The 70,384-nt window shown below is 44.7% G+C and overlaps 1 protein-coding gene across 4 annotated transcripts; it reads left to right on the forward strand.

The window, feature by feature from the left end:
• The first annotated feature begins 42,359 nt into the window (after positions 1 to 42,359).
• MAGEA4 (MAGE family member A4) lies at positions 42,360 to 52,605 on the forward strand. 4 transcript variants are annotated; one of them, XM_035288786.3, is made up of 3 exons: positions 42,360 to 42,456; positions 50,880 to 50,944; positions 51,020 to 52,605. In XM_035288786.3, exon 3 carries the CDS (start codon positions 51,091 to 51,093, stop codon positions 52,045 to 52,047), a length of 957 nt encoding a protein of 318 aa, XP_035144677.2. In that variant the 5' UTR covers positions 42,360 to 42,456; positions 50,880 to 50,944; positions 51,020 to 51,090; the 3' UTR covers positions 52,048 to 52,605. The 4 variants fall into 4 exon arrangements, with proteins under 4 accessions (XP_035144677.2, XP_035144676.2, XP_078220351.1 ...); XM_035288785.3 differs by lacking the exon at positions 42,360 to 42,456 and adding an exon at positions 43,934 to 46,667; XM_078364225.1 differs by lacking the exon at positions 42,360 to 42,456 and adding an exon at positions 43,934 to 45,051.
• The last annotated feature ends 17,779 nt before the right edge of the window (positions 52,606 to 70,384 follow it).

The following is a 70,384-nucleotide window of genomic DNA, read 5'->3' on the forward strand; positions in this document are numbered from 1 at the left end:
AGCTGATATTATTATTAATCAGCATTTTAAGTCTTGTTAATAGCCTGCAGATGTCTTCAGTCTCCAAATAGGTCTTCTTTATGGAAGGAGGAGCTTCATGCAGACTTGGTGCTCCAAGCTGCTTAGTCTCTGGGGTGGCTTCAGTTCTATCAGTACCCAGATCCTAGCAGCACCTTGCTTGCCCAAGAACAGCAGCCCAATCCCAGTGGGCCTACAGAGGTGGGGGGAGAAGAAACAAGGAGCTCAGTATCCAGTGGCAGCAGGGCCATGTCACAAGAGCACTGCCCTGCCAAGTGTAAAACTCATCCTGGCTGCAGACACTCTCTGCAGCACATGAAGACAGGAAAAATAGTGTCTTCAGAGGGGCAGGAACTTGTCCAGAGTGCCACAGCAAGAGATGGTAGAGTAGAAATAAAAGCCAAGGCTGCAGCCTTGGCCATGTCAGGTGACCTCTGCTGCCTAGCATCACATTCTTGGGAGTCATATTTAAGACTTTTTGTGGAAAGGATAATAATCATTTCCCCATCCTCTCTCACTCCTAGGCAAATAAAAGTACTTTAAAAAGAGAAGAGCATCAGAAAAAAAAAGCATAAAAGTGTCTCTTTCTACTGATAGATAGCATCTCTCCCAGCCTGCTCAGTCACTCATGTGACTTAGCAGGGCTCAGGTTTGAGCATGTTCTATTCACCTTTCACTGAGAAGCACAGAGCAGAGAGGGCTTTTCACCTTGGCTGCTTGCTTCCACTCTTGCCCCTTACAGCCTAATATCCACACAGCTGCTAAAGTGATTTTTAAAAAACACAAGTCAGATCATGTTTCTTCTGTGCTTACAGTCCTCAGTGACCCCCATCTCATCCAGAGCAATACCCAAACCTTTATGGTAGCCCCAAAGACCCTCCATGCTATGGACCTTATTGTCTTGCTGGCCTCCCCTCTCCTGTCACTGCCCTCCCAGACACACTCCTCTCCCACAACCCCAGCCTCCTTGCTGTCCCTCAATCTCAAGAAGCACAAGGACCTCATACTTGCAGTTCACTTTGCCTGAGACATTCTCCCTGGAGATGTCAGCATAGCTCACTCCCTCACTTTCCTTGAGTTCTGTTCAAGTGGCACCTTCTTAACAAGACTCTCTTGAATGCCAAATTGAAAGTAACTTCCTTGGGATGCACCGAAAATGAAACCCTTATACATTATTGGTAGAAGTATAAATTAGTACAACCATTATGGAAAACAGTGTGGAGATTGCTCAAAAAAATAAAAATAGATATGCCATATGATCAAGCAATTGACTACTAGATATATACCTGTGAAAAGAAAATAACTTGGGCCCCCAAAATCCATAGGCTAAAGGGAAGCATCAAGCTGAGAACTGCTTAAGGCAAACCTGCCTCCCATTCTGTTCAAAGTCACCCCTCTGCTCACTGAGATAAACGCATAACTGATTGTCTCCTTTGGAGAGGTTAATCAGAAACTCAAAATAATGCAACTGTTTGTTTCGTATCTACCTGTAGTAGTCCACTTTCATGCAGCTGATAAAGACAAACCTGAGACTGGGCAATTTACAAAAGAGGTTTATAATGGACTTACAGTTCCACATGGCTGGTGAGACCTCACAATCATGATGGAAGGCAAGGAGGAGCAAGTCACATCTTACATGGTTGGACAGTGGCAGGTAAAAAAGAAAGCTTGTACAGAGAAGCTCCCATTTTTAAAACCATCAAATCTCATGAGACCCATTCACTATCAGGAGAATAGCACAGGAAAGACTCACCCCCATGATTCAATCATCTCCCACTGGGTCCCTCCCACAACACATGGGAATTATGGAAGCTACAAGATAAAATTTGAGTGGGGACACAGAGCCAAACCATGTCATTTCATCCCTGGCACCTCCCAAATCTCATATGCTCATATTTCAAAACTAGTCATGGCTTCCCAACAGTCCCCCAAAGTCTCAATTCATTTCAGCATGAACTCAAAAGTTAGTATAAAACTCCTATCCCACTGACCTTTGCTGACTCTCTTTTTGGATTCAGCCTGCCTGCACCTAGGAGAATAAACAGCTGTGTTGTGCACACACACACACACACACATGAGTCCCTTCTGAGATAAGGCAAGTCCCTTCCACCTATGAACTTGTAAAATCAAAAGCAAGCTAGTTATTTCCCAGATACAATGGGGGTAAGGTCATTGGGTAAATACAGCCATTCCAAGTGGGAGAAATTGGCCAAAACAAAGGGGCTACAGGCCCCAATGCAAGTCTGAAATCCAGCAGAGCAGTCAAATCTTAAAACTCCTTTGACTCTATGTCTCACATCCAGGTCACGCTGATGGAAGAGATGGGTTCCCATGATCTTGGGCAACTCCACCCCTAGGGCTTTTCAGGATACAGCCTTCCTTTTGGCTGCCTTCACAGGCTGGTGTTGAGTGTCTGTGGCTTTTCCAGTCTCATGCAACAAGCTGTTGGCAGATCTACCATTCCGGGGTCTGGGACAATGGCCCTCTTCTCACAGCTCCACTAGACAGTACCTCAGTAGGGACTCTGTGTGGATCTCCAACTCCACATTTCCCTTCCACACTGCCCTAGCAGAGGTTCTCCATGAGGGCCCTGCCCCTGAATCAACCTTCTTCCTGGGCATCCAGGCATTTCCATAAATCTTCTGAAATCGAGGTGGAGTTTCCCAAACTCCAATTCTTGACTTCTGTGTACCCACAAGCTCAACACCACATAGAAGCTGCCAAGGCATGGCTCTAAAGCCATGACCTGAACTTTATGTTGGCTCCTTTCAGACGTGACTGGAGCAACTGGGATACAGGGCAGCAAGTCCTGAGGATACACATAGCACAGAGACAGTGGGCTCAGCCCATGAAACCACTTTTTCCTTCTAGGCCTCCAGACCTGTGATGGGAGGGCTTGTGGTGAAGACCTCTGACATGTAGTGGAGACATTTTCCCCATTGCTTTGGGGATTAACATTCAGCTCCTAGTTACATATGCAAATTTCTGCAGCCAGCTTGAATTTTTCCTCAGAAAATGTGATCTTATTTTCTATCACATTGTCGGGCTGCAGATTTCCCAAACTTTTATGTTTTGCTTTCCTTATAAAACTGAATGCCTTTAACAGCACCGAAGTCAGCTCTTTGATGCTTTGCTGCTTAGAAATTTCTTCTTCCAAATACCCTAGAACACCTCTCTCAAGTTCAAAGTTCCACAAGTCTCTAGGGCAGGGGCAAAATGCCACCAGTCTCTTTTTTAAAACATAACAAGAGTTAACTTTGCTCCAGTTCCCAATAAGTTCCTTATCTCCATCAGACACCACGTCAGTCTGGATGTCATTGTTCGTATCTCTATCAGCATTTTGGTCAAAGCCTTTCAACAAGTCTCTAGGAAGTTCCAAACTTTCCCACCTATTCCTGTCTTCTTCTGAGCCTTCCAAACTGTTCCAACCTCTGCCCATTACCCAGTTCCAAAGTCACTTCCACATTTTTGGGACTCTTCAGCAGTGCCCCCCTCCACTGGTACCGACTTACTGTATTAGTCCATTTTCACACTGCCAAAAAAGACATATCTGATACTGGGAAGAAATAGAGATTTAATTGGATTTTCAGTTGCACATAGCTGGAGGGGCCTCAGAATCATAGCGGGAGGTGAAAGGCACTTCTTACATGGAGGCAGCAAGAGAAAATGAGGAAGGACCAACAGTGGAAATCCCTGATAAACCCATCAGATCTCATGATGCTGACTCACTATTATGAGAATAGCACATGAAAGACCAGCCCCATTTTTCAATTACCTCCCCCTAGGTGCCTCCTGCAACACGGGGGAATTCTGGGAGATATATTTGAGTGGGGTCACAGCCAAACCATATCACACTCCCTCCATAGAATCTCTGATCTCCCAAAATTTGATCGAGATCTTAAGGTTTGTTTTTTGCTGTACAGCTCATTTCATTTGATATGCTTCCACCACAATGAAGGCAAGCTTTTCCTGCTTTCACAATGCTGGAAGGCAGAAAACTCCCCTATGGAGTTTGAGTTCACTTCCAACAGGGAAGATGAGCGGTCTTTGCATTCCTGCTTCTAGGATGCTAGAGAGCAGTCTTCAGCCTGAGACCCATTCCTAGGTAAGTAACTGAATTGGGGTTTGTCTTGGCTAAAGTTAGAATTAACAACTAGATGGTCTTAATTTCTCCTTACCATTACAGTGCAATAATCATATAAATTGTGCAATTGTTTGTTTTGCTTAACTGTTTGTTGTTGTTGCTGTTTGTTTGTTTCTATTTTTGTTGTTGTTTCAGTCTTTTTCCCATTGGGTTTCATCAACTCTATCCAACTTGACCAGAAAGCTCCAAAATATGGGGAACAAGACCTCCAAAGTGGCTAAATGCCCACCCCCACACACAAAGGTGGTGTGGTGGGGGAAATGGCCAACAAAAGGACAAAAGAAAGAAAAAAGTTTTTTTTTCAACTAAGGGATTTTATTTACATAACAAGGCCACCTTTTTGCTAGCCAGGCCAAACTGAAAAAGCAATGGCTGTACTTATGAAATTGCAGCAATTTGTCCTAGATGAAATATGGGAATGAGATTTAAAATACTTTTTTAAAGGGCTCAATGGTTAAAAGTCAACTTAATTAAAAGCTAATATCCACGATGTGTGTGTGTGTGCATATGTGTGTGTTTGTATTTAAAAGGTCTTCATATTTTTATTTTTATCTTAGGATCTTATCTTTTTTTTGAGCCAAAGATTTTTTCTTCTCAGTTGACTGAATTCTGTTTTCTTCATTTGCTGCTGCGGTCTCTCCTTTCTCTTGCACCCTCTGTTACACAGTGGACCTAAAACAACTTTTAACAGCCTGGGGGTCCTTAAAACAGAGAAGGCACAAGACTCTCTTTGTGGGAGGAACCTGTTTTACCTTATGGAACCCCAAGAATGTAAACAGACAAGTTCCTTCCAGCTCTTAAACTGCTTACTTTTGTGTTGTGTTACGTTTCCTTTCTAAAATAGTTATTTGCAAGGGAGGTTACTCTTGAGTTTTAAGGAAGCATGTGGTTTATACACTTAGAAATAACTTTGTTTAAAAAAAATTAAGTGCACTGTAAAAGTATCACATGGTCTAAACTAGTAATAATTTTCCCTTTTTGGAGACCCAGGATTCAGTGTGGGATCTGCCCAAAGCTAAGAGATCCAATTAAAATATAAGTGTTCCCTACCTAAATAAAATTGGTCTCCTTATTAAATCTCTGGTAGATTTATTTTATTTTATGTTTGATTTGGCATCCATCTTTAATCTCCCTCTATCACCACTAGACTTTTCATCTCTGTACCTTATGATGTAAATTTTGCTATTTGATTTTTTACTTGAGTTGTTTGCTTTAATATGCAAATTTAAGACCATTTAGCTGACAATTTCTAGGGTTGTGAAATAAGTTATCCAGAATTTGAAAGCCTAAGATAGGGGAAAAAAAAAGGTTTTTTATAAATTTGTAAGAAGTACTTCTATTGGCATCCTAATACATCTATGTATTTATGTGTCATGTATGCAAAGCTTCACTACTGAAAATACATAAAAGAGCCCTAGTTAATTGGCTTAGGAACATAAAAGTGCTTGAATCAAATAGTTTATCAGGGAAAAAAAAAGACTTTTTCAAGTTTTTTCAACGTGAAATGCTTTTTCAACTTTATGTAACTTAAGTAGAATCTTTAGTAGATATGCTAGCTTTAAAATTATTGGTGAAGTAATATCAGAAATGTCTTAAGAATTGCCAGCATACATTTTTCTTTGCATTTATTTATCAAGCAATTTCATACTTATCACTGCCAAATACTATAAGGTGACGACATTTGGCACAGGGGTTACAAGACTATAAACCCAGCCCAAGATGGAATGATCTTGCTTGTGTAATCTTTAATAAATAAGACATTGATATTGGTTTAGTAAAAATAGCTACATCCTGAATTTAGTAAGGTTACCATAACTTCTAATCTTGTTGTTTTAGGCATTCTAGTCCACAAGCAGTAAGGCTTGTTTTGGGAAAGAACTGTTATTTTCTTTGTTTCAAATCTAAACTATTAACTAAGTTCCTCCCAAAGTTAGGTTGGCCTACACCCAGAAATGGACAAGGACAGCTTGGAGGGTAGAAGTAAGACAGAGACAGTTAGGTCAAATCTTTCTCACTGTCTTAGTTATAATCTTGCAATGGAGTTTCCATAACTTTAAATAATAATAATTGAAGTTTTTATAAGTAATCTATATAAATGATTAAAATAAAACAATTAGGTAAATGTAATAGGATAAATATTGTAGACAAGCATGTCATAATTTGGAATCTAAGATTATATTAAATTAATGGATTTCATTATTTGTGCATTTTCTAATAAAAATATATTTGAAGGAAAATATTCATTCTAAAACAACAGTTTTTACTTTTAAAAAAGGTGAGCAATTTTTATTTAATTCAAAGCTTATCTAAAGGGCATGTATAAAACAAGGTAATAGGAACCAGGAAATGAAAGAGATATAAACAAAATTATAAAAATAAAGAGGTTTTCTTTTGGTAAGAAAGCTTAAATATAAATAATTTCACGTGAGAAAGAATCTTGTATAGTAAATTTAGTCCTAGGGTAAAATGACTGATTGTTTAAGAAACAGGGATGCTCAAGACAAGAAATTCCAAGCATGCCATGAATGGTTGGCATAACTCAAAAAAGGATGATTTATTAAAAAACAATAACAACAAACTTGTATATGACCAAATAAAGGGAAATTATAATGGTCTTTTTGGAGATTGGGTTTAATGTTTTTTTAAAAAAACACTTATACACTAAAGAATTGGTCAGAATAATGAATTTTTTTTCCTTTAATTGTTTTTTATTTTTAAAACTTCTCACTATGTTTTTTTAAATTATACTTTAAGTTCTGGGGTATATGTGCAGATCATGCAGGATTGTTACATAGGTATACACACGCCATGGTGGTTTGCTGCATCCATCCCCCCATCATCTACATTAGGTATTTCTCCTAATGTTATCCCTCCCCAATCCCCTCACCCCCTGCTATCCCTCCCCTAGCCTCCTCACCCCCACAACAGGACCTGGTGTGTAATGTTCCCCTCCCTGTGTCCATGTGTTCTCATTGTTCAACTCCCACTTATAAGTGAGAACATGCAGTGTTTGATCTTCTTTCTGTTCTTGTAATTTTTAAGGGGTTGATTTTACTATTAATAAATTGTAAAAGACATTTTTTTAATTTTAATCCAAAGTTTAACTTTTATTGCATCTCACTAGATTTGGTTTTCTCTCCCCTTTTAAAGGTGCAAAACACTAACAGTCCCCATCAACTCATTTTCACCTCAGATAAATTTTTTATTTTTTCTTCCTCCTCCTCCTCAGTTTCTGTTTTTTTTTTTTTTTTCTCTGCCTGATGCTACCAATGTTTTCTTAAAGGTTTAAAGAAAATATTTTCTTTCAACATCATATTCTGTGCACTGCAGAATGTCTCTTCTTTTGCCTTTTTGTAACTGGCCTAACAGATTTTATATCTTATTGAAACAATTCCTATGCCATTATTATTAAGTTTGGTCTGCTTAGGAAAAACTGATATTAAAAAATAATTTTTAAATTAAGGTTAATACATACTTGTATCTTCCTTTTAAAGTACTTGTGGCATCGATTTACAGGGCTTGGACTACTCGGTGTAAAAAGAACACCAACACTTGCTAAATATTAAACACTGGCAGCAATTTCAACCTCGTCTGCAGGCCCAGTATAAGCAAAAAAACTGTCTTCTGGAGACACAGGGCAAGAAATTAAAGCTATTTTGCTCTTCAAGGCCCAGGGACTATTACAAAAGAGGTGGGCATGTGAGATGGCCAAGGCTGATTTTGGGAGATAAAATATGTTAAGTTTCCTTATAAATTAAATATTAATGTCAAAGGCACACAGATGTAAGACTAGCATACAGACCCTGTGTCAGATTAACAAGGTTTTCTTGAACCATTAACTGACTCCTAATGAAGGTTATAAAGGCTTATATCTTATAATTAAGATAAAAACTCTATGGATTATTTATAAAATTTTGGAAAACAAATTTTATTAACTTTGTACTGTTTTTATTAGGGCTTATTGTTTGGAAAATTAAATCTCTTCTCTCAAAAAATGAAAGTTTTTACCTTTTTCTGAAATCCTTATCACTTTGACTAAATGAATGACTTATTTTACAATGACATGTAATTCTATTTTGCAACATTAAGTGTTTTGAACCCTTGATATTTAATAAACTTTCCAAAATCAAATTATAAATTATATCTTTTTCTGATTTAATTCATCCTTTACGATATTATTACTAAGTTCCCTAAAGTCCAAAAAATGACATATTTGGCTTGTTTGATATAAAGATTATACAGGAAGCATTGTCAAAGGTAATATAGTATTTTGTTTTCTTTTGGCTGTATTTGTATAAATGTGTTATTGGTATGTGTTCCAAAATTATTAGAAACTCCTATAATTCTGATATGACTTAATGTACGTTATCAGTAATAATTATAATTGTTATGTTACATTATTCTGTGCCACAGAGGTAACAAATTTCCTTGTCAATTCTGTCTTTGACTATGGCTTCTCCAAAGTTTTTATCATCCAAGGACAATTGTTGTCTTGTTTCGGTCCTCTTTAGTAGGTGGTTTTATAATCAGCTATGAAATTCTAACAGGTGTTCTTGAACGCAGACATCTGATAACTTTGGAGATTGTGGTATCAAACTAGAGGAAAAACCTTCAGAACTCATGGAGAGTGGAAATGTTTATGAATATCAAGCAGAACAGGAATTAACTGCATGTACTGAACTAATAGAGTTCTGTCTTGCCTTTTTGCTTAAACCATTGCTGATCCTTTGTTTTGTTTTTCAGAGTCAAGAAAACTTTTCTTTTAAGCTATTTGCAGCTTTTAACAATTGAGTAAAGTATACTCCTATGAACAAAATTTGGAGCATATTTTTCTCTACCTGATTTCTACAGAATTTGGAAACTATTTGTGAGGATTCATAGCTTATGACAATATAGTTATTTGCATAAGTACAATAAGAATCTGTTTTCATTTGTAACTAGACACAATTGGAGAAACTGGTTATTTTATCAATGCTTTGACTGGAATGGAGTGCTTTCCTTTAAGGAATCAAACTTGACTTATAAAAGCCCTTTGGACAGGTTTTCTGACAGGCCCAGGAGCCCCAACTTTATCTTGGAACCTAAAGAGGAGACAAATTCATTCAACTCATAGGTATTTTATGGTACAAATTCATGGCTAGGTTCAGCTTAAAAAGGTCTTATCTGAAATTCCTTCTGTGGAACAAACTTCCATCAAAGCCAATTTAAAAGTCTATGTAAAAAGATAATTATTCTTGCTGCACCGTATACAAATAATTAGGCCAAGTATAATAAAGCAAACCAGACCTACCGTGATTTGTCTTTAGTAAAAATGGGAAACTGGAGAAAGAAAAATATGTTTCAAAAACTATAGCATACCTGTTGTTAGATTCTAGTCTTGCCTAAGCTTTTCGATTTTTATTATTTCCTAGAGTTTGGACCAAACTTCTTGGCTACAAGTCTTCAAAATAATGTTTTCAATTTTTTTCTTTCTTTTCCCCATTTTTCCTAATTTGGAGAAACTGGAAACTAAGCTGTGCATTCTTAACGCCCTGTGAACTGAAGCCAGACAACTTAAACTTCAGTAGAAAATAATAGCAACCTATTTGTATACTTAAGCCACATTCATACCTGCCTACTGATGTATGGACTTTAGAGGAATGTGACCTATATTGATTTTCCAGGATTATTCTTTTGTTTGTTGTTGTTTTTCTCTCTTCTTCCCCCTATTTTTTCTTCATAGGATATTAGACTTCACAACCTTCCAAAAATGGGTATTCCTAAGAACTTGGGACATACCTGTCTTGGCTAAACAAGAGATCCAAGGAGAAGGGTGAAAGAGCTCTTGCAGGAGGTAGGGTACAGAGAAGTTTATAGAGTGAAAAAACTACTACACTTCGGCCCCAAAAGCATTAGTCTAGGCCCTGCTCTGCCACCAGCTTGCTATGTGATTGAGCTCAGGCCATTCCTTTTCCCTGTTATGCACTGAGAATTCCTCTCATCTTTTATCATCCATGGTTTAAGAATTCTTGCCCAAGTCAAAGCAGTAGCATCTGGCAAGGTTCAAGGCAAGTAAAGAACCAACAGCCGAGAAGAGAAACAGAGAGCTCAGAAACATAATACTCAAACATGCTAGGGCAGGTGTAGCTGCAGATCAGGTTAGTTTCCTTTTCAACATCTGTTTTAATAATGAAAACAATAGCAGCAGGTGACATTGATTGTACACTAAAAGTCAGGCTGTATTCTAAGTGCTTTACACACATTATCTCATTTGATCCTTACAAACTCATGAGTAAGGGTGCTTTTATGATTCTCATTTTAGAGATGAAAGAACTGAGGCTCAGAAAGGTTTGTCCAAAGTCACCCTATTAAGAGACAGTAAGGACCCCTGGAGATCTAGCTTCAGAAACCATTCATCTTAACCAGACACTTGAGTTTAGGACTATGATGAAAAATTGTTAGAATGAACAGCATAAACATGCAAACCAAGTGCAGAACAGGTATGTCAGTTGACGAAAAGACAGTACTTTTTAATGTGCTTGTAATCCCACTAACCAACAACCTAAGGCTTGTCCCTTTCTGCCTTCAGGCTTTGTTCCCATGATTTAAAAAATAATGCTTCTGGGGTTAGTTTCTGGCGGGTTCCAGAATCCTATCCCTGGTAAGGTTAAATCAAGTGCAGTTGCTCACATGAGGACTACTGAGAATGAGACAAAAAAGGAAGGTTCATGCATTTGTGTCTATTTTGATGATGAGAAGTTAGTGAAAGGGTAAATTCATCCTCCAAACGCAGTGTCTCAGTGTCAAAGCCAGGTTGTGGGCCACATCTATTGGCCGTGGGCATGGGATAGAAGAGGGCAGGTAGAGGCCACAGAAGGAAAGCAAAAGCCTCCTTCTCTAACCCAGTCCTCGGTATATTTATGAGTCAGTGGTATGGTGTGGCTGCCTTCCCACCCATATCTCATCTTGAATTGTAGCTCCCATAATTCCCATGTGTAATGGGAGGTACTCAGTGGGACGTAATTGAATTATGAGGGGTGGGTCTTTCCTGTGATGTTCTCATGATAGTGAATAAGTCCCATGAAATCTGATAATTTTATAAAGGGGAGTTCCCCTAAACAAGCTGTCTTTTATCCGCCACAATTTAAGATAAAACTCATCTGCCTTCCACCATGCTTGTGAGGCCTCCCCCAGCCATGTAGAACTGTGAGTCAATGAAATCTTTTTCTTTTACAAATTACGCAGTTTCAAGTATGTCTTTATTAGCAGCATGAAAAAAGACTAATACAGTAAATTGGTACCAGTAGAGTGGGGTGGTGCTGTAAAGATACCCAAAATGTGGAAATGACTTTGGAACTGGGTAACAGACAGAGATTTGAACAATTTGGAGGGCTCAGAAGAAGACAGGAAGATGTAGGGAAGTTTGGAACTTCCTAGAGATATGTTGAATGGCTTTGACCAAAATGTTGATAGTGATATGGACAATAAAATCTTGGCTGAGGTGGTCTCAGATGGAGATGAGGTACTTCTTGGGAACTGAAGCAAAGGTGACTCTTGCTATGTTTCAGCAAAGAAACTGGGGGCATTTAGCCCCTGATCTAGAGATTTGTGGAACTTTGAACTTGAAAGAGATTATTTCAGTATCTGATGAAATAAATTTCTAAGCAATAAAGCATTCAAGAGGAAGCAGGGCATAGAAGTTTGGAAAATTTGTATCCTGGCAATGCAATAGAAAATAAAAACCCATTTTCTGAAGAGAAATACACACCTTTTTACAGAAATGTCCATAAGCAACAAGAAGCCAAATATTAATCACCAAGAAAATGAAGAAAATGTCTCCAGGGCATGTCAGAGACCTTCCCTGCAGCTGCTCTCATCACAGGACTGGAGGCCTAGGAGGAAAAAGTGGTTTCCTGGACTGGACCTAGGGCCCTCCTGCTGCGTGTGGCCCAGGGACTTGGTGCCCTTCATCCCAGCCACTCTAGCTGTAGCTAAAAGAGGCCAAGGTACTACTTGGGCTTTGACTTTGGAAGGTACAAGCCCCAAGCCATAGCAGCTTCTATGTGATATTGAGCCTATAGGTGCACAGAACAGATTTCCCACTGGGGCACTGCCTAGTGGAGTTGTGAGAAGAGGGCCACCATCCTGCAGATCTTGCACGATGTACCTGGAAAATATACCTGGAAAACACCTTGCACAATGTACCTGGAAAAGATACAGACACTCAACACCAGCCCATGAAAACAGCCAGGAGGGAGGCTACCCATTGCAAAGCCACAGGACAGAGCTGCTGGAGTCCATGGGAGCCCATCCCTTGCCTCAGCATGACCTGGATGTGAGACATGGAGTCAAAGGAGATCATTTTTGAGCTTTAAGATTTGCTTGCCCCACTGCATTTTGTACTTGTGTGGGTCCTGTTGCTCCTTTGTTTTCACTGATTTCTCCCATTTGGAACAGGTATATTTACCCAATGCCTGTATACTTTTGTATCTAGGAAGTAACTAACTTGCTTTTGATTTTATAGGCTCATAGGTGGAAGAGACTTGCCTTGTCTCAGATGAAACTTTAGACTGTGGACTTTTCAGTTAACACTGAAATGAGTTAAGACTTTGGGAGACTGTTGGGAAGGCATGACTGATTTTGAAATGTGAGAACATGAGACTTGGGAGATGCCAGGGGTGGCATGATACTGTTTGGCTGTGTCCCCATCCAAATGTCATCTTGAATTGTCACTCCCATAATTCCCATGTGTCATGGGAGGAACCTGGTGGAAGGTAATTTAATAACGAGGGGTTGGTCCTTCCTGTGATAGTGAATAAGTAAGTCCCATGAGATCTGATGGTTTTATAAAGAGGAGTCCCCCTATAGAAGCTCTCTCTTGCCTGCCACTATGTAAGATGACTTTTTTCCTCATTTGCCTTTCACCATGGTTGTGAGGCCTCCCTAGCCACCTGGAACTTTGCGTCCATTAAACCTCTTTCCTTTATAAATTACCCAGTTTGGGGTTTGTCATTATTAGCAGCATGAGAGCAGACTAATACAGTCAGTGAGAAAGATCTGTGAGAAGAGAAGGGATTTCTGTAGTTACCTCAGACTCTCAACCTAGTCTACTTTCAGATGGGATCAACAAGGGAAATTTCATGCATTCTATGCCTTTAATTTTCTTGTCTCCTGGTATTCTGGAAAGAGCATCCTGGGGTCAAAGGGTAATAGCCAATTAGACAGCAGCAAAATCCAAAACCAGAAAACGTCTCTATATCACTTAGGGAGAGGTGAAGGGCTGCTGCTGGATTTTGGCATAAAATAGAATGTGCCAGTCAGTAGGATCAAAATAAAAAGGAATCTGCCTGAATTTTCAAAACTCTGATGAGTGAAGATTTTCATTTAATAGGGATAAGCAGCAACCACTCCCTGTATGTATCATTCTTCGCATCAGTGTTTCCAAGGCAACTGGATTACCAGGGAGACCTGGGGTGTGTGTGTTGTTCAGAAACTGTGTTATCAGGAGTGGCTCCTGCTCTTGCATGGCCTTTGAAACCATAAAAAATATGGATTGGGTTTGTATTTTCCTGAATGCATTCAACCAAGGTCTGTATTCTCCAGTGCTCTGACTCAAATGGTTGGTTGGAAATAAATCAGCTTGGATAATGTTGTCCCCTTTCTTACAGCTACAACTTGCATTGACACAAGATGTTAGTATTTCGGCTCAGGCTAATCTCCAGTCTTGACGCTGGAAAAAGAAATGTAAGACAAGGTGAGAAGAGATCAGATGCTCCCAGATGGACCAGGATGTCATCATTCATTGTCAGACCATCTTTTTCTTCCCCTTCTCTCTTCGCCCAACTACAGGTCAAGAATTTCTACTGTTGGATGCTTGACTGACTGGCAATGAGGGTAGACATTGAGAAATTCTGCCTTTCATGTCTTGGACCCATCTCTTCCAAAACTAGTATCCCCTCCTCGTATCTCATACCTTGGACCCTACTCTTCCAAAACTAGTATCCCCTCCTGAGCAGTAGAGGAAGTAGGGAGACACAGCAGCACATTAGACAGAGTGAACCAAGTATGTGAAGACATAGATTTCAGAAAACTATTCTGAAATATCAGTGTGGCAGGAGAATACAGTAGAAACAGAGACAGGCGTGAAATGAAGCTGGAAAGATAAGCATTGGAACTAGCCATTGAAGGGCTTTATGTTTGGGAGCAAAATGATCTAATTTGTTATTTAAAAAGATTTATTTGCTAGCCGGAGAATGGATTGCATTAGGTAGAAGGATGGAAGCTGAGAGACCAATTAGAAGTAATTTGCAGAAGTTTAGGCAGTAGATAATGGTGGCCTGGAAAGGGATGATGTCAGTTGGCATGGTAAGAAGTGGGTGGATCAGAGAATGTTTAAGGAGTACAATTGATAGGACTTGGTGGTGTATTAGACATTGTAAGCAAGGAAGGGGGAAAAGTCTAGAATAACTGTTGTTTTTCTGGCCTAAGAAACTGAGTGGAAGGTAGTGCAGCTTACTAAGATGGCCAAAACTTGGTAAGGGGTTTGCTGAATTGTTTGGTATATTGGGAATAAACTTACAACTAACCCAAATCTTTCGTGTTTGTCTTATGATCAAGAAGAAACATGTGGTCAGTGACCAGGCAAAATGACTTTCTAAAATCACTTTGAAAGCTTTCTTCTAAGTCAGTTATTACTAAAAACAGCAAACCTGTTTTCTTCAAGTGAGGCCCGCCTTACCTACGTACTTTTCCCAAGTCCTTCTTCTGCAATTTTTTCTAACCCAAAGTTTATAACTCTTTCACCACTAAAACAACAGGACCCAATGTTTCTCATTCTGGAGATAAACTGACTTTGCCATATTAGCTCACTCCTTCATCCATTCAGTCAATGTTTGAAAACCTGCTTTGTGTCAGGATATCTGCTGGGCATTAGGGGTATATATAAAGATAATATGGACCATCATAACCACCCATCTAGCTATCCATCAGTCCATCCATTTCTTCCTTCAGTCACTCTTACTTCTCCATTCCATCGTGTACTATTGCCCAGACCCACCAAAGCAGAGAAGCTGTGGCTCAAAGGCAAAAGTGGGTAATGAATGGGGTGAGGAAAAATTGGAGAGTGACGCAGAAGAATGGAAGATTATCAAAAAGTCATAAACTATGGGGTTCATTCCACTCCAGTGAACTAATAACATTTTGGGTTTAGACCATTGTGACAGCCACCCCATGTGTACTCTCAGCCCTTCCAATCCGTTATCCTCACAGGAGCCAGCGGGATCTTTTAAAAAGCTAAACCAACTTATCTTTCTCTTGTCCTTAAAAGCTTCCATTGATTTCCCACCACGCCGCAAATAAAATCCACATAATTTCCCATGGTCTTCCCAGGCCCTTCCTACCTCTACAGTTTCACCTGTCACCAAAATTCCCCGAGTCACTCTACTGAAGCCTTCAGGCCTTTTTCTGCTCTAAGAAGCCAAGCTTTTCCCTAGTGATTGATAATGCTGTTTTTTCTGCTTCAAATCTCTTCCTCCTGATTTTTGCAGGGCTGTCTCTTTCTCATCACTTAGGTTTCGACTCAGATGCCACCTCCCTAGGGAGACCTTCTGTGATGACATTATGTATTTGTTCATTGTCTCCTCTAACAGAAAATCCAATATGATATATATTCTTTTTACTACTGTATTCCACATTCCTCCGCAGGACCTGACCCAGAGTAGGTACTCAATACATATTTGTTAAACGAATGAAGATGTGAATGAATAGATGCCCACCCTCCTCTCCATGCCCCTCCACAGTTCCCTCTAAGAGGTAGTTGACTGATGCGAAGACTAAAGAAGTGAAGCAACTTGCCCAGAATTGGAACCTACATATAAAGCTAATGGCAGGCAGGGGGTCTGCTTCCCCATTGCTTCATGTCTGACAGAAGGATTTTTAGTGAGGCTCCACCAAGCTCCCTTCTTTTCCTTCTCCTGCCAGCTCTGCCACTCCCTGTGAGACACAGAGGTTAGTAACCACATTCCATAGGCCACTATGGACAAATCACCCAGACACAGTAATGAATCCAGAAGGTGTTAGCCAGCATCCTCACAGTCATTTAGAATGAGAGGTTGGAATAAGCAGCTCATCCCTTGCCTGCTCACTTCTGGTCATGTATGATGGTTGCATTATGCCCAGAGAAATTGGACATTCATGGAAGAGTTAATCAAGTCAGTTATTTAGCAGCATGCAGCCAGTGGAAAAAAAGGATATTGACCAAATACGACTAAATCCAATAAAACGTGTTTGTAAGTAAGGATAGAATCTTTCATCTTTGTAGGTAATTACGTTGTTGGGGTGAAACTGAATGCCACTGGCCAAACATTCAGTGGTGATGGCAGGACCATTCAGGCCAGCTCACCATCACGCCCATACCTCATATGCTTATGCTCCAGATGGCTGAATCCCCCAGAACAGGGCCTGATTATAGGCTTAAAAGGGTCTAACTAGAAAAAGATTATTCCACTCTCCCATATACAATTAAAATTATGGTTTTGCTATTTTATAATTTTGCCCATGGTAATAGCTACCTACGTGCTTTGTCTTTTAAATGTCTTTTTTAGTTTAATTTTTGAATGTTATTTTTCTTCTTGTTTTCTTTGTTCCTCCCTCCCTTCCTTCTTTCCTCCATTTTTCTTTCTGTCTCTGTTTCTCTCTATCTCTGTCTCTCTGTATCTGTCTCTCTCTCTCTCTTTCCCCCTGATGTCCTTAAACTAGAGTCTGCTAAACTAGAGAAGCCTAACAGGTTTAAGTCCCCTCATTGTACTGATAGAACTTAGCTGTGCTATGATGGGAGTCAGTGAGAAACAGAGGCTGTATAAATTTGTTAAAGGCCCAATTATATACAGTCTTTAAAGAAAAGTAAACAATTTATTTTCATTACATAAAAATCATAGATTCTCATAGCAAATTAGACCCAAAATAGTAGCCTGGAGCCTTGGTGCTGACTCTGATGCACAAATAAGCCCCATTAGTAATTAGCATATTAATTTCATTCCACTGATGGCTGTCAAAAGGCTTTGCCCTTTTGCAGGCTCCTCCTCCCAGTGTGTCAACACTTTCCTCCCAGGTGAGCCCTAGCTCAGTCTAGGAGGCAGGAGTATTTGTGGAGGTTCCATAGGAAGTTACTGTTTTTCTGAGATATCTGCCTGCCCAGTCTACTTACCTGGCCTTTTGTTTAGCTGATAAGTGTAAACAGGCAAAGAAGTTTCCTGACCAATTTCTCGAAAAGATAAACAAGGCCTTCGTGACCTTTTCTCTCACTTAAAACTTAGCTGGTGAGCCTTATCTACAGCCACTCTTCATCACTAGTCACCTGGGGCTCTGGTGACATTGGACTTAACTGCCATTGCCCGAACATGTTGCACATTTCTAGGCCTTTGTGCAAGTTTCTCCCTTTGCTGGAAAAGTTTCTGCATCTCTGTCTGATTCCTTCCAACTCAGGTTTTGAGACCCATCTCAATGTCACTTCCTCTGTGAATTCTTCTGAAAAATCTTAGTGATTAATTTCTTCTCTGTATTCCCCAGTCCCCTGTCTATCTTTCAATTATACCTAACTGCAGTATCATCACCTGTGCTGTTCTGGGCAGGAACTGTGTTTTGTTCCTTATGTATTCTCTTTATTTTCTTCTTATCCCCCTACACCCAACTCCAGTGCCTAGCACAGTGATTGGTGCATGGGAGATTTTCAGTAAATGCCCACTGACAAGGTGAGTGAAGGAATGCTCTCTTGGGGAAACTCCTGGTTGAGAGCCTTGCTTCTCAAAGTGTAGCCCCAGACCATCAGCATCAGGATACTTAGCAACATCTCAGATCCCACCCCCAACCTACTGAGTAAAAATCTGCATTGAATAAGATCCCCAGATGTTTCTTATGATGATTAAAATGTGAGAAGAACTGTGAGATTTGACAGAAGAAGAGTAAAAGCTAAAAGAAAACAGTGTGTTCATGAATTTCTGTTACGGGAAGGAGCCTAAAGGTCAGAACAGGTTTAAATACAAACAAATGGGATGCTCAGACTGTTCAGAGCAGCCTAAGAGAGCAGCTGGCTGACTGATTCCCCGTGATCTCCAGATTCCTCCAGATCGTGTCTCTCCCATCAGGACCAAGCAGAGGGTGCCATGACTGTGAGGTTTCACAGACAGTGTACAGCCAAGTGCTCCTTGGCTAAAGTCGGCCAGCCAGTGACCAAGGACAGCTTGTTACTTCATCAAGCCAGTCTGTCCTAGCACTTTGCATCTGACCTTGTTTTGGCCAGCTCTGAACGAAGTCATAAAGAATACAAATCATTTCCACTAAATCCTCAGGTTTCTGTTAATTCAGCCAATTTCTTTTTTATTATGTGCATATATTTTTAGAAAATGGAAGCAATTTTAGCTTAATTAATGCCATTATACATATGAAAAGCCCAAGTCATTTCTAAGAAAATGAAAAAGTCACTATGCTCCAAATCACATGCATTTATCACTTGGTCCAGGAGACAAAAAATAAAAAAGTCTTCTTTCTAATTAGTCATTTGTGGTGCCTTTTTCCATTTGAAAATATTCTTTCCATGTAATTCTCTTGGGTTCCAAGTATTAACACCCCTTCTCCATCTTAAAAGGAATTGGGATTTTCCAAGTTCACTCATCCACTCTCTGCTGTCAAATTTTACCTGAGGCAGGCCTCCAGGAAGCTGTCAGCCAATGCCAATGAGCAGACAGATGTGGAGCATTGCCCAAAAACTCAGATGCTGAAACCCCAGCTAAGATACCCCAAGAAGACCTCAGATCACATCTCCTGACCATGTGCCCCCATCCTTTTACCTCACTCCCACTGAAGTAACTTCTGTTTGACCACAGACAGATCTCCAGCCACTGGGTGTGTCCCTTTAATCTCAGTGCAGCAAGCTCCTCCAAGCCTCTCTTCCTTTCATCCCAAGCCAGTTCCCCATAAATGATGGATCAGTGGAACAACTCTGTCCCTGTAACTCTTGATCTTTGTGCATTCATCTTTTTCTTCTGCATGCACTCAACAAAATTCTATCCCTGGATGCACTAATAATACACAATCTTATTTCTCTGCCTTTAGGCCCAGTTCTGAGCCTAGCAAGGGCAAATCCTACAACCATGATCGGCCTCATTATAAACCAGACTTTGTCCTCAACTGAGCAATCATTACCTCAAAGGAACATTCTTCCATGGCCGTAGTGACCTTCTCCTCCAGTTTTCATCCAGCAGATGAGGCTGGACCGTTAGGTTGTAAATGAGCAGTAAGCCCAGAAAGTCTTGTACAACCACAAAGAAACTGACCAGCAACACTTCTTGAATGTTTACATTCACTAGTCAGTACAATAAACACTTTCTGCTTCCCTCAAGCCTCCTAAAAATTGTCATCTTTCTTGCCTATAGAAAACAACTTTGCTCGTACTTCCTTGAAAATATGGAGGCCATCGGAAATTAAATCTGTCAAATACCTGACTCTGCCGTCCTATTGATTTATGTGTCTTCCTTCTGTGATCACTTCGTCTCCAGACTCAGAGGTGTCTATCCTTCTGTTAAAGGCAAGCATTTCTCCCACACTTATATCCCTTAATCTGTTCCTTTCTGTCTCCTCATTGCTTTTTCCTTCTCTCTCCTGTTTGTTCATGCTCCTTTGCTCTAAGATCTTCTCCAAACTTTAAAACCCATTCAAATTGCTGCAATATAAAAGAAAAAAAGATTCTCCATGTGTGTACCTATGCAACTATTTTGCACGTTCTGCACATGTACCCCAAAACCTAAAATGCAATAAAAAAGAAATAAATAAATAAATAAAAATAATAAATAAATTTTTTTTTAAAAAGATTCTAATGATTTTTTTAAAAAACTCATATCTCTATGGCCTATAGTTTTTGTTTTAAAATCCAGCTTTATGGACATATAATTAGTGTACAGAAAAACTGCACATAATTAATGCATGCAATTTGGTGAGTTTTGACATGCATATACACTCGTGTTATCTTCCAGCCACCATATCTTTTCCCCACTCCCTCCACTGTTAAACTCCTGGAAAGAGAAATGTATGCTTATTGTTTCCAACCCTTACCAACCTCCCACTTGCTTATCAATCTACTCTGCTGATCTGGCCTCTGATCACTACTCCACAGAAAACCACTCACGTCAAGGTCGGCAATGACATCCAGATTGTCATTGCCGACCTTGACATGAGTCGTTTTCATGTTAAATCCATTGTAAGTCTCAGCCCTCTTTTTACTTGACCTGTTAGTAACACTGAAGACTGTTGTCCATGCCGTTCTTGAAATACTCTACTCCTTCGACATAATTTCTCTTTGGGGTTGCCACTTCTTTAACCATCTGTCAAATGTTACACAACCCAAGGCTCCTTTCTTAAGGCTATAACTTTTTCCCTGGACAGTCTTATCCACTATCAAGGTTCCAACTACCACCTCTGAGCTTAAGACACCCCTCCCCACAAAAACTTTTATGTGTAGCTCATAGCTCTCCAGAGTTTCTAATACATGTAATAAACTATCAACTCAACATCTCTAACTGCACATCCCACAGGCATTTCAAAAGCAGCAAAGCCAAAATGAACTCACCAGCTCTTCCTTACCCTACCCCATGTAACTTAACTCCTTCCCTGTGCTTCTCATTTCACTGGATGATTGCATCATCCTCACGGTCACCAATGTAGTGATTTTTGGAGTTATCCAACTAATCTCCATATCCTGCTGATTTTTGTTTGGTTAACATTTCTCAAGTTTATCCTTAGCTTTTCATCTCCACTGCCATTATCTTAGGCCAGGTTTTTATTATTTTTTCTCTTGACTGTTACAACTACACCACAAGATGCAGCCTACCAAGGTATGGGTTATTGATTATAACTTACTCATTTTAGTATCAATGGCACTTTGGAGTCTGTAAGTAACTTAAAAGTAGAAAATACAACTCTGGCTCACAGATTTGTTGGCCATGTTATTAATTTCTTTTTGTCTGAATGAATGTCACAGGAGCTTGGGCAATGTCTCCAATCTATCTCCAAAAGAGAAATTCTTTAAATAACCTATATAAGAAAGAAAACTTCCTTTCCCTATCATAATATTTTATAGCCTTTTCCAGGTTTAGCCTCGTGCCAACACTGCAATAACTCACATTACATTTCAAAGAGAAGAGAAGCATCAACTGCTGCCAGAGTGAACTTTACCTTACATCGCATGCGTGATTCCTTGGAGGGTCTTTCTAGCTTCTTGTGAATTCTTAACGTTCTGTGACATTTTTCAGAAAACTGTTGAAAGTACAAAACTTGACCGGATACCTTTGCACATACGGTGTCTCTAGGTTACCCTCTCATCTCTGGCATCACTATTAATTCATTCAAAGTTATTAATTGATTGACATACAAAAGTCTTGCATAATCTGGCCCCTGATTACCTTCCCATTTGCATCTCTTACCACTCTCCTTGCTTTACTCCTTTCCAGTTATATTGACCTGTTTCCTGTTCTTTGAATAAGCTGCTTTCAAACTCAAGGCCTTTACACTTATTGTCTCCTTTTCTTAAATCACTCTCATCCAAGAACTTTGTATGATTTCTTCCTTCAGATTATTCAAGTATGAGCTTAACTATTAACCCTGGAGAAAGTCCTTTCCTACTATCTTATACAAATTAGCTAGCATCCCTCCACTCCCAACATTATCCCATTACTGTGTTTTATTTCCTGCAAGCCATCATCATTATCTACTATTTTTGTTGACTTTATTTAGTTGCTGGCTTATTTATCATCTGTCTCCCCACACTGCATTTTCAATTTAACAGTGGCAGAGCTATATCAGTCCTCTTCACCACTGTAGTACCAGAGCACAGTAGGTTATCCATAAGCAGTTGCTGGATGGATGAGTAAATGTCCACATGACATAGACCTGGTATATTAATCAAGAGACAGGCAAAGGCAAAAGAGTTCTAGGTCATCACAAGTTCAGTAAGTATTATAGTGCAGGAGTCTGAGGAAACAATGGCACAAAGAATACTAAGCAAATAAACTGTAACTCCAGATCCTCTTTTCCCCACCAGCATACACACTTAAACCATGAACTCAGGGAAATGTTCTCTAATTTTGACTGAAGACTCCCTTAGAACACCCACTTCTAAAATGTTGTTGAGGATGTTGTTCACTAGGTCCATCTTGTCCTCTTTATGAAGATCCATAGAAGCAATTTATTTCTCATATATTATTGGAAATAGTTTTGCTTCTATGAGCCAGTGGCTGGTTTTTGTCTTTCGAACCCTGAGGAGCAGGTAAATGAGAGTTTTTTCCCTAAAACTGGTGGTTAAAATCTTATGGAATTTTCTAAGCCAAAAGTTCAGGTTCCCATAGCATGCATGGTTTGTACAAACTTAGCCCTGGTACCATCTTTTTTTCCTAATTTTTATTTTCCTTGAGCCCTGACACCCTGATCTTTAAAAAATACAGTTGTATGAAAGCTCTTTAAATTTTTTTCCAAATTCAGTTTTTAAGCCAGGACAACTATGAAAAGAAAATACTCTAATGAGCTTATTTGACAGGTAAACTTTGCTCATCTGTTGTTGTGACAGAAATGTCTCATAAATGTAGCAGGTGGATGAATCAGGAGCTTCCAGTTGGGTGGTCTGCATCAATTAGGAGGTCTTGAAATCTTTATTACTCACCAAGGCTATTTTTGAAAGTTCACTTTCCCTTCTGTGAGGAGGAAATCTGAAACAGCCAGTAGCTAAGGGAAATCCCTCACTTGCTACCCTGGCCCCCATCTGGTAACCAAACACTGGCAACGGTTTCCTCTCCCACCCATCCCACCATCAGAGTGCAAACAAAGGTAAGAACTATATCTTCTAGGCTATGGGGAGCTCTTTAAGAGTTTTATAAAAAGTTATCCTAAGGCATATTACTCTGTCTGAAGTGTTAGGAGCAAATTAGAGAGAAACAGAACTAGAATCAGGATTACTTACTAAAAAGCTGTTACAATAAGCTAGGCTAAAAGTAATAAGGGCTCTATAGCAGTCAGGATTTAACCAGAGAAACAGAAGTCATTCCAATTTTTTATATGAGGATAAATGTAATGCAGGGAACTGGTTACACAGGAAACGGAATTACTGAGGGGCTAAGTTGCATAAGATCAGTCAACCCAGAGATAAGCAACAGCAGGAAATCACTATCAGCCCTTGGCTGGAGAGACAAAGAATGGAGCCATGGTTTCCAGAATCCTGGGACAGGGTCACCCAGTAGAAACTGGAATCATGGAGTGTCTGTTGGTGGGAGATGGGTTCACAGGGGAGACAGACACAATTTAAAGCAAAGAGAGGAACAAAATAAATACCCTCCTGCATTTCTCCTTCCTTTCACCCTCCAGTCTCCCTCCAGGAGGCACAAGAGATTAGAAAATGCAGTCTGAAAAACAGTGGAGCAGAGGAAGGGTAATGAATAATTCCAAGGGCAAATGGACGAGCACAAGGGCCTATATCAAGATGGTGGCAGTGGAGCTGGAGATGTGAAGATGGAGTCAGAAGTTATTTAGAAGTGAAATAGATGGAGTGGTGAGCATTTATTTCCAATTTTGATAACTGCTGTATTAAGCATGGTACTCTAGTATGGGATCGCAGGAGATAAGGCTGGTTTGGGTCTTGTTGAGACTGAGGTTCCTGTTAAGCCTCCAGGTAGAGGGACCTGGGAAACAACCATATACTCAGCTCTGAAGCTCAGGAGAGAGACCAGGCTGGAGAGAAAAAATGGGTGATATTAGCCAGGGAATGTATGGTGACAGAGAGGAGAAGCTGGGAGGGTTTGAGGCACAGTCCTGAGGCGCACCTATACTTAATGGTTGGACAGAAAACTGAGGGGGATCAGCCAGTAATGAGAAGAGAGTCAGAAGAAAGTGATCTGTGAGAATAGAGAAGAGTATTTCATGAAGGAAGGTTCTAGGTCTTCTATCTCAGTGACTTTGGATAAACCCAGTGCTCTTTCTCCTTTCCCTTCCTCCCTACCACCACCCTCTGCTTGTCTCTACACTGGCACTGCCAGGCCCTGCTGCTACCATGGGCAGTGCCAAATGACAAAAACTGAGCACAACTCCTCTGTGCCAAGTAGCATGCTGGATAACATTGTCGGCCAGCAAAATGATTCTGAAGCAGTCATGACCTGAGATTCTATCTGATGGACTAAGTGAAGTATCTGCCTGCTGAAACTACTCTTACACAGAATCACATCCTATGATGCCAGAGCATAAGAAGACAGATATGTGAGGCCTCAGAAGGAGCTGGAGAGGGGCAGAATTCTCCCAGTTGGTGAATCTTAGACAATGCTGAAAAAAAAAAAATGATGAGTCCGAGAGAGGAGGATGGAAGTGCTACAAAGAAAGCTCCAGAGGCATGAACAACAGGGAGAAACAGGGCCAAAGTTGGAGCTGGAGCAAGGGATTCAAGCCAGGGCCAGCGGGAGGCCAGGAAGTAGGAGAAGATGGCTAAGGCTGAGAATGGGATATGAGGATCTGAACGTAAGAGGCCAACTGACCTGCCCTTCTTGCATTATGGCCTGGTGTGCTGTGCATTTCCGCATGCCAACCCTAAGCTCCTAGCATCCTAGCTAAAGCAGCCCCCCACACCCAGTACTTCCCACTTTTCCTAGTGAATCTCTTTTGTAGCCTGGCATAATCTACTGTTGTCATTTATTTATGTATTTTAACCCTCCTCCCTCAATAGACTATGAGCTCCTTGAGACTTTATGCAAGTGTCCACTAGTGCCTGGAACAATCTAGCACAAAATCAGTAAGCACTAAACATATGTTGACTGACCGAAGTCTAGAAAGGGTTTGCAAGATAGTCCACACTATACAGCCGGGAAACCAAGGCCCAGAAAAATAAAGTGGCTGTGGCAAGGCTGCATGGGCAGCCAGGAGACAAGCTGGAATTGGAATCAATCCAAGTATTTTGATTCTCATTTTGCCCCATCACTATGATGCCACAACTGCTTCCTCACTCCTGGAAGGAGATTGCAGGCCACCCAGAGAGGGAGGCTCATGTATAGTGGCAGGAGCCCAGGCTCTGAAATCCAAGTTATGGTTCCAATACTGGCTTTACTCTTTAGGGGTGTGTGACTTGCAAGTTACTTCAGTTTTCTGAGCCTCTATTCTTGAGCACGGTAAGCTGGACCTCTCAGAACTTTTGAGAAGACTGAAGGAGTCTACAGAAACATACCGAGAAGAGGGCCCAAGCTCCCAGCTTGTGACTTTTGGTGGTAAGTAAAGATGAGTCTAAGAGAAGAGGATGGAAATGCTATGAACTAATCTCCAGAGGCATAGGAGGCAGGGAAAAGAAGGCCTGAGCTGGAGCTGGAGCTGGAGTTGGAGTTACGGATTCAACCCAAGCCAGCAGATGGCCAGAGGCAGAAGTGATGAGTGGGGCTTTCCATCAGGAAGACAAAGGCTGATCCTGGGACTTCTCAGGGTATTCCCCCTCCAGTCATTTGGGGGTCTGTGAGACCACAGGGTACTCTGTCTGGCCACTGAACTTTAGTAACCAATGGCACTGACCCTGAAGGCGTGGAGAGAAGCTGGCAGGACAATCCACATGGCCTATGCAGAAAGATAGAGCAAGCTATTAGACTGTCATCTATAAGTGCCTCACCATATTGTGCTCCTAATCCCCATGGTGCCCAGAGAGGATCACTGTAGTTGAGCTGCAATGTGGCAGAGCATGAGGCTCTTGCATCTGGCAGTGGATTTAGGGGCTTCTGGAAAAGACATTGCCAGAGAAACTAGTGGAAAAATGTCTTCCTTCACCAGGCTTACCAAGAGTTTTGTCTGCAACACCCCAGTGCTCAGAGTGTGAATACAAGATGTCAAACAGCCTGTCACTTGTGGTTCCCATGTGGCACTTGGGTGAGAAAATAAAAGGTTACTGATTTTGCTCTTGATGTGCCTTCCTCAGGAAACCTTTAGGACCAAAGTCCAGATGTCTGGTGTGTAGACTAGGTGTTCTGCCTCAGTCAGGAAGCAGTACGTGGGTCATGCTAAGGAAGCAGCTGCGTATTGGGCAAGGCTGAAATTCCTGGATCATAACCACAGAAGGGATGAGTCACTCATCTGAGCCAGGGAGGCCAGGAAAGCAGAGGCAGACTTGGAGGCAGGGAGTGCACAGGAAAGGGAAGGACATCCTGTGACCAAGCCAGCAAGCTGGCGTTCTATGATATTACCAATCTGGTTTTCTTCCTGGCTACTGCCTGTGTGTGAGAGTAACTGTCCCTCTCTGTGCCTACTTGCCTCTGTTGGAAGGGGAAATGTTCATGGTTGGCAGATGCTCAATTCAGCTCACAGCATGTCACTTTTATTGAAGAGATGGTTTGACAGCAAAATAATAGGAAGAAACTTTTCGGGATGATGAATATATTTTGCACCTTCACTGTCATTGTGGTTTCATGGGACTATATATTTGTTAAAACTCTGAATTGTTTCTCAGTATTTCAGAGAAAAAGTAAGCAGAAAACCAGGAAGGATATAGATGACCTGAACAGCACCATTAACTACTCTGACCTAATTAAAATAGTAATAAAAAAAACACTGCATCCAACAATAGCAGAATAAGCATTCCTCTTGAGTGTGCATGAAACAGTTACCAAGATAGATGGTATTCTGGGTCATCAAACAAACCTTACAAATTGAGAAGAATACAAATAATATAAAACATCTTCTTAGACCGTAATGTAATTAAGCTCAAGAATCAAACACCAAGATGTCTGAAAAATACCCAAATATTATAAATTTTAAAATATGCTCCTAAATAACCTATAAGCCAAAGAGAGTGTCTTAGGAGAATTTAAAAAATACATTAGGTTGAATGAAAATAAAAATACATGTACAGAAATTTGTGGGATTCAGCCAAAGTATTTCCTTGAGGAAAATTTATATCATAGTTTGAATGCTTATATTAGAAAATAAAATCTAAAATCAATCACCAAAACTTCCACCCTAGGAAACCAAATAAAGAAAAGCAAATTGAAATTAAAGACATCGAAACCCCACTCCCTTCCCACACCCTCACCTTTTCCCTCCTTCCTCCCTTCTCACCATTAGAGGGCACACAGAGCCACACATAATTTTACAACAGGTTCATTTTATTTTGATCACCATGGGGTGTACCCTGTGGGGTGTAAAGTGTACTCTAGACCACACATTTGACAAAATTATTTTTTTCTAGGAGAAAATAAAAGAACAACTTTTTACCTGGGGTTGTGTCTTAGTCAGCTATGGCTTCCATAACAAAATGCTGTGGATTATGTAACTGAAACAACAGAAATTTATTTATTTTTTTAGTTGTGGAGACCAAAAGTCACAGATAAACAACTGGAAGTGTTAGTTTCTGATTCCTGGCTTGTAGATGGCCCTTTCTCATTATGTCCATTCTTGGCATTTCCTCTTTGTATGTGCATGGAGAGAGAGAGAGAAAGAGAGAGAGAAAGGGGGAGGGGGAGAGGGAGAGAGACAGAGAGAGAGAGAGAGAGAGAGAGAGAGAGAGAGAGAGAGAGAGAGAGAGCGCTCATACAAGCACAAGGGTGCTTTCTGTGTCCCTTCTCATAAGCACACTAATTCTATGGGATCAAGGCCCTACCCTTATGACTTCTTTTAATATTAATTACTTCCTTAGAGGCCCCTCCTCCAAATACAGACACACTGAGGCCGAGGGCTTCAAATATGAATTTGGTAGAGAACATAAATATTAGCAACGAATAGACAAATAAATGAATAAAACAGGATAGAGCTCGGAAACAGACTGGCACACCTATAGTAACGTGACAAAGGCAATAATGATAAAAGTATAGTTTTTCCAACAAATGTTGCCTGAACAATTGGAGATCTATACACAAATAATCATAACCTAGACCTATCCTTACATATTTTGAAAAAAGTAACTCAAAATACATCGTAAACCTAACGTATAATGCATCATAAACCTAGTGCAAAATGCAAAACCATACTTCTATATGAAAATGTAAGAGTAAAACTATGTAATTTTCAGTTTGGTGTTGAGTTTTTAAATTCAACCAAAACCATTGTCAATGAATGAAAAATTTGCCAAGTTGGACTTCATTAAAATAAAAATCTTATGCTCTTCAAAAGACAGAGTTAAGAGAATAAAAACAGAAGCTACAGACTAGGAGAAAAACATCTGTAGTACACATATGTGATAAAAAAACTCGTCTCTACAATACACATGAATTCTTAAAACTCAACGATAGAAAATAAATAAAAATAGTCAAAGATCTGAATAGACACTACACCAAAAATGATATACATGTAGATGGCAAATAAGCATAATAAAAGTGCTGAACGTCTTTTGTCATTAGAGAATTGTGTACTAAAATGAGATACCACTACACACATAATTAGAATGTCTAACATAATTTTTAGAAATACCAATTGTTAGTGAAGATGTGGACCAAAGGAAACTCTCATTCATTAATGGTGGAATTGCAATATGGTACAGGCACTTTGGTAGACAGTTTGGCATTTTCTTAAAAAATTGAACATAGTCTTTTGATAACATTTAGCAATCCTACTCCTAGGTATTAACCCGACTAATTTGGAAACTTATGTCTACATTAAAAATTTTTATATGAATGTATACAATAGCTTATTTCATAATCACCAAAAATAGGCATCCAAGATGTATTACATTTGGTGAATGGATAAAAAAACACATAGATAAAAAAACAGAATAAAGCCCAAAAATAGACCTGCACACATATAATCAGGTGATGTTTAAGAAAGGCAATAATGCTGAAGGTATAATTGTTCCAACAAATGGTGCATGAACAACTGGATATCTATACAATAATAATAACAATAACCTAGACAAATCCTTAGGTATTTCAGAAAAATTAACTCAAAATACATCATAGACCTAATGCAAAATGCAAAAACTATACAACTTCTATAAAAAAAATAAGATAAAATCTGCATAACTTTCAGTTTGTTAAAGCGCTTTTAAATTCAACACCAAAGGCAAAAGTAGCAATGATACACCTACCATCCAGATGTAGATTTCTAGAACCATTTCCCATTAAAAGGAACCAGATCTTTAGAAAAATGGCTTAGTTAGGACTGGGGCAGGGTTTAATCCTGATGAGCCTGAGGGATCTTGTAGCCCTAGAAATTAAGGGCTAAAGAATATGATAAAAGACATCATAATGTTGCATTCAGCCAAACCCAGACTATGGAAAAGTGAAAAGAGCACAAGATCTGTTTCTTTTCAACAACAACAAAACAATGGCAAGAAAACAGGTCACGTGGAGGGGGCCCACAGGTGATAGAAGATTTAATTACAGGAAGTCACTATGTAATACTGTATTTGGGCACTCATCCAAATAAACAAATAAAACAGTTGAGCACTTGATAATCATTTATTTATTTTTTAAAAATGAAAATTGTATTGGGTTTTTGTTTAATAGAATTTCCTTATCTTTTAAAATGAATACTGAATTATTTAGAGATGAAGCGGTCTGATGTCTTTGATTTGCTCCAAATTATTCTAGCAGCTGAGATGCAGTTAGGTGAGTGTTTAAGTGATGCTGAGTGTTGGGTATGCTGGATTCGTTATATTAGTCTCTCTATTATTCTACATGTGTGAGGATTTCTCTGATAAAAACGTTTTTTATAAAAGTGAAATTATTATGTAGAAATAAAATAAATAAATGACCACATTGGTCCAAAAAGAAAACTTGAATTAAATGACACAAACTGAAAGTATACAGTATTCAAAGCTCAAGCCAACCTCAAACATTCCAGGTTAGTCAGTTTTGGAGGCTGATTCTACCAAATGATCAGGAAAAACTAACTACCATCTTATCTCAACCCTTCCAAAGCACACAAAATATAGGTAATTGTTCAATTCATTCTCCCAGACTAACCCCTCCTGGATTCAAAAACCAGATGAGGACCATCCCCTTTTTTCCGATGGAAAAAACACATAAAGCAAGCTCTCTTACATAGCAGCAAATACTTTATGTAAATTATTAGAATATTAAATGTACAAACAACTCTGCCCAAGGAATGAATATATGATTCAACATTTGAAAAACAGTTTCATTGTAATTTTTACATACTAAATAGATTAGAAAAAATTGATCACATCAATGGGTACAGGAAAAGCTTTTGAAAGAAATTCAATATGAGTTCATGGTAAAAATATTTAGTTAAACTACATTGACAGAGAACATCCATTTCCTAAAATCAACAGCAAGCATATTTAAATGTGACAAGTTCAAAGAATTAGCATTAAAGGCAGGAACAAGAAGTAGATGTAGGCTATTATCTCTATGTTTTAAATCATCATTGAGAAAAAAGTCAGAGTTATAAGCATCATAATGAATAAAGGGCATGAATATTGGAAAAACATATAATGTTTGGTGATAATACCCTTATCAGTCTTGAAAATTCAAATAAAAAGGCACGTCGAACATTCAAGTGAATGGGTTTCAGAACAAGGTGTACAACAGATAACTTTGCAAAATCAAAATCTCTGTCACACAATAGCAATAACGATTAGAATTAATTAATTTCCATTAACTAGAACAATTAATAGAAAATATACCATTTTCAATAGTAACAAAATCTAAGAGTTACCAAAAAAGAAGCCTAAGAAAAATGTGTAAGGTCTTTCTAGATGAAACTGTCGAAGTACACTGATAGATCCAGGTAAAAGGAGTTTGAAATAAGTAGAGGAGCATAATATATTCATTTATGGGAAGCAGAATATTGTAAAAATGTCAATTCTGCTTAAATTATTTGCAATTTAGTGTCTTACCTGTAGCTGCCAAAATTACAAACTTAGGCTGCTGTTCTCTGCTTCTCAAATCAACTCTGGAAAATTATAGAAGAGAAAAAGAAAGAAAAAAACAACAACAACAATATCAGCAATAAAATCTAAGTAACAAACAGAGAAAGCCCTGGGTGAGAATGAAGACTGTGTTGAACTGGTACTTGTGTTTGGGGCGGTGTCGATTGGAAGAGAGTTGGTGGCAGGGATGTGGAAGAGGTCTATAGCCCGCCTAGACGTCAGATGACAGAGCAAATAGGATGAACAATCTCAGGCAGCACCCCAAAACACGATGCCCGAAGCCCTAGGGTAATAGCAGGACACCAGGACAATTGGGTTAAGGCAGTATGGTTCCAGAGTTCCGCTAATAACAACCTGAAACCAACTTAGTGGGCAACAATTGGCATGTTTAAATAATTCTTTCAACAGAACATAAACAATGGAATAGAAGTTGAATAGGGTATCAGAGTGAATCATGCATACTAAGGGTAAGTATTCTTTCACAGAAATAAATATATATATAGCTACCTACATATATCCTTGGAAAATATGTGAAACATATTTCTTTGAGGAAAAAAGGTTTGCAAAGTCCAGCTCCAGCTGGGGAGGAGCCTCTGGGGTAAGGTATGTATATTCTCCCAGAAGTCACTACGATCACAGGTGCTGCAGCCACCCAGGGAGCACCTTGCCTGGTACCAGCAGCCATTCTCTGCAAGGGGTACTGCTGGAGATAAATGCTCAGAGATGAGATAAACCGAGCATATCAACTCATCACTTCAACAAAGAGAAGGACCCAGGAAGAGGGCCCTCTTGAGTGAGGACGGAGGGTCCACCCTCCCCCACATAGAGAAGCCACAGAATCCAGCTTAGCTCCTCCTGTCAGTCTTGGAAGACCCCAGCGGCCTTGTCGCCCAAGGACACCTCTCCCCCGACTGCCACCTTAGGAGACTTGGAGTCAAAAACTTGGTCTGAAGGGAGCAGACACCATTGGCAGAGAACAGGGGTCCACGCTACGCCAGGAATCAAGGTCGGAACTCTGAGGGAGGACTGAGGGACATCCCCACCCCAACCCCTACCTCCAGGATCCCTTGTCTCAACCCCACCCCAACTCCCACCTTGGCAGAATCTGGTTCCGCCCCTGCTGTCAACCCGGGTGTGACGTCACTGACCCGGATGTGATGTCGTGACTTGTGTATTGGGGATCAGAGAGAAACGAGGTTGTCAGTCTGAACAGAGCAGCTCGAGATGCGCAAAGGGAAGTGGGCACAGGCTCTGTGAGGAGGCCTCACACATGGCAGGCTCTGCCATGCACCAGTGTCAGGACCCTAAGAGAGGGTTGAGGGTCGTCCACCTGCATTCCCACCCCCAACCCCATTCCCATTCCCTTCCACACTCCCAGAGCCATCCACACCCCCATCCTCCAGCAGCACCCGTATCCTCCCCAACCCCCCACCACCCTCATACCCGCATCCCTCACTCAAAAACCCCATCACTCCACCACCCTAGGGCAGCATCCAGTTCCACCCCCTGCTTTCAACCCAGGGAAGCCCCAGGTGTCCGGATGTGATGCCACTGACTTGCGCATTGGGGGTCAGAAGCAAGACTCCGGGTCTGGTCTGACCAGCAGCTTCTGATTGGCAGAGGGAAGGCGGCCCAGGCTCTGTGAGCAGGCACGGTGAGACGCTGACGGAGGACTCAGAAGGCCCTCACCCCAGGTAGAAGATCCCAAATAATCTGGCACCACTCCTGCTTCCAGCTCTGGGCCACTTATGGGCGGACTTCTGAGTCTGGGAAGGGACCTACTATCCCACTGCCCCTTAAGCTGCAGGGGACGCTGGAGTCAGAGCTTGGTGTCATCAATACAAGACTGGTGGGGGCAGGTTCTGCAGGTATGAACATCAGGACCCGAGGAGAGGGCTGAGCGTCCCCCACCCACATTACCATCGCCCACGCCATTTCCATTCCCATTTGCACTCCCAACCCCAACCCCATCCACACCCCCATCCCCACCCTATCCTCCCCAACCCCCCAACACCCTCATAATCCCAATCCTCACCCTATAAAAACCAAGCCCCCATGAACCTAAACCCGCCCCCACATCCAAGCAGAATCTGGTTCCGCCCCAGCTTTCAACACAGGGAAGCCCCGGGTGCCCAGATGTGACGCCACTGACTTGCTCATGGGGGTTTAGAGAGAAGGGAGATTCTCCAATTGACTGGCAGCTTGGGATTGGCAGAGGGAAGCGGGCCAGGCTCTGTGAGTAGGAAAGGCGAGACGCTGACAGAGGACTCAGGAGTCCCCCACCCCAGATAGACAACCCAAAATAATCCAGCACCATTCCTGCTGCCAGCCCTGGGCCACCTGTGGGTGGACTGAGTCTGGGAGGGTCCCACCACCCACTGCCTCTTAAGCTCCAGGGAACTCTGGAGTCAGGGCTTGGTGTGATCAATACAAGACTGGTCTGGGCGGGCTCTGTCAGGACCCTAGGAGAGAGCTGAGTAACCCCCACCCCCATTCCCATCCCCCACCCCGTTCTCATTCCCATCTGCATTCCCAAACCCATCCGCACCCCCATCCCCCACGAGCATTCGTAACCTCTCTAAACCCCTTCAACCTCATTCCCCCTTCCCCTACTCAAAACCCGCATCCCCCACTCCCACCGAAGCAGCATCCGGTTCAGCCCCCACTTTCAACCCAGGGAAGCCTCAGGTGTCCAGATGTGACGCCACTGAATTGCGCACTGGAGTCAGACAGAAGTGAGATTCTCGGGCTGACCCACAGCTTGGGATTGGCAGAGAGAAAGCAGTCCAGGCTGTGTGAGGAGGCAAGGTGAGACACTGACAAAGGATTCAGGAGGCCCCCACCCCAGATAGACAACCAAAAATAATCCAGCCCCACTCCTGCTGCCAGCTTTCAGACACTCTAGGAAGAACGTCTCAGTGTGGGGGGACCCACCACCCCACTGCCACATAAGTTGAAGGGGAATGTAGAGTCAGAGCTTGCTGTGATCAATGTAAGACTGGTAGGGGCAGATTCTGTCAAGCATCAACATCAGGACCCTAGGAGAGGGATGAGCGACCCCCATCCCCATTCCAATCCCCCACCCTGTTCCCATTCTCATCTACCCTCCCATCCCCTGCCAGTACCCCTATTCTCTCCAGCCCCTACCACCCTCATAACCCCAATGCCCCGACCCAAAACCCCCACCCCCATCTACTCAGCATCCGGTTCCACACCGTCACACCAGGTGCCCGAATGTGACGCCACTGATTTGCGCATGGGGGGCGGGTTAGAGAGAAGCACTCTTCTTGGTCCGACCAGCAGCTTGGGATTGGCGGAGAGAAGCGGGGAAGGCTTTGTTAGGAGGCAAGGTGAGACGCTGAGGGAGGACTCAGGAGGTCCCCACCCCAGATAGACGACCCCAAATAATCTACTACCATTCCTGCTGCCAGCTCTAGGCCACCCATGGGTGGACTTCTGAGTGGGGGAGGGACCTCACCCCCATTGCCATTTAAGCCACAGGGAACTTGGGAGTCAGTGTTTGGGTTGGTCAATGCAAGACTGGTGAAGGTAGGCTCTGCCAGGAATTAACGTGGGGATCCCAGGTGAGGGCTGAGCATCCCCCACTGCCATCCCCTTCCCCAACCCATTCTTATTCCCATCCACCCTCCCATCCCCCACCAGTACCCCATTCTCTCCAGCCCTTACCAAATTTATAATCCCAATCCCACACCCCAACACACTCACCCCATTCATGCAGCATCCAGTTTCACCCCGTCACACCGAGGCGCACGGATGTGATGCTACGGGCTTGCAAATGGGGCGGGGGTGTTAGAGAGAAGTGCGGTTCTTGGTAGGACCAGCAGCTTGGGATTGGCGGAGAGAAGCTAGCAAGGCTCTGCTAGGAGGCAAGGTGAGACGCTGAGAGAGAACTCAGGAGGTCCCCAACCCAGATAGATGACCCCAAATAATCCCTTACCACTCCTGCTGCCAGCCCTGGGCCGCCCGTGAGTGGACTTCTGAGTGGGGGAGGGGCATAAACCCCACTGCTGTTTAAGCCACAGGAAACTCGGGAGTCAGAATTTGGCTTGGTCAGTGCAAGACTGGTGGGGTACGCTATGCCAGGAATCAACGTCAGGATCCCATGAGAGGGCTGAGAGTCCCCCATTCCAATCCCCATCACCCAACCCATTCTTATTCCCATCCGCCCTCCCATCCCCCAGCAGTACCCCTATTCTCTCCAGCCCCTACCAACCTCATAATCACCATTCCCCAACCGAACACCCCCACCCCAAACCACTCATCATCCTGTTCCACCCCGTGACACCCAGGTGCCCGGATGTGACGCCACTGACTGGCGCATGGGGGGGTGGGTTAGAGAGAAGTGCGGTTCTTGGTCCGACCAGCAGCTTGGGATTGACGGAGGGAAGCGGGAAGGGCTGCTAGGAGGGAAGGTGAGACGCTAAGGGACGACTCAGGAGGTCCCCACCCCAGATAGTCGACCCAAAATAATCCATTTCCACTCCCGCTGCCAGCCCTGGGCCACCCGTGGGTGAATTTCTGAGTGGGGGAGGGGCACCACCCCCACTGCCGTTTAAACCACGGGGGACTCGGGAGTCAGTGTTCGGGTTGGTCAATGAAAGACTGGTGGGGGTTGGCTCTGCCAGAAATCAACCTCAGGATCCTAGGAGAGGGCGGACAGTCCCCCATTCCCATCCCCATCCCTCAACCCATTCGTATTCCCATCCGGCCTCCCATACAACACCAGTAGCCCTATTCTCTCCAGCCCCTACCAACCTCATAATCCCAACCCCCAACCCCAAGACCCCCATCCCTATCCAGGCAGCATCTGGTTCCACCCAGTCACACCCAGGTGCTCGGATGTCACACCACTGACTTGTGCCTGGGGGTCGGGTTAGAGAGAAGCGCGGTTCTTGGTCCCACCAGCACCTTGGGATTGAGGGAGGGAAGTGGGCTAGGGTCTGTTAGGAGGCAAGGTGAGACGCTGAGGGAGGACGCAGGAGGTCCCCTCCCCAGATAGACGACCCCAAATAATCCCTTACCACTCCTGCTGCCAGCCCTCGGCCACCCGTGGGTGGACTGCTGAGTGGGGGAGGGGCACCACCCCCACTGCCGTTGAAGCCACAGGGGACTCGGGACTCAAAGAACTGGGCGGGGTCAATGCAAGACTGGTGGCGGTAGGCTCTTCCAGGAATCCACCTGGGGATCCCAGGAGAGGGCCCAGAGTCCCCCATTCCCATTCCATTCCTCCAACCCATTCTTATTCCCATCCACCCTCCCATCCCGCACCAGTACCCCCATTCACTCCAGCCCCTACCAACCTCATAATCCCATTCCCCCACCCCAATACCCCCACCCCCAACCACGCAGCATCCGGTCGGACCCAGTCGCACCCAGGTGCCCGGATGTGACGCCACTGACTTGCGCATGGGGGGCGGGATAGAGAGAAGTGCGGTTCTTGGTCAGACCAGCAGCTTGGGATTCGCTGAGAGAAGCTCGAAAGGCTCTGTTAGGAGGAAAGGTGAGACACTGAGAGGGGACCAACCCAGATAGATGACCCCAAATAATCCGTTACCACTCCTGTTGCCACCTCTGGGCCACCCACCCGTGGGGGGACTTCTGTGTGGGAGAGGGGCACCACCCCCACTGCCCTTGAAGCCACAGGGGACTCGGGAGTCAGAGTTTGGGGTGCTCCATTCAAGACTGGTGGGGGCAGGCTCTGCCAGGAGTCAACGTGGGGATCCCAGGAGAGGGGTGAGCGTCCCCCATTGCCAACTGCGTCCACAGCCCATTCTTGTTCCTAGCCACCCTCCCATCCCCCACCAGTCCCCATATTCTCTCCAGCCCCTACCAACCTCATAATCACAATTGTTCAACCCAACACACCCTCATCTGAGTGGTGGAGGGGCACCACCCCCACTGCCCTTGAAGCCACAGGGAACTCAGGAGTCAGAGTTTGGTGTGCTCCATTCAAGACTGGTGGGGGCAGGCTCTGCCAGGAATCAACGTGGGGATCCCAGGAGTGGTCTGGGCATCCCACATTCCCATCCCATCACCCCCAGTACCCCTATTCTCTCCAGCCCCTACCAACCTCATAATCACCATCCCCCACCCCAAAGCACTCATCATCCGGTTCCACCCAGTCACACCCAGGTGCCCGGATGTGACGCCACTGACTTGCGCGTGGGGGGCGGGTTAGAGAGAAGCGCGGTTCTTGGTCCGACCAGCAGCTCGGGATTGGGGCAGGGAGGCCGGCAAGGCTCTGTTACAAGGCAAGCTGAGACTCTGAGGGAGGACTCAGGAGCTCCCCACCCCAGATAGATGACCCCAAATAATGCCTTACCACTCCGGCTGCCAGCCCTGGGCCACCCGTGCGTGGACTTCTGCGTGGGGGAGGGGCACCAGCCCAACTACCGTTTAAGCCACAGGGGACTAAGAACTCAAAGAATTTGGCTTTGTCAATGCAAGACTGGTGGGGGTAGGCTCTGCCAGTAATTAATATCAGGATCCCGGAAGAGGGCTGAGAGTCCCCCATTTCCATCACCATCCCCCAACACATTCTTATTCCCATTGACCCTCCCATCCCCCACCAGTACCCATGCTCTCTCCAGCCCCTACCAACCTCATAATCCCAATCCCCCACCTAACACACCCACCCCCATCCATGCAGCATCCGGTTCCACCCAGTCACACCCACGTGCCCGGGTGTGACGCTGCTGACTTGTGCATAGGGCGGGGGTGTTAGAGAGAAATGAGGTTCTTGGCAGGACGGGCAGCTTGGGATTGGCGGAAAGAAGCGGGAAGGGCTGCTAGGAGGGAAGGTGAGACGCTGAGGGACGACTCAGGAGGTCCGCACCCCAGATAGTCGACCCAAAATAATCCATTTCCACTCCCGCTGCCAGCCCTGGGCCACCCGTGGGTGGATTTCTGAGTGGGGGAGGGGCACCACCCCCACTGCCGTTTAAACCACGGGGGACTCGGGAGTCAGTGTTCGGGTTGGTCAATGAAAGACTGGTGGGGGTTGGCTCTGCCAGAAATCAACCTCAGGATCCTAGGAGAGGGCGGACAGTCCCCCATTCCCATCCCCATCCCTCAACCCATTCGTATTCCCATCCGGCCTCCCATACAACACCAGTAGCCCTATTCTCTCCAGCCCCTACCAACCTCATAATCCCAACCCCCAACCCCAAGACCCCCATCCCTATCCAGGCAGCATCTGGTTCCACCCAGTCACACCCAGGTGCTCGGATGTCACACCACTGACCTGTGCCTGGGGGTCGGGTTAGAGAGAAGCGCGGTTCTTGGTCCCACCAGCACCTTGGGATTGAGGGAGGGAAGTGGGCTAGGGTCTGTTAGGAGGCAAGGTGAGACGCTGAGGGAGGACGCAGGAGGTCCCCTCCCCAGATAGACGACCCCAAATAATCCCTTACCACTCCTGCTGCCAGCCCTCGGCCACCCGTGGGTGGACTGCTGAGTGGGGGAGGGGCACCACCCCCACTGCCGTTGAAGCCACAGGGGACTCGGGACTCAAAGAACTGGGCGGGGTCAATGCAAGACTGGTGGCGGTAGGCTCTTCCAGGAATCCACCTGGGGATCCCAGGAGTGGTCTGGGCATCCCACATTCCCATCCCATCGCCCCCAGTACCCCTACTCTCTCCAGCCCCTACCAACGTCATAATCACCATCCCCCACCCCAAACCACTCATCATCCGGTTCCACCCAGTCACACCCAGGTGCCCGGATGTGACGCCACTGACTGGAGCATGGGGGGCGGGTTAGAGAGAAGTGCGGTTCTTGGTCCGACCAGCAGCTTGGGATTGACGGAGGGAAGCGGGCAAGGCTCTGTTAGGAGGCAAGTCGAGGCCCTGAGGCAGGACACAGGAAATCCCCACACTAGATAGATGACCCCAAATAATGCCTTACCACTCCGGCTGCCAGCCTTGGGCCACCCGTGCGTGGACTTCTGCGTGGGGGAGGGGCACCAACCCAACTACCGTTTAAGCCACAGGGGACTAAGGACTCAAAGAATTTGGCTTTGTCAATGCAAGACTGGTGGGGGTAGGCTCGGCCAGGAATTAACTTCAGGATCCCAGGAGAGGGCTCCGAGTCCCCCATTCTGTCCCCATCCCCCAACCAATTCTTATTCCCATCCACCCTCCCATCCCGCACCAGTACCCCCATTCTCTCCAGCCCCTACCAACGTCATAATCCCATTCCCCCACCCCCAACCACGCAGCATCTGGTCGGACCCAGTCGCACCCAGGTGCCCGGATGTGACGCCACTGACTTGCGCGTGGGGGGCGGGTTAGAGAGAAGCGCGGTTCTTGGTCCGACCAGCAGCTCGGGATTGGGGCAGGGAAGCGGGCAAGGCTCTGTTAGGAGGCAAGGTGAGACTCTGAGGGAAGACTCAGGAGCTCCCCACCTGAGATGGACGAGCACAAATAATCCATTACCACTCCTGCTGCCAGCCCTGGGCCACCCGTGGGTGGACTTCTGAGTGGGGGAGGGGCACCACCCCCACTGCCGTTGAAGCCACAGGGGACTCGGGAGTTAGTGTTGGGGTTGATCAATGCAAGACCGGTGGGGGTAGGCTCTGCCAGGGGTCAACGTGGGGATCACAGGAGAGGTGTGAGCGTCCCCCATTGCCAACTGCATCCACAGCCCATTCTTATTCCTAGCCACCCTCCCATCCCCCACCAGTCCCCATACTCTCTCCAGCCCCTACCAACCTCATAATCCCAATTCTTCAACCGAACACACACCCTCATCCGAGTGGGGGAGGGGCACCAACCCCACTGCCCTTGAAGCCACAGGGGACTCGGGACTCAAAGAACTGGGCGGGATCAATGCAAGATTGGTGGTGGTAGGCTCTTCCAGGAATCCACCTGGGGATCCCAGGCGAGGGCCCAGAGTCCCCCATTCCCATTCCATTCCTCCAAATCATTCTTATTCCCATCCACCCTCCCATCCCGCACCAGTACCCCCATTCACTCCAGCCCCTACCAACCTCATAATCCCATTCCCCCACCCCAATACCCCCACCCCCAACCACGCAGCATCCGGTCGGACCCAGTCGCACCCAGGTGCCCGGATGTGACGCCACTGACTTGCGCATGGGGGGCGGGATAGAGAGAAGTGCGGTTCTTGGTCCGACCAGCAGCTTGGGATTCGCTGAGAGAAGCTCGAAAGGCTCTGTTAGGAGGAAAGGTGAGACACTGAGAGGGGACCAACCCAGATAGATGACCCCAAATAATCCGTTACCACTCCTGTTGCCACCTCTGGGCCACCCACCCGTGGGGGGACTTCTGTGTGGGAGAGGGGCACCACCCCCACTGCCCTTGAAGCCACAGGGGACTCGGGAGTCAGAGTTTGGGGTGCTCCATTCAAGACTGGTGGGGGCAGGCTCTGCCAGGAGTCAACGTGGGGATCCCAGGAGAGGGGTGAGCGTCCCCCATTGCCAACTGCGTCCACAGCCCATTCTTGTTCCTAGCCACCCTCCCATCCCCCACCAGTCCCCATATTCTCTCCAGCCCCTACCAACCTCATAATCCCAATTCTTCAACCCAACACACACTCTCATCCACGCAGCATCCAGTTTCACCCCGTCACACCAAGAGTCCGGATGTGACGCTACGGGCTTGCACATGGGGCGGGGGTGTTAGAGAGAACTGCGGTTCTTGGTAGGACCAGCAGCTTGGGATTCGCTGAGAAGCTCGAAAGGCTCTGTTAGGAAGAAAGGTGAGACGCTGAAAGAGGACTCAGGAGGTCCCCTACCCAGATAGATGACCCCAAATAATCCATTAGCAATCCTGCTGCCAGCTCTGGGCGACCCGTGGGTGGATTTCTGAGTGGGGGAGGGGCACCACCCCCACTGCCCTTGAAGCCACAGGGGACTCAGGAGTCAGAGTTTGGTGTGCTCCATTCAAGACTGGTGGGGGCAGGCTCTGCCAGGGATCAATGTGGGGATTCCAGGAGTGGCCTGGGCATCCCACATTCCCATCCCATCGCCCCCAGTACCCCTATTCTCTCCAGCCCCTACCAACCTCATAATCACCATCCCCCACCCCAAACCAATCATCATCCTGTTCCACCCAGTCACACCCATGTGCCCGGATGTGACGCCACTGACTGGCGCATGGGGGGCGGGTTAGAGAGAAGTGCGGTTCTTGGTCCGACCAGCAGCTTGGGATTGACGGAGGGAAGCGGGCAAGGCTCTGTTAGGAGGCAAGGCGAGGCCCTGAGGCAGGACACAGGAAATCCCCACACTAGATAGATGACCCCAAATAATGCCTTACCACTCCGGCTGCCAGCCTTGGGCCACCCGTGCGTGGACTTCTGCGTGGGGGAGGGGCACCAACCCAACTACCGTTTAAGCCACAGGGGACTCGGGACTCAAAGAGTTTGGTGTGGTCCATGCAAGACTGGTGGGTGTAGGTTCGGCCAGGAATTAACTTCAGGATCCCAGGAGAGGGCTCCTAGTCCCCCATTCCGTCCCCATCCCCCAACCCATTCTTATTCCCATCCACCCTCCCATCCCGCACCAGTACCCCCATTCTCTCCAGCCCCTACCAACGTCATAATCCCATTCCCCCACCCCCAACCACGCAGCATCCGGTTCCAGCCAGTCACACCCACGTGCCCGGATGTGACGCCACTGACTTGCGCGTGGGGGCGAGTTAGAGAGAAGCGCGGTTCTTGGTCCGACCAGCAGTTTGGGATTGACGGAGAGAGGCACGCAAGGCTCTGCCGCCACCCCAATACCCCCACCCCCAACCACGCCGGATCCGGTTCCACCCAGTCACGCCCGGATGTGACGCCACTGACTTGCGCATGGGGGGCGGGTTAGAGAGAAGCGCGGTTCTTGGTCTGACCAGCAGCTCGGGATTGGTGGAGGCAACCGGGCAAGGCACTGTTAGGAGGAATGCTGAGACGCTGAGGGAGGACTCAGGAGCTCCCCACGCGAGATAGATGACGCCAAATAATCCATTACAACTCTGCTGCCAGCTCTAGGCCACCCGTGGCTGGACTTCTGAGTGGGGGATGGGCACCACGGCCACTGTGGTTGAAGTCACAGGGGACTCGGGACTCAAAGGGCTTGGCGTGGTCAGTGCAAGACTGGTGGGGATAGGCTCTGCCATGAATTAACTGCAGGATCCCAGGAGAGGGCTCTGAGTCCCCCATTCCGTCCCCATTCCCCAACCCATTTTTATTCCCATCCACCCTCCCATCCCGCACCAGTACCCCCATTCTCTCCAGCCCCTACCAACGTCATAATCCCATTCCCCCACCCCCAACCACGCAGCATCCGGTTCCACCCAGGTGCCCGGATGTGACGCCACTGACTTTCGCGTGGGGGCGGGTTAGAGAGAAGCGCAGTTCTTGGTCCGACCAGCGGTTTGGGATTGACGGAGAGAGGCGGGCAACGCTCTGTTAGGAGGTAAGGTGAGACGTAGAGGGAGGACGCAGGAGGTCCCCTTCCCCGGTAGACGACTCCAAATAATCTCTTACCACTCCGGCTGCCAGCCCTCGGCCACCCGTGGGTGGACTGCTTAGTGGGGGAGGGGCACCACCCCTACTGCCGTTGAAGCCACAGGGGACTCGGGACTCAAAGAACTTGGCGTGGTCAATGCAAGACTGGTGGGGTAGGCTGTGCCAGGAATTAACGTGGGGATCCCAGGAGAGGGCTCTGAGTCCCCCATTCCCATCCCCTTTCTCCAACCCATTCTTATTCCCATCCACCCTCCCATCCCGCACCAATACCCCCATTCTCTCAAGCTCCTACCAACCTCATAAACCCATTCCGCCACCCCAATACCCCCACCCCCAACCACGCCGGATCCGGTTCCACCCAGTCACGCCCAGATGTGACGCCACTGACTTGCGCATGGGCGGCGGGTTAGAGAGAAGCGCGGTTCTTGGTCTGACCAGCAGCTCGGGATTGGGGGAGGCAAGCGGGCAAGGCACTGTTAGGAGGAATGCTGAGACGCTGAGGGAGGACTCAGGAGCTCCCCACGCGAGATAGATGACGCCAAATAATCCATTACAACTCTGCTGCCAGCTCTGGGCCACCCGTGGCTGGACTTCTGAGTGGGGGATGGGCACCACGGCCACTGTGGTTGGAGTCACAGGGGTCTCGGGACTCAAAGGGCTTGGCGTAGTCAGTGCAAGATTGGTGGGGATAGGCTCTGCCATGAATTAACTGCAGGATCCCAGGAGAGGGCTCTGAGTCCCCCATTCCGTCTCCATTCCCCAACCCATTTTTATTCCCATCCACCCTCCCATCCCGCACCAGTAACCCCATTCTCTCCAGCCCCTACCAACGTCATAATCCCATTCCCCCACCCGCAACCACGCAGCATCCGGTTCCACCCAGGTGCCCGGATGTGACGCCACTGACTTGCGCATGGAGGGTGGATTAGAGAGAAGCGTGGTTCTTGGTCCGACCAGCAGCTCGGGGTTGACGGAGAGAAGCGGGCAAGGCGCTGTTAGGAAGCAAGGCGAGACGCTGAGGGAGGACTCAGTAGCTCCCCACCTTAGATAGAGGACCCCAAATAATCCCTTACCACTCCTGCTGGCTGCCCTGGGCCACCCGTGGGTGGACTTCTGTGTGGGGGAGGGGACCAGTCAGAGTGCCGTTTAAGCCACAGGGGACTCGGGACTCAAAGGGTTTGGCGTGGTCAATGCAAGACTGGTGGGGGTAGGCTCGGCCAGGAATTAACTTCAGGATCTTAGGAGAGGGCTCCGAGTCCCCCATTCTGTCCCCATTCCCCAACCCATTCTTATTCCCATCCACCCTCCCATCCCGCACCAGTACCCCCATTCTCTCCAGCCCCTACTAACCTCATAATCCCATTTCTCCCACCCCCAACCACGCAGCATCCGGTTCCACCCAGGTGCCCGGATGTGACGCCACTGACTTGCGCATGGGGGGTGGATTAGAGAGAAGCGTGGTTCTTGGTCCGACCAGCAGCTCGGGGTTGACGGAGAGAAGCAGGTAAGGCTCTGTTAAGAAGCAAGGCGAGACGCTGAGGGAGGACTCAGTAGCTCCCCACCTTAGATAGAGGACCCCAAATAATCCCTTACCACTCCTGCTGGCTGCCCTGGGCCACCCGTGGGTGGACTTCTGCGTGGGGGAGGGGACCAGTCAGAGTGCCGTTTAAGCCACAGGGGACTCGGGACTCAAAGGGTTTGGCTTGGTCAATGCAAGACTGGTGGGGGTAGGCTCGGCCAGGAATTAACTTCAGGATCTTAGGAGAGGGCTCCGAGTCCCCCATTCTGTCCCCATTCCCCAACCCATTCTTATTCCCATCCACCCTCCCATCCCGCACCAGTACCCCCATTCTCTCCAGCCCCTACTAACCTCATAATCCCATTCCCCCACCCCCAACCACGCAGCATCCGGTTCCACCCAGGTGCCCGGATGTGACGCCACTGACTTGCGCATGGGGGGTGGATTAGAGAGAAGCGTGGTTCTTGGTCCGACCAGCAGCTCGGGGTTGACGGAGAGAAGCGGGTAAGGCTCTGTTAAGAAGCAAGGCGAGACGCTGAGGGAGGACTCAGTAGCTCCCCACCTTAGATAGAGGACCCCAAATAATCCCTTACCACTCCTGCTGGCTGCCCTGGGCCACCCGTGGGTGGACTTCTGCGTGGGGGAGGGGACCAGTCAGAGTGCCGTTTAAGCCACAGGGGACTCGGGACTCAAAGGGTTTGGCTTGGTCAATGCAAGACTGGTGGGGGTAGGCTCGGCCAGGAATTAACTTCAGGATCTTAGGAGAGGGCTCCGAGTCCCCCATTCTGTCCCCATTCCCCAACCCATTCTTATTCCCATCCACCCTCCCATCCCGCACCAGTACCCCCATTCTCTCCAGCCCCTACTAACCTCATAATCCCATTCCCCCACCCCCAACCACGCAGCATCCGGTTCCACCCAGGTGCCCGGATGTGACGCCACTGACTTGCGCATGGGGGGTGGATTAGAGAGAAGCGTGGTTCTTGGTCCGACCAGCAGCTCGGGGTTGACGGAGAGAAGCGGGTAAGGCTCTGTTAAGAAGCAAGGCGAGACGCTGAGGGAGGACTCAGTAGCTCCCCACCTTAGATAGAGGACCCCAAATAATCCCTTACCACTCCTGCTGGCTGCCCTGGGCCACCCGTGGGTGGACTTCTGCGTGGGGGAGGGGACCAGTCAGAGTGCCGTTTAAGCCACAGGGGACTCGGGACTCAAAGGGTTTGGCGTGGTCAATGCAAGACTGGTGGGGGTAGGCTCGGCCAGGAATTAACTTCAGGATCTTAGGAGAGGGCTCCGAGTCCCCCATTCTGTCCCCATTCCCCAACCCATTCTTATTCCCATCCACTCTCCCATCCCGCACCAGTACCCCCATTCTCTCCAGCCCCTACCAACGTCATAATCCCATTCCCCCACCCCCAACCACGCAGCATCCGGTTCCAGCCAGTCACACCCAGGTGCCCGGATGTGACGCCACTGACTTGCGCGTGGGGGGCGGGTTAGAGAGAAGCGCGGTTCTAGGTCAGACCAGCAGCTCGGGATTGACGGAGGGAAGCGGGCAAGGCTCTGTTAGGAGGTAAGTTGAGACGCTGAGGGAGGAAGCAGGAGGTCCCCTCCCCAGATAGAGGACCCCAAGTAATACATTAGCACTATTGCTGCCAGCTCTGGGCCACCGTGGGTGGACTTCTGAGTGGGGGAGGGGCACCACCCCCATTGAAGCCACAGGGGACTCGGGACTCAAAGAGCTTGGCATGGTAAATGCAAGACTGGTGGGGGTAGTCTTTGCCAGGAATCAACGTGGGGATCCGAGGAGAGAGCTCAGAGTCCCACATCCGTCCCCATCCCCCAACCCATTCTTATTCCTATCCACCTTCCCATCCCGCACCAGTACCCTTATCCTCTCCAGCCCCTACCAACCTCATAATCCCAATCCCCCACCCCCAACCACGCAGCATCCGGTTCCACCCAGTCACACCCAGGTGCCCGGATGTGACGTCACTGACTTGCGCGTGGGGGGCGGGTTAGAGAGAAGCGCGGTTCTTGGTCTCACCAGCAGCTTGGGATTGGGGGAGGGAAGCGGGCAAGGCTCTGTTAGGAGGCAAGGTGAGACGCTGAGGGAGGGACGCAAGAGGTTCCCGTTCCAGATAGACGACCCCAAATAATCCATTAGCACTCCCTCTGCCAGCTCTGGGCTACCTGTGGGTGGACTTCTGAGTGGGGAGGGGCACCAACCCCACTGCCGTTTAACCCACAGGGGACTCGGGAGTCAGTGTTTGGGTTGGTCAATGCAAGACCGGTGGGGGTAGGCTCTGCCAGGAATTAACGTGGGGATCCCAGGAGAGGGTTGAGCCTCCCCCATTTCCAACCGCATCCACAGCCCATTCTTATTCCCATCCACCCTCCCATTCCCCACCAGTACCCATATTCTCTTCAGCCCCTACCAACCTCATAATTCCAATTCCCCAACCCAACACAGACGCCCATCCACGCAGCATCCAGTTTCACCCCGTCACACCCAAGTGCCCGGATGTGATGCTACGGGCTTGCACACGGAGCGGGGGTGTTAGAGAGAAGCGCGGTTCTTGGTATGACCAGCAGCTTGAGATTGGCAGAGAGAAGCTGGCAAAGTTCTGTTAGGAGGCAAGGTGAGATGCTGAGGGAGGACTCAGGAGGTCCTTACCCCAGATTGATGACCCCAAATTGTCCCGTACGATTCCTGCTGCCACTCCTGGGCCACCCATGGGTGGACTTCTGTGTGGGGGAGGGGCACCACCCCCACTGCGGTTTAAGCCACAGGGAACTCGGGAGTCAGAGTTTGAGCTGGTGAGTGCAAGACTGGTGGGGGTAGGCTCTGCCAGGAATCAACGTGGGGATCCCAGGAGAGGGCTCAGAGTCCCACATCCGTCCCCATCTCCCAACCCATTCTTATTCCCATCCACCCTCCCATTTCCCACCATTACCCCTATTCTCTCCAGCCCCTACCAACCTCATAATCTCATACCCCCAGCCCCATCCACGCAGCGTTTGGTTTCACCCAGTCACTCCCAGGTGCCCGGATGTGATGCTACTGACTTGTGCATGGGGCGGGGGTGTTAGAGAGAAGCCCGGGTTCTTGGTAGGACCAGCAGTTTGGGATTGATGGAGCGAAGCGGGCAGGGCTGTTACGAGGCAAGGTGAGATGCTGAGGGAGGACTCAGGAGGTCCCCACCCCAGATAGATGACCCCAAATAATCCCTTACCACTCCTGCTGCCAGCCCTGGGCCACCAGTGGGTGGACTTCTGAGTAGGGGAGGGGCACCACCCCCACTGCCGTTTAAGCCACAAGGAACTTGGGAGTCAGAGTTTGGGGTGGTCAATGCAAGACTGGTGGGGGTAGGTTCTGCCAGGAATCAATGTCAGGATCGCAGCAGAGTGATGAGTGTCCCGCATTGCCATCCCTATGCCCCGCTAGCACCCCTACCCTTCCCATCTCACTACTATGGTCATACCCTCATTCTCTGCCCTCATCTCCCTCCCTGTGGAATCTGGTTCCATCCCTGCTTTCAACACAGGCAGGCCCTGGGTTCCCACATGTGATGCCACTGACCTATGCATTGGGGGTTAGAGGGAAGTGAGGTTCTGTGTCTGAGGGTTGGCTTGAGATAGGCGGAGTGAAGGGGGCCCCGGCTCAGTGAGGAGGCAAGATAAGACACTGAGGGAGGACTCAGGATGACTGCATCCCAGGTAGAGGGTCCCAACTGTTGACCACCCTTCGAGGGTGTACTTCTCAGGCTGCGCCACCTCCAGCTTCCCACCTCCCTTCTACCTGTACCCCAACACTGTCCATGCAAGGGACTCTGGAGTTAGAGTGTGGTGTGGTCTGACCGGGGAAGGGCTGCTTAGGAGAGCAGCATCCAGGCTTTGCCACACATCAAAGTCAGGAATTTCAGTGAGGGCCGAAGGTCCCTAAGAGCCCATTGTAATCCCCGCTCCCAGGAACCAACCGCCACTTCATTGCCATTCCCACCCTTATTCCTCAACCTAGATCCTCATCCACTCTGCCTTTTCACCTACAACCCTCTCGGAATCCCCACCCTCACCCTGGCCGATTACAGCTGCTGCCTCTGCTGTCGATCCAGGGAAGCCCCGTGTATCCAGTTGTGATGCCACTGGACACTGACTTGCTTATTGGTGATTAGAGAGAAACGAGGTTCTCCTTAGGGGCAGCTTGAGATCAGCAGAGGGAAGCGAGCCCAGGCTCTGAGGAGGCAAGGTGAGAGGTTGAGGGAGGTGTTAGGAGGCCCCCGCCCCAGATGAAGGGCCCCAAGTAATCCAGCACCACTCCTGCTGCCAGTCCTGGACCACCCGGGGGCAAACTTTTCCGGCGGAGCTCCCTCCCCTGCCCCCACCACAACACCTTTGTTTAAGCCACATGGGACTTTTGAGTCGTGGAGTCAGACGTGGGTGTGATCAGGGAATGCCTGGTTAGGAGAGGACATGGCCCAGGTTGTCAAGAATCAAGGTCAGAAACCTGAGAGTTAACTGAGGTCCCCCAGGATCCCACTCTAACTCCCACTCCCACAAATCTGCCACTGCCTCGCTGTCCCATTCCCCATCCATTGCTCCTCACCCACACTGGGCAGAATGGAGTTCCCCTTCTGCTGTCAATCCAGGGAAACTCCAACATTGGTGGGATGTCACATTGTGGGTCAGAGAGTATCGAGGGCATGGTTCTGAAAGACCAATTGAGATTGGCTGAGGGGAGCGGGCCGAGGCTCTGTGACTAGGCAAGGTGAGACCCAGAGGAAGGAGTGAGGAGGTTTCCATCCTAGACACAGGGCCCAAAATATCTAGTGCAGCCCCTGCTGCCAGCTCTGGACTGCCTCTCAGGCTAGGCTGTCCCACTCCCACTGTCACTAAAGCCGCAGGGGAATCTGGAGTCAGAGCTTGGTGTGCCCAGGGCAGGGCCGCTTAGGAAAGGGCAAGGTCCAGACTGTCTGGCATAAAGGTCAGGACCCTGAGAGGGAAATGAGGGCCTTAAACCCACACCTCAACCCAACATCCCCAACTTCATTCACATCCCCAGCCCCAGCCCCTAATGTGTTTTGCAGAATCCAGTTTTGTTCCCCTAGTCCCTCGGAAGACCTGGGAATGATGGTCAGGAACTCGGATCCTGACCTGTAGATCCATGACTAAAGGAGGGAAGGGGCTTGGTATTATGAGCAGAGCCTCAGGGAAGCAAAGGGAGGGTCCTGGCCCTCCTGGGAGATGAGGAAGGCCTCAGGAGACCCAGCACCTCAAGGTGGGGATCCCTCCCCCCTGCTGTCTGAGAATGAGGTGCCTCCTCTTTCAGCCTTGGGAATCGGAGGATTGGAGAATCAGGTCAGCAAAGGGATGGGTTCCAGCCCTACCAAGATCAAGGAAAGGAAGAGGAGGGAAGACTCAGGGGACCTTGTATTCCAGATCAGTGTGGACCTGAGCCCTGGGAGGTCCTGGGAATGGTAACAACATGTAGTCTATGCTTCTTGCACCTTGGAGGTCACAGAGAGGAGAGGACTATGGTCAGAGGAGTGGTACTTTAGTCAGCAGAGGGAGGAGTCCCAGGATCTACAGGACCCAACCTGTGTCCAACTTAGGACTGGGAAACACCCTGGCTCAGAAAGAAGGGGTCCCACAGAGTCTGGCTGTCCCTGTTCTTAGCTCAGGAGGGACCAGGGCAGAAATGGCCCTAAGTGCCAAGCGCACTTGTGCCACAGGCAGGAAGTTGGGGAACCTTCAGAGAGATGAGGTTTTGGAATAAAGGGACAATATCTGCTCATCTCAGGGGGTTTGAGCCCCATCAGGAGTAAAGATGAGTAACCCACAGGCACCCATCAGAACCCTCACTCCAGAACCAAAGGTGTCAGCACACAGGGATGACAGGATATGGCTACTTCTCACTTCTGATTGCAGATTTCAGCTCAATGAGGACCTTGTTCTCAGAGAGTGATTCAGGTCAACACAGGGATCCTTATCTGGTCAACAGACACAGTGGTCCCAGGTTCTGCCAAGAGTCCTGGTGAGGAATGTGAGGGAGGATTGAGGGTACCCCAGGGCCAGAAGGCAGATGGTGACCCCACAGAAACCAGCCCTGCTCCTGTTGTCACCCCAGAGAGCATGGACTTGGCTGTCTGCAGAGGTCCCTCTCTCATCCTGGGATCATTGATGTCATGGAGGGGGAGGCCTTGCTCTGAGGGGGCTGGACCCAGGTCAGTAGAGGGACAGTTCCAGGCCCTGCCAGGGGTCAAGGTGAGGACCAAGCAGTCTCCTCGCCCAGGACGCATTAATTTCAATGAATTTTAATACCTCTTGCTGTTCTTCCTGGATGGACCTAGGCACGTGTGGCCAGATGTGGGTCCCCTGCTGTCCTTCTGTTCCCTATCAGGGATATGAGTTCTTGATCTGCATTTCCCTGAGCAGCAAAAAGGGTGGGATTCAGGCCCTGCCAGAAAATGTGAGGCCCCTGCGTGAGGACAGAGGGGACCATCCACTCCATGAAAGTAGGGATGTTACAGAGTCCAGTGGTGGATAGCAGTGAGGGGCTAGGGCTGTGCTTGCAGTCTGCACCCTGAGGGTGTGTGGATTCCTCACCCAGGAGCTCCAGGAACCAGGCAGTGGGGCTTTGGTCTGAGGCAGTGGCCTCAGGTTACAGAGCAGAGGATGCACAGGCCGTGCCAGCAGTGACTGTTTCCCCTGAATGCACACCAAGGGTCCCACCTGCCGCAGGACACATGGGACTTGAGAGAGTGTGGCCTCACCCTCCCTACTGTCAGTCCTGCAGAATTGACCTCTGCTGGCTGGCTGTATACCCTGAGGCGCCCTCTCATTTCCCCCTTCAGGTTCCCCCTTCTCCAACTGGGAGGGCCAGGTTCCTTGGAGGCACAGGGGAGCACCAAGGAGATCGGTAAGTAAGCCTTTGTTAGCGTCTCCAACGTTCGGTTCTCAGCTGAGGCCTCTCACACGGTTCCTCTCTCCCCAGGTTTGTGGGTCTTCATTGCCCAGCTCCTGCCCACACTCCCACCTACTGTTCTGACCCTGACCAGAGTCATTATGTCTCTTGAGAAGAGTCAACACCGCAAGCCTGAGGAAGGTCTTGAGGCCCAAGAAGAAGCCCTGGGCCTGGTCGGTGCACAGGCTCCCACTACTGAGGAGCAGGAGGCTACCGCCTCCTCCTCTTCTACTCTGATCCCAGGCACGCTGGAGGAGGTGCTTGCTGCTGAGTCAACAGGTCCTCCCCAGAGTGCTCAGGGAGCCTCTGCCTTCCCGACTACTGTCAACTTCACTCACTGGAGGCAACCCAGTGAGGGTTCCAGCAGCACCTGCCGAGAGGAGGAGGGGCCAAGCACCTCTCCTGACCCAGAGTGTGCGTTCCGAGAGGCACTCAGTAAGAAGGTGGATGAGTTGGCTCATTTTCTGCTCCTCAAGTATCGAGCCAAGGAGCCGGTTACAAAGGCAGAAATGCTGGAGAAGGCCGTAAGAAATTACAGGCGCTACTTTCCTGTCATCTTCGGCAAAGCCTCCGAGTCCCTGAAGATGATCTTTGGCATTGATGTGAACGATCCGGACTCCACCGACCAGTCCTATACCCTTGTCACCTGCCTGGGCCTCTCCTACGATGGCCTGGGGGGTGGTAATCACATCTTGCCCAAGACAGGCCTCCTGATACTCGTCCTGGGCACGATCGCAATGGAGGGCGACTGCGCCCCTGAGGAGGAAATCTGGGAGGAGCTGAGTGTGATGGAGGTGTATGATGGGAAGGAGCACAGTGTCTTTGGGGAGCCCAGGAAGCTGCTCACCCAAGACTGGGTGCAAGAAAAGTACTTGGAGTACCGGCAGGTGCCCGGCAGTGATCCTGCACGCTATGAGTTCCTATGGGGCCCAAGGGCCCTTGCTGAAACCAGCTACGTGAAGGTCCTGGAGCATGTTGTCAAGGTCAATGCGAGAGATCGTATTCCCTACCCATCCCTGCATGATGCAGCTTTGACAGAGGAGGAAGAGGGAATCTGACGACGAGTGAGTTGCAGCCAGGGCCAGGGGAAGGGGACTGGGCCAGTTCAACCTCCAGGGCCCTGTCCAGCAGCTTCCCCTGCCTCGTGTGCCTTGAGGCCCATTCTTCTCTCTGAGTAGTCAGCGCTCTTAGTAGTGGGTTTCTGTTTCATTGAGTGACTTGGAGATGTATCTCTGTTTCTTTTAGAATTGTTTAAATGTTCCTTTAATAGATGGTTGAACTTCAGCATACAAGTTTATCTATAGTAGTCAACTATATTAGTGTTTATGTAGTTAAGGAGTAAAAGTCTTGTTTTCTATTCAGATTGGGAAATCCATTCTATTTTGTGAATTGAGACATAGTAACAGCAGTGGAGTAAGCGTTAAAAATGGTGACTGAATTCACAGTAAAATACGTGAGATAAATTAAAAGATACTTAATTCTTGCCTTATACCTCAGTGTATTCTGTAAAATTCAAAAAACATATATGCATACCTGGATTGCCTTTAGCGTCTTTGTGAATGTAACAGAATTTAAATCTGAATAAACAATTCTCCCTGTTCACTGGCTCATTTCTTCTCTACGCACTGAGTATCTGCTCTGTGGAAGGCCCTGGGTTGGTAGTGGGGATGCTAAGGTAAGCCAGTCTCACCCTACCCATAGAAGGTGGTAGAGTCTAGGAGCTGAAGTCACATAATCAAGGTGGCGATAAGTCCTCTAAGATGTAGAGGAAAAATAAGAGGGGTGTGAGTGTGGGGCTCCAGGTGAGAGTGGTGGAGTATAAATTCCCTGTGTGGGGCCTTTTGGGCTTTGGGAAACTACATTTTCTTTTGAGGGATTTGATTCTAATGAAGCTTGGTGGGGCCAGGGCCAGATTCTCAGAGGGTGAGAGAAAAGCCTGGTTTAGAAAACTGCTCTGAGCAGTTCCTTTTCGACGGTGGATGAACAGAGAGGAGCCTCTACATGGGGCAGGAATGGAAGGTGTCTTACACTTTTGTCCCAGTGTTGCTGAACACAGTGCATGAGCTAGGTGATGTACACCCATTATTTGCAAGGGTTTTCCATGAGATAAGGGTGTGTTTCCCCTGAAGGGAGACCCAGAAACCACTGGCCAGGTGCTTTTCCACCTGGCTGGGAGAACCAGAAATATTAAAAATGCATTCTAATTAGGTTATCTCAAGTGCAATTTGACCAATTTTAAGCATGGGCTAGATTTCGGGTGGTAACAGAATGAGTGAAAATAGTGGCATGGATGGAAAAGCAGGTAGGAGCAAGGGAAGGAGTTGGTCTTTGACTCGAATTCTAGGAACTTTGAGCTGCATCTGGCTGGGTAAACCTCACACACACCTAAATTTTGAAGCATATTCTCTATGAGGCATTTCTTACTGAATTTTATAGATGAGACTTCCTTTTTTGGTTTATTATTCTGTGCCCTATTTAGCTGTATATTCTCTTATAAGCCCTAGAGAACAACAACAAAATCTCAGAATGCTAGGGTCTGGGGTCAAATAATAGAAATAACAGCCATCTGCCATTCCTTAAACTTCTAATTTAATTCCAGGTCCTGAGCCAGGTGCTTCACCTACATTACACACACTCCAACAGTCCTACTAGACAGGGCTTATCACATCTGCTCACAGATGAAGAATTCAGTACTCACAGGGCTTGGGAATTGGGACATAATGGTATTTCCTGGATATTCCCAGGATTATGTGGCTAGTAAGGAACAGGGCTGGAACCAGGCCCCTGTTCTGAATTCCTTGAAAGCCCATGCTGTTCCCATTTCCACTAGACTTAGGCTGACATCCTGACTTGTACTTCACTTCTCTGCTCAGCACTGCGCCATGTCTCAGGTGACAGAAAGAAAGACCTCAAGGTCTTTCTTACTAAAAGCAGGCTTGGAGAAGGTGGCAATGAGAATCAAACACCATTTGGGCCTGGTGTGCACTATGTTCCTTGAGAGCTGAGTCTGCCCAGGGGTGAGCATTTCTGTTCAGTCCCAGCACTGGTCACTTCCATGTGTCCTGTCTCACTCTGGAACCTTACCTGCTGATCAGCTTGTTACTGGTCGCCACAGAACAACCCAGAATCACCTGCTCACCTCCTGACAGGAAGCATTCCTTCTTTCAAAGTCCTCTGGCTATCCCATCTCTCACCTAGGAAGTCATATCAACAACCTTTTTAATATAAAATTTCACACAGGGACAGTGACTTTTAGACAACTGTGTACCATTCTGGTTAACTTCAACACGGTCTCCAAGTGTTTTCCAAATGGGTTGAGTAGAGTCTGATTTGCCATATTATCCATCGGTTTTTGGCATGTCACCCTGAAGTTAGAAGGGTTTGGAACCACTTTGAAATTTGAAATTGGACTTTAACAGGGTGAGTTATTTGGATTTCACCTCTGAACACATACACAGATGAAATGTTTAAAACCAAAGCCTCGCTCATGAGTATTAGATAGGGAAAAACTTTGGAAATCCCGGTAGCACAAACACCTACTTACAGAGGCTGAATTCCTAAATCTCTGAAGTACCCCAGGAGGTGAAAAATGATTCCTTGGAATTTTCCTTGAATATGTCAGCTCTGATGAAAAAGGAATAATTTAGCAGCCTTCTACTGCCTCTTATCTGCTTAGCTGCACCATGGGAAAATATTGGCTTTCAGCGTGCCTAGAGGCACCTGACAGGAGTTTAGGCACGTGGTGGAATCAAATGGAAGAGAATATTTTCAGCCTACTTAGAGGGAGCTAAATGAGAAGAACTTAGGAACACAAAGAAGGAAATAACAGACACAGAAGTCTACTTGAGGCGGGGAGGGTAGCAGGATGGAGAGGATCAGAAAAGATAACTATTGAGTACTGGGCTTAATACTTGGACGATGAAATAATATGTACAACAAACTCCTGTGACACTTGTTTATCTATGTAACAAACCTTCACATACACCCCCAAACCTAAAATAAAAGTTAAAAATGCAAAGGGTATTGCAAAGGGAAGCCTTCCTGCTGAGACTTTCAAGATTCTGGGACAGTTGTGATCCTACATTTGAAAGCATCAGTCACATATTAGGGACTTGAATAAGCTGGAGAACTTCAAGGCAAATCTGGCCTTCTCAGAAACTCCTCCTAAAAATGAGGCGGATTGTGTAACACAAAATGACAGCTTTTTATTGAGCACTTACTATGTAACAGTTTATGGGGGAGACTATAGTACTGACCCGCACCTTGTCTTCCTCTCCTTCCTTGACACATAGGAACAGCACAGTTCACTTGCAGTTAGGAGGAGAAAAGTGACAATACCTTACTGCTGAAACATGAACAGAAACATTGTCACATCCAGGCATGTGAGAGCCAATGTGCCATTTCCATGCTTTCTCCCTCCTTTAAATGGCAAAAATGGCAGCTTCAGCTTGAAATGATGGAATCACAGGATGGAAGTAACACGAATCCCCGGGTCATGTGGGAATGGAGAGCCTCTGCCAAACCGCATCAGAACTTAGGTGTGCACAGTATAAACTTATGTTGTGTCAAGCCATTCAAATTTCAGGGTTTGGCTGTTGTATCAGCTAGCAGTTACTTTAACTGACACAGCTGCTATTTCTGTCGTTAAGTGTAAATATTTTTTATTTAAAAGGTAGTAGTTTGTATATTTTTATTGCAAAAATTATAGAAACGTAGATAATTTACAATTTTAACATTTGCAAAGCTCCTCCATGGTTTAGCCCCCTCCTCAGAGGTTCCCACAATTAACTATCTAGTGTGTATTATTTTAAAGTTGACTCTAGGCTCTTCATTGACACATAAACTATAACAACATATTATTTTTATTTAATATAAGAGAATAATGATATAGATATTGATCTGCCACTAGTGTTTGTCACTTCATAAAATGGATATTGGCTATTCCGACAACAGGACATATATACAACTCTTTTGAAACTACTTTCTATAATTTTAAAGTAGGCATGCACCATAATTAAACTCTTTCTTCTTAATAAACAGATACATTGTTTACCATTTGCTGCATGATGAACTGAATAAAATCAACATGTTTAAATATGATTATAGGGCAAACATGAATGTTTTCTTATAAGAAATGTATTAACATGGACACTGGGTTAAAATGAAAATGTTGTAAATAGTTTAACACTTTATAAATATTTAAAATTTCATTACAAAAAATGCTGTACCAATTCACATTCTAATAAAAATCACAGATTACTTAAAATTCTGAAAAGTGGACAGAACACCACACCCTCCCTCTATACTGCTTTGAGAATAATTTGCCAGACTCAACAGAAGCCAAGGAAGTGGAGCAGAGAGGACACCCTCAGCCCATGAGGTGCAGTGGGAGGATCCAGGGGAGAGCAATTGCCAGAGTCTATCAGAGACACCACATGTGAAACCAAGACCACAGAGCCGCAGGCAGGCTGGCACTCAGCACTCTGAATCCAGAGTTCAGCCCAGTGGGATCAGGGACCTGAGGAAAAGAAGGGAGAAGGGAGGAGGGAGAACGGGACAATAAACAGGAATAGGTTTGGGAAATCTGGCACCATCATCACCAATTGGACTGGGTCCTGTGATCTGAATGTGCCGGCCTGTTGGCTGAATGCATTAGCAACATGCAGAACACCACACCCTCCCTCAGAATTTCCTTCCCTCTGTCAGGAAGAGTATGGCTGGCTTCCTTCATCTTTCTGGGCAAGCTGCCTCTCTTGATCATTCCAGCGATCCTGTGCAACATCTCCAGCATTCCAGAACTGGGAGCTGTCTTCATGCCTACTAGGGGCTGGTGTTTTATTCCTTGGGGACCCTCCACAGAGGCTGGCCTATGTGAATGGGTTGGTGACTGATGAGCCTCTTGCCAATGAGCAGTGGAAGATGGCAGTATGGCTGCATGGAGGGGAGACTGGAGGAAGAGTGCCCTGGGACTAATCAGCTCAGACTATGCACATGAAGTGCAGTGTGTGGATATACAATAAAAATGATCCAGGTGGTGACCATGTCTCAAATGGTCTCCTGTATCTTCTGAGCTCTTGGACCACAAGGGGGCAGGTGTCCTGAAGCTGTGATCACTGGCCTATGTTGCCACCAGACACTGTCTAGAGTTGAGGGCTGGCCCAAGCTGTGGATATGGGCAGGTTGGGTGGAAACCCAGTAGAGATGGCACTTTCCCTTGTTAAACTGACAGGGATGTGCACGGTCCAATGCAGGAAGCATCATACACTGTCCTGTTGGGAGCATCCTCATCTCTATGGTGGTGTTTGGGCTTGGGTAGGAGGTGTCCACAGTGACCCTCTCAGTGGTAGTTTCCAGGGAAATTGTAAACTCAGGTGATCACAGGTGAGGGAAGTGTAGATTTCTTCATGAAGGCAGGAGGCCCAGGTGGGGGCAGACTCTGAAATTTAAATCAGTTATTTCCCATGCCTGGTAATTTCATTCATTCATTCATTTCTTCATCCAGCAAACACTTATTGAACACATGCTGAGGAAACACCAGGTCAACAAAACAAATGAAAATGGCAAGCCCCTTAATTCATTCTGTGTGAGGTGTGGAGAAGATGGTGAGGTGGAAAGACGTGTGAGTGTTTTAGAAAGTGAGGAACTATGAAATGATGGAGAGAATTGCTATTGATCTGACTTCTGAGGTTGTGACTAGGTGATGCTGTTCATTTAGTCGAGTGTGAGGGTGAAGGAGGAAGAATTGGTATTCATTTGGTGAGGAAGAGTGTGGAAGATGAGGTCCATCTGTACTATGTAGTCAGAGAGGTGCTGTAGTGTGTCCAGGTGGTGCTGTGGAGTACGCAGTAGGAAAAGGGGAGTCTGTCTATCTGGTTGGGGGCCAAGACTGGATATTAGGTTGGCTGCATCATGAGAGGTAATTTGAGGCTGTAGGCTTAGGTAAAATCAAGTGATTATTGTGTAGATACTGGCCTACATGCTACATGATGCCGTTCTGTTTCTTGCAAACACGTTGATTTGGTAACCAAAGTTACACAAAGCTGAATAAAGGTTAGAAGCGTACAGGAGGCTTGAAAGGGAGAGCGAACATTTCCAGAAATCCAAATAGAGAATGTTTTCTAGATATGTGTGTATACATTTGTGTATATATATAAATATATGTATATCTTCATGTATACATGTGTGTATATGTATAAATATATGTATATGTTAATGTATATAAACATGTATATTTGTATAAGCAAATACATATGCATATATACATTTGTGTGACTATATATAGTTGCATATATGTTTCAGCTGTCTCAGGATGTATATAGATTTATCACTATTTTCTTGCTTTCTCTTTCTTTCTTCCTTCCTTTCTTTTTTTTGAGACAGTTTCTGTTGCCCCGGCTGGAGTACAGTGGTGTGATCTCAGCTCACTGCAACTTCCTCCTCCTGAGTTCAAGAGATTCTCATGCCTCAGACTCCTGAGTAGCTGGGATTGCAGGCATGTGCCACCACACCCAGCTAATTTTTGTATTTTTAGTAGAGACACAGTTTCATCATGTTGGTCAGCCTGGTCTCAAACTCCCAACCTCAGGGGATCTGCCCACTTTTGACCTCCCAAAGTGCTTAGATTTTAGGCATGAGCCACTGTGCCTGGCAAGATTTATATATCATTCATTTTCAATGTCAGATCTGCTACATCATGTTACTTTAAGTGCTCTTGGCATCTGTTGTCTGAGATTAAGTGTATAACTTCCCGGACACTTATCTTCTCTAATGTTTTTGGCAGCTGGTAGCTCTATAGTAACTAAATGAAGAGTATCATGACAAACAGAACAAGGGGCAAGAAACAATCTGGGGTCCAAGTATCTGGGGGTCAGTACTTCATGATGTATTTTGTATCTAGTTGGTAGAAATTGGTTGTCAAAATTTTAGATGTGGAAAATCTTATTTCAACAGAAGCCTCCCACAGAACTTCAGTCCATGAACATGGGGAAGACTGAGCAATGTGGATGAATTGAGGACTCTAATCCCATAGCCCTGTCCACCCAGCACCTTTTCTTCCTTCAGAGCATTGGGCCACCCTGACACCCCTGAGCACTACTAGGGAAGTTCTGTGCAAAAGGCCCTTCCCAGACATGGACTTTCTCATGCCCTCACACAGGCGTCTATCTATGTGGATGCCATTCTATCTACTGCACAGAATTTCAACTTCGTTCCTAGGCAGTGCCAAAAACTTGTGACCTCCCAAACTCTCAATTATCTGTATATGCTACAATTTCTTTTCTGGTTTTCCAAGCTCCTCATTGTGTGCCCCCACCCCATCCCCTGACCTAACCACATAGATACACACTGTCCTCCTACTCACTAGTGTATTTTTTATTTTCAGCATGGGACTCACTCCCCTCCCCCAATGCACCGTTCTTCTTTGGAATTTGCTCTTCCTTCCTCTTGACTCCAATCCCTATCTTCATCTTTATCCCTAGCCCTGCTTCAAGCTCTCTGGGAAAGGGAGTCTTAGTACTGCACCAAATAACATGATGGGCATTTTCACTTTATTTTGAAAGTATTATTAGATCACATTCAACCATCCTGAATGAGAGTAGAGAGCTTGGTACATTTTACTTGTGTAAAATGCTCCCCCAGCATAGCACATAACATAAAACCCCCTTTACTGATATTAAGATTGCCTAATCTCAACTAAAGTCTATTAAAGATGTATAACTTAATTCCCTTTAAGAATACAAGGTGAACTGATTTCTATGAATTCCTTATTTAACAGAGGAGAGTAATTTTGGGTGTGGGGTTCACAGATCCCCTCCAGTCATACTGTGTTCAAACTTTAAATGACAAGTGGTACTTAAATGCCTGACATATGTAGGCCCACCTGGTTACTGTGCTAGGGCCTTGCGTACAAAAAGGAAGCGAGCTGACCACTGGAATTCAGAAGAGTCAAACACATGAAAACAACAATTTACTTCCATTTCTCCCCTCTTAGCTTTTCATCTATTGTTGAGACACATTTTATTCCTAAAAATGTTATAATTCACAATACAGTACTTTTTTTTGCTTCAAACAGTCATTCTAAAGACATTTACATAATAGAGAAATTATATTATCTATGAAGTTGCAATTCCTGATGCTTTTTATTCCTTTGTGTTTGTCCAGATTTCTATCAGTATCATTTTCTGCCTGCCTGGATGACTTCCTTTAACATTTCCTGTATTGTGCTTTTCTGTTGGTGATTGATTCTGAAAAATACTTTATTTCACCTTTGATTTGAAACATATTTTCACTGGGATGCCAGTGAATGTCAGACATTATTAATTTTAGGTTCACTATTTTTATTTTAGTGCTTTAACGACATTGTTCTGCTCTTCTCTGGCTTTCATTGTTTTTGGCAAGAAATATGCTGTTGTCTTTAACTTCATCCCTATGTAGGTAAATACCTTTTTGCCTCTTTCTACTTTTAAGATTTTCCCTTTATTACTGATTTTAAGTGATTTTATTATGAGGTACTGTACAGTTTTCTTCATATTTCCTGTTAATTGAAATTCTTTTAGTTTCTTGGATCTGTAGATTTATGGTTTTCATCAAATTTGGATAATTTACATTCAGTGTTTCTTCAAATGATTTTTATCCTCCACATTTCCTCTCTTTTGTGAGGTCTCCAAATGCATCTACATTAGGTCATTTTAAGTTGCCTCATAGCTCACTGATGGTCTATTCATTATTTCCAGTGGTTTTTTTTCCTGTTTACATTCGAGACAGTTTCTATCACTATGTCTTCAAGTTCACTAATCTTTTCTTCTTTTATGATTCATCTCTTATTTATCCACACTGTTATTTTTTCAACCCAGACATTATAGTATTCATATATCAATGATGATGTAGAGTTTTAAAAATATTGTCTATATCTCTATTTTACCTGTTTAATTTTTTCTCTTATTTCTTGAATATATGTAAATCAGTTTTAATAAGTGTTTTTATTGTCCTTATCTATGTTGACTGTCTCATTTGGATGTTAGTGTTATCAATTGATTTTTTTTTTTTTTGCTATCATTCATCCTACAGTCCTTTTTTTACCTGGTAATTTTGATTGGATGCTGGACATTGTGAACTTTACCTTGATGTGTGATGTGTATTTTTGTATGCCTATAAATACATATTCTTGAGATTTCTTCTGGGCCATAGTTAAGTTTCTTGGAAATAATATGATTCTTTTGGGTCATGCTTTAATTTTGACATGTGAGATCAGAGCAGTATTTAGTCTATGGTCAGTATTTCTTCATTACTAAGAGAAAACCATTTTGAGTACTCTAACCAGTGCCCTATCAATTGTGAGGTTCTGCACTCTACCTGTTGAAAATGGGAATTATGCCCAGCTTTCTGTGAGATCAGAAGATCTCCCTGTGTACCTTTCTCTTTTCTAATATTTTTTCACTGCAAGTTCTAGCCACTCCAGATCCTCAGCCCAAGGATACAATCAGGCTCCTGCTTTGTGCACTACTACTTGCCATCTCTCTTCAGGCAATGAGCTGGGGACAATTGTAGGACTTTCCTTTTTTGTTTTTCATGTATTGGAAACCACTGTCCTTTGTTGCCTATGTTCAATAAATTGAAAAGTGTTGTTTCATATATTTTGTCTGGGTTCTAGCTGTTGTAGGCATATGTATAATTTTGGTCCTTATTATTTCATCTTGGCCAGAGGCAGAAGCTCTATACTCCAAATTTAAAACCTATCTATGCATGACAGAAATGTCTACATTTCAAACTTACTTAAATTACAAAGCAGGATTGGAAGACTATGGGACACCCATATGTGTTCTTATAGACTTACATGAAACTGGGAGGATATATAGCAAAATACCAACGATGTTATCTTGCTAGGGAAGATGTAATTGATTTATTTATTTTCTTATCTATGCTTTCAATATATTCCAACACATCTGAAACACGTGAATTACCTCGATAATTATAAAATATTATAAATATTTTAGAATGTGATTTAGACTACCAAAAGTAAACATATATTCTTTAGTTGGCTTGTTTCCAGTATTTATCAACCTCTTGCTTGATTCTTCTATTCAGCCTCTGATGTGCTTACCATTTTTGTAACCAGAAAGAAACAAATACTTTGAAACACAATTAAGAATCTACCTTGTTTTTAAAATCGTCCCTCTAGAAAAGATATTATATTTTTAAAGGAAAATCATATTTATATTTAAACTATATTCTACATGATATGGTTGAATCAAATATCTATATAAAGGACTGTGTATAGGCAATCTTGGCAGAAGGAATTATTATGGTTATATTCATTACTATGAATGTTATTTATGTTTCTTCCCTAAGCTCATAATAAACAAAATATGTTTTTGAAAAAGTGCTTCAGTCATTTCTGTCATTAATTCCAAGCAATATCTGAAAATGCACTTTTCTTTATACATTCCTTTATTTTCATAAGAATAATGTAAGGTTTTAATAGTAATGATCACTGATTTTCTTCCTATATGATTATACATCACAGCTTCTTCAGTTAACATATGATTGTCTTTTGCAAAATCAATACCATGTAAAAAGAACTGTAATTTATGATTTTATTAATATTTCTTCTGTACTGGAGGTGTTATGTGCTCATTTCACATATTTATTTTCTACATTTTAATGTGTTCATGCCCACAGTGTCCTAACCACATCACTAGTGGTCTCTCACATTGATATGATTCTGCACTGCTTTTTTGCCTCAGAATTTTCTTGCCACCATCTTGTTTGTTCCTTTTCTTCCCTTTTAGAAGAAATACACATCCTTTTTCTTCCTGTGAGTACTTCTACTATTTGTTCCATAGCTTTTTTCTAAAACTCATAAATCTCTGAATTTTAACAAATTATTTTGATCTAAATGTATGTCTATAGATTTTCATATATGAAATATATATATACATAATTTATTTCTTTGCAATGGGATAATCTCATAGTATTTTTATTTTTTCTTCTTTTAAAATATGGGTTCACAGTCTCAAAAAAATGAATTGAGTAAATACTAGTATCTTTGCCAATACTTTTTCTTGCCAACATCATTTTATATTCAGCCAGCATCTTTCCCCTTGCAATATAAAAATGGTTTCTCATTTTTCCATGTTCTCGCCTTGTTTACTTTATGTGCTTTTGCTGTATATTTAAATGATTTGTGGGCTACTCCACACTGTTAAATGATTAAACATTACTACTAGGTAATAAGGGATTTATTAGTTTTATGGTTATACTACACGTTCTGTCATTTTTGCCCTTTCTTAAAACTCTTGTATCCCCCACTTTATAGGTACAGTTCCCTAGACTTTTAGCTGTGCTCTTTAGCCATGGCTTCTCAACAATCCTGTTTTAAACATTTATCATTCTGACATTCAGTATTTCAGCTTCTCTGGTCTTTTCAAAGAAATCAGATTTTGGTTTTATTGATGTTAGTCATTGTTTTTCTGATTTTAATTTTATTAGTTTCTACTCTTATCCATATTATCCCCATCTCTCTCATTGCCTTAGACTTGTTTTAGTTTTCTTTTTATAGTTTCTTAAGGGAGAAAGCTTAGATTATTGCTTAGAACCCTGTCTTTCTTTTTAATATGAACATGTAATAATATAGAGTTCCCTTTAAGTATGCCTTTGGCTGAATGTCATAGATTCTTATGTTATAATTTTAATTTAATTTGAAAATATTTTCTAATTTCCCTGAATTGCTTCTTCTGAAACATGGGTTGTAAAAATGTGTTATATAATTTGCAAATATTTGAGGACTTTACAGATCTTTCTTTTGTTATATTATTTAGTTTGATTTCATTATGATTGGAGAACATACTGCCCTACCGTGTTTTTGCTGCTATAACAGAGTACCACAGACTGGGTACTTTAAAATGAACAGAAATTATTGGATCACAGTTCTGGAGGCTGTAAACTCCAAGATTGAGGATCCCAACATCTGGCAAAGGACTTCTCGTTGTGTCTTTCCATGGAGGATGAAAGGAAAAAAATGCTCTATGTTCATCGCAGCATTATACTGTGGTAGCCAAGATATGGAAACAACTTAGGTGTCCATCAACAAATGGATAGATATAGAAAAGGTGATACTCACACATACACATGTGCAATGTAATATTACTCACCATTATTGAAGTATAATTTTTTCTGGGTATAGAATTCTAAAGCAGCAGCCATATTTTTTCTGTTCTTTGAACACATCATACTGTTGTATTGTGCCTTCTATAGTTTCTGTTGAGAATTCAGCTGTCAATCTAATTGTTTCTTTTTTGAAGGACGGTAGGCTGAGTAATAGCTTCCCCAAAAGATATCTACCTCCTAATCCCTCTAACCTGTTAATATTAACTTACATGACAATCTGTTATATAGGTCTGTGTGAGAGAGTGGCAGAAAGAGACTTGACACAGACAAAAGAGAAAAAAGCAATGTGATCACAGAGGCAAAGATTGGAGTGATATATCTACAAGCCTAGAAATGCTGGTTGCCAGCTGGAAGAGGCAAAGAACAGCTTCTGGAGAGAGCACAACCCTGCTAGATTTTGGCCCAGTGATACTGATTTCAGACTTCTAACCTCCAGAACTGTGAGAGAATAACTTGCTTTTAAGGTACGAGGGTGGTGGTAGCTTGTCAAAGAAGCCATGGGAAACTAATACCTGATGATAATCTATGGAATATTTGTAGCTTATTTGAATAGGTATTTATTCACTTGCTGCCCATCCTTATGACCATTTATAGAGGCTTTAAACGGTTGTTTTTAAATAGTTTTTACTAGTTTCACTAGGCAGTGGGTCAACAGAATTCCTCATACTGTCATGCAGGAAGATTTCTCCTCTTCAGTTTTTAATTAGCAAAACTCTACAGAGTCCTACTGCCAAAACCCTTTCCCCCGACTTCCCCAAAACTTATGTGCATGAAAGCTCTTCCTTCTATGAACTTTTCTCTTTAACTTTTATTTTAGATTCAGGGATACACATGCAGGTTTGTTATATAGGTAAATTGCATGTCACAGGAATTTAGTATACATATTATTTTGTCACCCAGAATATAGGTAGTTTTTCCATCCTCACCCTCCTCCCACCCTTCACCATCAAGTAGGTCCTGGTATCTGTTGTTCTCTTTGTATCCATATATAATCCATGTTTAGTTCCCACTTACAAGTGAGAACGTGCAGTATTTGGTTTTCTGTTCCTGTATTACTTAGGATAATGTCCCTAGCTGCATCCATGTTACTGCAAAGTACATGATCTCCTCCTTTTTTAGAGCTACATAATATTCCATGGTATATATCTACCACATTTTCTTTATCTAGTGTACTATTTATAGACATTTAGGTTCATTCCATATCTTTCCTATTGTGAATAGTGCTTCTATGAACATGCATGTACATGTGTATGTGTGACAGAATAATTTTTCTTTAGGTACATACCCAACAATGAGATTGCCAGGTTGAATGATAATTCTGCTTCAAGTTATTTCAGAAACTGCTAAACTGCTTTCTACAGCGGCTTGACTAATTTACATTCCCACTGACAGTGTATAAGTGTTCTCTTTCCCCTGAAACCTTGGCAGCATCTGTCATTTTCTAAGTTTTAATTAACAACCTTTCTGACTGGTGTGAGGAGGTATCTCACTGTAGTTTTGATTTGCATTTCTCTAATGATGTTTGATGTTGAACATTTTTTCATATTCTTGTTGGCTGCATGTGTGTCTTCTTTTGAAAACTATTAATGCCCTTTATTTACTTTTTAATGGGGCTGTTTGACTTTTGCTTATACATTTGTTTAACTTCCTTATGGATTGTGGATTTTAGACCTTTGTTGGATGCATATTTTACAAATATTTTCCCCTATTCTGAAGGCTGTCTGCTTACTGTGTTGATAGTTTCATTTGCTGTGTAGAAGCTGCTTAATTAATTTTTGTTTTGGTTGCAATTGCTTTTGGTGTCTTCGTCATGAAGTCTGCCCATTGCTATGCTGATTTTCCAGGTTATCTTCCAGGGATTTTATATTTTTACGTTTTAGACTGAACTCTTTAATCTATCTTGAGTTGATTTTTGTATATGGTGTAATGAAGGGGTCAAATTTCAATCTTCTGTATATGGCTATCCGGTTATCCCAGTACCATTTTACTGAATAGGAATTCCTTTCCCAATTGCTTGTTTTGTCATCTTTGTTAAAGATCAGATGGTTGTAGGTATGTGGCATTATTTCTGGGTTCTCTTTTCTGTTCCATTGTTTTACGTGTCTGTTTTTGTACCAGTACCATACTGTTTTGGTTACTGTAGCCTAGCATATTTTGAAGTCAAATAATATGATGTGCTCAGCTTTGTTCTTTTTGTTGAGGATTGCCTTGGTTATTTGAGCTCATTTTTTGGTCCCGTGTGAATTTTAAAAGAATAATTTTTTCTAATTCTGTGAAGAGTTTGATAGCTTGATAGGAATAACACGGAATCTGTAAATTGCTCTGGGCAAAAATGATCATTTTAACAATATTGATTCTTTCTATCTGTGAGCATTGAATGTTTTTCTGTTTGTATCATTTTTAATTTCTATTGGCTACTACCTAAAGTGTTTGCCTCTTTTCTAACTTTCTCTTGGACTGGGTCTAATCTAAATATAAAAATAGAACATAATATTTCCTGGCATGGCATTAATACTGCATTGCCCCTAACAGACTGTATTTACATGAACGGCTGCTAGTATTTCCCTTTTTGTCAGTCAGACTTGGTGATAAAAATAAGAAACACCGAACTGACCTCCCTATAGGCTATTATTGAGTTATTAAAATATAAAGCAGATTTGAAATACACACCACACTGGATATCTAATTTTGAGGCAATCATTTTACTTTTAGACAAGCTCATAAAACTTTTGGAAGTCCATCTTCTTGGCTAACGAAGCATCTACTGTGTTATTACCACTCTGCTGGGGTCCTTGCTGGACTGATTCCAACTTTTTTGAAATGCTACATGGGATTATCATGTGCTTCAGACCACACTTTTTGTCCCTTTTATGAAGTCCCCCCCCAATTTCAAATCCTTTACTTGAAACATGTATATTTGATCTTGGAGAAGTCATAATGGTACATTTTTCTTCATGAGCTTGTATTTACTCTAGTGGGAATTATCTGTCTGAGGATTTTATTTGTCTGACCTTACCAGATCCCTATCAGCTTCACTGGGGCCCAGGCAAAACTGTATTTATCAAAGAATTAAACATGCTACATGCTTATTGAGCTCAAACTAAGAGTGTGTAAGTTTGACTAGATTGAATGTGTCCCAAGGGATAAAGCAAACATCAGCTTCAGTATCCATTATTATATCTTATGTTTTCAAATGCATAAACTAAGAGGTACAGGACCCCTTGGATTCTCTTTCTGACTTGGAACTCCAGGTGTGCTCCTTTGTACGAAGACTAAGAATTTAAATTATTCACCGGAGGGAGAGAAAAGTCTCACTTTAAAGAATTTTATCCACTTCATACAGTAATATTAGTCACTAAACCCTTAAAATATTCCCATTATTTTTCTATTTAACCCTTGTCTCAACCATCATGAACGCTCACATATACTCTTGCAGTAGTTTTTATAGATAATATCACAGACTAATTTTAACAGTGTATTTTGAGTGATTATTTTTAAAACTGAGTCAGATTAGATCATTTCTTTGATCAAGGGCCTTCACACTCAGAGGAATAGTCAGTGTACTTACAAATCACCAACAGATTGTGATGGTTAATTGTATGTGTCGACTTGATTGGGCTAAGGGATACTCAGATAGATGGTAAAATGTTATTTCTGGGGGTGTCTGTGAGGGATTTTCCAGAAAAGGTTAGCATATGAATAGGTAGACTGAATAAAGATCACCCTCACCAATGACAGCTGGCATTACCCAGTCTGACTGTGACCTCAAATAGAACTAAAAAGTAGAGGAACAGCACATTGTCTGTGCTTGAGCTAAAACATTCATCTTCTGTCCTCAAACATTGGTGATCCTGGTTTTCAGGCCTTTGGACTTGGACCAGGACTTATACAAGCAGCCCATAGTTACTAGGGGCTTCAGATTCAAACTGTAACGTACACCATTGGCTCCTCTGGTTTTCAGTATTTCACCTAGGACTGGAACTGCACCTGATCTTCCTGGGTTTCCAGCTTGCAGATGGCATATTTTGGGACTTCTCAGTCTCCACAATCACATGAGCAAATACCTCATAATAAATCTATTTTCATATATCTATATATATCCTATTAGTTCTGTTTCTTCAGAAAACTGTGAGTAATATGGAGACCTTACATGATCTGGCTCCTCTGCCTCCCTCAACCCTCTGATTTTACTTATCCTAGAGTTCAGTCCTGTCCAGCCACCTAGATATTCATGCTATACTTCTTTCACTTCAGGCATGCTCCTGCCTCTGGGCTTTTGTACTTCCTGTTTTCCAAGCCTGAAATACTTGCTCCCCAAGTAGCCACATAGCACACTTTTTCCCATCAGTCAGGCACCTCATCATTGAGTCTTTCTCTGAGGTTTCAGTATAAAGGAACTTTACTCAGCTCCCAGAAACTCCTTAACTCCATTACTCTGCTTTATTTTTCTCCATAAAATATACACATAGTTTCTGGCACACAGTAGGAGCTCAAATAGAACAACATTTTCAATGACAAAATTAATTATCTTATTTGAAAACAAAGACATATTTAAGAAACGAGGTGAATCTGTGGGCAATGATGTTGCAAAGCTACGCTAGCCTTTGTACTGCTGATATTCAGGGCATGAGACCTAGAGGTGCCGACCATTGGTATGACTCTGGCTTTACTCCTACTCTCCAGCCAGCTCCAGGGAAAGCCTGTCCTAAATTCACATGATGATTTATCTTCCTTTGAGATGTACTATTGCTAATTATATAGAGGTCTAATATTCAAATGAAATTGGAAATAAAGTCAGGCTTGAAACTCCAAATGTGCTACCCTGCTTCCAAACTCTTCAAGACAGGATAGCTAAAGGTGGCCAGGCATCTTCATTCTGGTTGTCCTGAGCCGTGCTTCCCAGGTGGCTAAGTCAGAATCCTTCAAGTAATTTAACTTGTCTTCAGATCTTGGGTCCAGTTATTTCACCCATTCTTTATAAAAAGGCTTATGTGTAGCAAAGAATAACATATATTCTATTTATTTAATATAAATATTGAAGATTTGGGCAATTTAGCATCAGGCACTTAGGAGTCTGCTCATGGCTCATTCACAGTATCAGAAGAGGGCAAAAGTTGTAGCAGCTACCAGTCCAAGTTTCCCTTCACATTAATTTATCCCAATGGCCAGCCACGCTTTTCCCATAGCATTTGGTTGTGGGTGACCATTATGCCGGGAGGATGGAACTATTGAAGGGAGGATGGGGAGTGATTTTTTAATTGCATAGCTTATAAAATCTGTGGGAAAGCCTCTTTCTCTGTGAGTCAGCCTAGGAAAGGGCTTTTGCTGGGCTTCAATTGTGATGATACATGTTTTAGCCAATAAAATCACCTATATCTGTCAGTCAAGTGGTCTCATTTTTCAATTGCGTTATCCTTGGAGCCTGGAGTCCTCAACTTCAGGAGCAGGATGGGTCCTGGAAGTCATTACATTCTTCCTTTTGTGAGTGACCCCAACACTTTTTCTGTCCATTCCTGTTTTCTGGGGCTTTACTTGAGGGACACTGTCATGGTGTTTCTCACAATGCTTAGCACAATCATAGGCAGTTATTAAATATTTGGAGTTGACTAATTTTGGGGAGCCTGTGTGATAGGCTGGGGGTAGTGCAGATCCTTACCCTGAGAAGAATGAGTGGTATGAATGTGAAACAAGTAAGTGTTTTTCCTTGTCTCCTCAATGTTTTCCTATGCACCTCTCTCCTGAGGGAAAGAGTATCTCATTTGTTTATACAAATAATGGCAGCCTCATAGAAGGTGTCATGGGCTAAATTGTGTCCCTATCTCCCAACTCATACATTGAAGTCTTAACCACCAGAAGCTCAGAATGTGATTGATTGTATTTGGAGATAGGGCCTTTAAAGATGTGATTAAGTTAAATTATATCATTAGGGTGGACCCAAATCCAGTGGGACTGATGTCCTTATGAAAGCAGATGAGGACGCAGACAGGTAGAGATGGAAGACCATATTAAGACACAGTGAGAAGGTGGTTATCTACAAGCCAGTGAGAGAGGGTCAGGAGGAACCAACCCTGCCCACACCTTGATCTCAGACTTTTGGCCTCTAGAGGCATAAAAAATTTTATTCCTGTTGCTTAAGCCCCCCGGTCTGTGGTACTTTCTTTTGCCAGCCCTTGCAAACTAATAAAGATGGCTTCTGGAGATCATTAATGACTAATTTTTTTTACAAATATA

Source organism: Callithrix jacchus, chromosome X, assembly GCF_049354715.1.
Source record: "Callithrix jacchus isolate 240 chromosome X, calJac240_pri, whole genome shotgun sequence".
NCBI lineage: Eukaryota > Metazoa > Chordata > Mammalia > Primates > Cebidae > Callithrix > Callithrix jacchus.

What these genes read in the sequence shown, in the direction of transcription:
- MAGEA4 (XM_078364225.1), top strand. Translation starts at nt 44,981, where the DNA reads ATGGGGGGTGGATTAGAGAGAAGCGTGGTTCTTGGTCCGACCAGCAGC. An exon ending in GGGTTGACGGAGAGAAGCGG is followed by an intron (nt 45,052 to 50,879) that starts GTAAGGCTCTGT and finishes TTCCCCCTTCAG; the next exon opens with GTTCCCCCTTCTCCAACTGG. An exon ending in GGGGAGCACCAAGGAGATCG is followed by an intron (nt 50,945 to 51,019) that starts GTAAGTAAGCCT and finishes CTCTCTCCCCAG; the next exon opens with GTTTGTGGGTCTTCATTGCC.